Genomic DNA, 70,770 nt, shown 5'->3' with positions numbered 1-70,770 from the left:
GTGTGCTCTGACATCTATTCTAGTGTCTGTGTGTTAGTGTATGTGTTCTAGTGTCTGTGTGTTTGTGTGTATACCTGTGTCTCTCTGTGTATTAGTGGTTGCCCATGTTTCTTCATGGCTGTGTGTTTCTTAATATTTATATGAGCAAGTGTCCAGCTGCGTTCCCGTGTCTGCATATTTCATTTTCCCAAGGTTTCTGTGTCCCAGCGCCTCTGTGCTCTGGTGTCTGTGACTTCCATTTTATATTGTGGTCCAGTATCTGCATGTCTTTGACCTCCTGTAAGTCTGTGAGTTTCTGTGTCCTATTCTTCACACATCCCTGTGTTGTACATGCTATTAGTCTCTGTTTCAGCATCTGTATACCACCATCTCTGAGTGTCCCTGAGTCTCTGCCTGTATTCTGTGTCTTCTATGTTCTTGTCTCTGTGCGTCCCTCATCACTGTGTTTTAGTGTCTGTGCATCCTTGTCTTTGAAGGTACTTGAGTTTCTGCATATCCAGAGCCTCTTCAATCTAGTGTCTGTGTCTTCCTGTCTCTGTGTACCCACAGATCTCTGTGTCTCAGTGTCTGAGAAACCAACAGCTCTCTCTGAGTGTTTGTACATCCCTTCTTCTGTGCATCACTGAGTTTAGTGTATTCTTGATTCTTTACATGTCCTTGAATCTTTGCATGTTCCCAAGTCTTTACGTGTACTTGAGTCATCGTGCATCCTTGAGTCGGCGTGTCCCTAAGTCATTACATGTCCCTGAGTCTTAGCTTGTGAACTAGCATCTGTGCATCTCTGTATCTGGATGCCCATGAGGCTCTGTGTTCCAGGGCAAGTGTCTCGGAGTTTCTATCTCTGTGCATCCCCAAGTCCTCGCATATCCCTGAACCACTGTGAGCCTCAGGAAGTGTGTCTCAGGGTCTCTGCATTCCTGCATCTGGGTGTCTCGAGCCTCTGTGTTGCAGTGTCTGCGCTCCTGGATCTGCATAAGCCTTCTTCCATGTACCTTTTGTTGGTGAGTCTCTGAGTCTGCATCTCTGGGACTTTGTTCTCCATGTCTGTGATTTGGTATTTACTGCCATTCCCCATTTACTTCCCCCAGTTTGGGCCAATGTCCCTGCACTTGTTTCTTGATGTTGCTGTGACAGCGTCTTAAGTTCTTCTGTGACTCAATACCCCTATTTCTCAATTCCTGCATCATCTTCTCTAGGTTCCCATGGCTGTGTCCTTGTTTCTATGTGTCTATTTTCCATGTGTCTATTTCCTCTCTGCATCGTTTCTCTTACCTTTTTGCTGTGACCCTGCTTTTGTTTTGATCTGACTCACCACCTCCGTGTTCCTGCCTTGCTGCTTGTGTCTAGTGTCTGATCAATGTCTTTTTTTCTAAGTTTCTATTTAAATTCCAGTTTGGTAACATACTGTGTAGTATTACTTTCAGGTGTACAATATAGTGATTCAACACTTCCATACATCACCGGTGCTTATCACAAAAAGTGCTCTCCTTAATCCCCATCACTTATATAACCCACCCCCACCTCCTGGTAATCATCAGTTTGTACTCTATAGTGAAGAGTCTGTTTCTTGGTCTGTCTGTCTGTCTCTCTCTCTCTCCCTCCTTCCTTTTGTTCATTTGTTTTGTTTCTTAAATTCCACATGAGTGAAATCATACGGTGTTTGTCTTTCTCAGACTGACTTATTTCGTTTAGCATAATGCTCGGTTGCCCCATCCATGTCATTGCAGATGGTAAGATTTCACTTTTATGGGTGAGTAATATTCCAATATATATGTATACCACATCTTCTTTATCCACTCATCAGTCGATGGACGCTTGGGCTGTTTCCATAAGTTGGCTATTGTAGATAATGCTGCTATAAATATTGGGGTGCATATATCCCTTCAAATTAGTATCTTTGGATTTCATGGGTAAATACCTAGTAGTGCACTAGATGGATTATAAGGTAGTTACCCTTTTAACTTTTTGAGGAAACTGTATACTGTTTTCCAGAGTAACTGTACCAGTTAGCATTCCCACTGACAGTGTAAGAGGGTTCCCCTTTCTCTGCATCCTCGCCAACACCTGCTATTTCCTGTGTTCTTAATTTTAGCCATTCTGACAGGTGTGAGGGTGTAGCTCATTGAGGTTTTCATTTGTATTTCCCCGACGATGCGTGAGGTTGAGCATCTTTCATGTGCCTGTTAGCCATCTGGATGTCTTCTTTGAAAAAAAAAATGTCTGTTCATGTCTTCTGCCTATTTTTTTTAAACTGGATCATTTGCTTTTTGAGTGTGGAGATTTATAAGTTCTTCATAGGTTTTATTTACTATTTTACTATTACTATTTTACTATTTTACTATTTATTTACTATTTTACTATTTTTACTAAGCCTTTATCAGAGATGCCATTTGCAAATATCTTCTCCTATTTTGAAGGTTGCTTTTTAGTTTTGTTGATTGTTTCCTTTGCTGGTCAGAAGTGTTTTATCTTGAAGAAGTCCCAATAGTTTATTTGTGCTTTTGTTTCCCTTGCATCAGAAGACATATCTAGTAAGAAGTTGTTATGGCCAATGTCAGGGAGGTTACTGCCTGTGTTCTCCTGTAGGATTTTGATGGATTCCTGTCTCACATGGAAGTCTTTCATCCATTTTGTGTATGGTTTGAGAAAGTGCTCCAGTTTCATTCTTTTGCATGTTGCTGTCCAGTTTTTCCAACACCATCTCTTGAGGAGACTCTCTTTTTCCCATTTGATATTCTTTCCTCCTTTGTTGAAGATTGGTTGACCATGTAGTTGTGGGTCCATTTCTGGGTTTTTAATTTCAGTCCCATTGATCTATGTGTCTGTTTTTGTGCCAGTCCCATATTTGCTCTATCACTACAGTTCTGTACTACAACTTGAAGTCCACAATTGTGATGCCTCCAGCTTTGCTTTGCTTTTTCAAGATTGCTCTGGCTCTTTGGGGTCTTTTGTGGTTCCATACAAATTTTAGGACTGTTTGTTCTAGCCCTGTGAAAAATGCTCTTGGAATTTTGATAGGGATTGCATTAAATGTGTAAATTGCTTTGGGTAGTATAGATATTTCAACAATATGTGTCCTTCCAATCCATGAACACAGAAAGTATTTCCATTTCTCTGTGTCCTCTTCAGTTGCTGTCATTAGTGCTTCATAGTTTTCAGAGTGCAGGTCTTTCGTGTGTTCCGTTAGGCTTATTCCTAGGTATCTTGTGCTTTTTGGTGCAATTGTAAATGGGGACAATTCCTTGATTTCTCTCTCTGCTGATTCATTACTGGTGTATAGAAATGCAACAGATTCCCATATATTGATTTTTTTTTTTATGTCCTGTGACTTGACTGAATTCGTGCATGAGTCCAAGCAATCACTGGGGGGGAGTCTCTTGGGTTTTTGATATCGAGTATCATGTCTTTTGCAAATAGCGAAAGTTTTACTTCTTGACGATTTGGATATCTTTTATTTCTTTTTGTTGTCTGACAGCTGTGGCTAGGACATCCCATACTATGTTAAATAACAGTGGTAAGAGTGGACACCCCTGTCTTGTTCCTGACTGAAGAAGGAAAGCCCTCAGTTTTTGCCCATGGAGGATTATATCAGCTGTGGGTTTTTCATATATGGTCTTTAGTATGTTCAGGTATGTTCCCTCTACTCAGCTGATGGTGTTTTTCATGAATGGATGTCTTACTTTATCAGATGCTTTTTCCGCATCTATTGAGAGGACCATATGTTTCTTATCATTTCCTTTATTAATGTGGTGTATCACGTTGGTTGACTTGCAAATACTGAACCACTCTTGCAGCCCAGGAATAAATCCCACTTGATCCTGGTGAATGATTCTTTTAATGTACTGTGGGATTGAATCTGCTAGTATTTTCTTGAGAATTGTTACATCCGTATACATCAGGGATATGGGCGTGTAGTTATCCTTTTTTTTTCCTGGAGTCTTTGACTGGTTTTGGAATCGGGGTAATGCTGACCTCATAGAATGGACTTGGAAGTTTTTCTTCCATTTCTATTTTTTGGACTAGTTGAAGAAGAATAGGTATTAAGTCTTCATGTTTGGTAGAGTTCCCTTATGAGGCTATCTGGCCCTGAACATTTGTTTGTTGGGAGATTTTTTATTACTGATTCCATTTCTTTGGTGGTTATTGGTCTGTTTGAGTTTTCTATTTCTTCCAGTTTCAATTTTGGTAGTTTATATGTTTCTAGGAATTTATCCATTTCTTCCAGGTTGTCCAGTTTGTTGTCATATTGTTTTTCATAATATCCTCTTACACTTACTTGTATTTCTGTGGGGTTGGTTGTCATTTCTCCTCTCTCATTTGTGATTTTATCTATTTGGGTCCTTTCTCATTTCCTTTTTATAAGTCTAGATAAGGGTTTACCAATTTTATTGATTTTTTTTTCAAAGAACCATCTCCTCATTTCATCGATCTCTTCTACTGTTTCTTTAGATTCTAGGTCAGTTATTTCTGCTCTAATCTTTATTATCTCCCTTCTTCTGCCAGCTTTAGGCTTTGTTTGTTGTTCTTTCTCCAGCTCCTTTAGGTGTAAGGTTAGGCTGTTTATTTGAGATTTTTCTTGCTTCTTAAGGTAGGCCTGTATTGCTATATACTTCCCTCTTATGACCACTTTTGCCACATCCCAAAGGTGCAGAACTGTCATGTTTTCATTTTCATTTGTTTCCATGTATTTTAAAAATTTCTTATTTAATTTCCTGGTTGGTCCATTCACTGCTTAGGAGCATGCTGTTTAACCTCCATCTATCTGTGGTCTTTCCAAATGTTTTCTTCTGGTTGACTTCAAGTTTCATACTGTTGTGATCAGAAAAGATGCATGGTATGATCTTGATCATTTTGGCACTTCTTGAGACCTGATTCGTGACCCAATATGTGAGCTATTCTGGAGAATGTTCCATGTGCACTCCACAAGAATGTGTATTCTGCTGTTTGTGATGAAATGTCCTGAATATATCTGTTAAGTCCGTCTGGTCCAGGGTGTCATTCAAAGCCAGTCTTTCCTTGTTGATCTTCTGCTTAGGTGATCTGTCCATTGCTATAAGTGTAGGGGTGTTAAAGTCTCCTACTATTACTGTATTATTATCAATGAGTTCCTTTGTGTTTGTTGTTAATTGTTGTATATATTTGGGTGCTCCCAAGTTGGGGGCATAAATATTTACAACTGTTAGCTCTTCTTGATGGATAGTCCCCTTTACTATGACATAGCGCCCTTCTTCATCTCTTGTTACAGTCTTTGGTTTAAAATGTAGTGTGTCTGATATAAGTATCAGACTTTCTTTGGATGTCCATTTGCATGATAAATGTTTCCCCATCCCCTCACTTTCAATCTGAAGGTGTCTCGAGGTCTACAATGAGTCTCTTGTAGACAGCACATAGATGGGTCTTGGGGTTTTATCCATTCTGACACCCTATGTCTTTTGATTGGAGCATTTCATCCATTTATGTGCAGACTAATTATTCATACATATGTATTTGGTGCCCTTTTGTTGCTTGTTTTGTCATTGTTTCCGGACATTTCCTCTGTTCCTTTCTTGTCTTTGTCACTTTTGGTCTTCCCTTCCCACTCGAAGTGTCCCCTTTAATACTTCTTGCAGGGTTGTTTTAATGGTCACAATCTCCTTTGGTTTTTGTTTGCCTGGGAAACTCTTTATCCCTCCTTCTATTCTGAATGATAGCCTTGCTCAATAGAGAACTCTTGGCTGCACATTTTTCCCATTCAGCATGTTGAATAAATCATGCTACTCCTTCCTGGCCTGCCAAGTTTCTGTGGAGAGATCCACTGCTAGCTGGATGGGTCTTCCCTTGTAGGTTAGGGGTTTCTTTTGTCTTGCTGCTTTGGGGATTTTTTTTCTTCATCACTATCTTTTGCAAATTTCACTACAATATTGTCTTGGTGTTGGCCTGCTTTTGTTGATTTTGTTGGGAGTTCTCTGTGGCCCCCAGAACTGGATGTCTGTTTCCTTCCCCAGATTAGGGAAGTTTGGGGCTATTAATTCCTCAAATAAACCTTCTGTCCCCCTTTCTCTCTTCTTCTTCTGGGACTTCTATGATATGAATGTTATTATGTTTGATGGAGTCACTGAGTTCCCTCAGTCTACTGTTGTGATCCAAAATGTTTCCTTCTCTTTTTTGCTCAGCTTTATTGTTTTCCATAATGCTATCTTCTATATCACGTAGTCATTCCTCTGCTTCTTCCATCCTTGTGCTCATTACATCCAGTCAGTTTTGAATCTTAGTTCTTGAATTTTTCATTTTGGCTAACTTTTATGGCTGCACTAAGGGTCTCCCTGAGGTCTTCCAAGCTTTTCTCAAGCCCAGCTAGTGTCCTTATGATTATTGCTTTAAATTTTGGGTCATGTATATTACTTATATCTGTTTTGATTAGATCCCTGGCCATGACCTTTTCTTATTCTTTCTTTTGGGGTGAATTCCTCCATCTTAGCATTTTGCTTAGGTTTCTGTCTTCTTCTGCATGTTAGAAAAGCCTGCTGTGGTTCCTGCTCCTGCAAGTAATGGTTTTACAGAGAAGGGTTCATATAAGGTCCAGGGCCTGGTGCTTCAGGAAGTGTCTCTGTCATGTGCTGTGTGCCCTCTGGGGCTGTGTTTTGGCTGCTCTATCCCTCAGGCCAGTGGTCTGCAGAGGTTCTCCTTGCCTGCAGTGGGGGATGTTTGGACCTTGGCCAGAGTGTGGCGAGTTTTAATTAGCTGTGTTCCGGTCTGCTTGTTAAAAGGGACCTGATGCTTTTTCCACTAGAACGGAACATTTACAGAATTCTGTGGTCCGTAGACATCCTGTGCGCAGGGGCTTCCATTGGTCTTCTGGGGACGTGTCCCACTGAGCTGGTCTTTAAGCACACTTGCCCAAGAATGGCAGTAGTGTCGGCAGAGCACAGGGAGGCAGGACTTGGTAGAAGCAGGTAAGGCAACCGGTGTTGGCACTATGGTGTTTACTGAAGTTAGTTTATGCTGAGGGGCAGGACAGAGAAATGGTGCCAGCCAGCCCCTTTGTCCTCAGAGACAGGAGTCTGAGAGCCCATGCCTGCTGCTCTCAGGACAGCACTTTCAGAGGAGCGAATGATCTCCCCTTATGCATCCCAGGCTTTTTTTTTTTTTTTTTCCAGATCACTGCTTCCACACTGTCTGTCTCTGGGTTGCTTGTCTGCCTGGAGCAGTGCAGTGCGCCTTGGGCTCTATCTCAGCCACACCTGATGACTTTTAAAATTCCAAACCTCAGGGACCTGGTGTGGCAGGGACCCATGCTGGTCCTCTGGGGAAGAGTGTCACAGTGCTGGGACTGATGCAGGTGTGACCCGGAAGGGCAGTCATGCCAGAGCACAGGGGCATGGGATTTGGAGCAACGCAGGCTAAACAGCCAGTGTCTGGGTTCGCTGCCCTCAGCAGGTGTCTCTGCACCTATGCTGAAGGGCTGGGGAGAGAAGTGGTGCCTGCCAGTTCTTTTGTCCCCAGAGAGGCCATGCCACCTTTTGTGGATGTGCTCCAAAAATGTACAAATAGTCCCTCCCCATGCTCCTGAGATGATCCACAGATCGTACAGTCTGTCCCAGGGTTGCTTGCCTGTCAATGGCTTTGGAGAAGTGTTCTCTTCATGCATATCCCTGTGTGCTCCACTCTTTCTTGCCTTTCTCTGCAGCCAGGGCACCCTCCCCTCCGCAGCTGCCATACCCCCTTCTCTCCACAAACCACATCTCTGTATTTCCTACCTTCCTCAGTGTGGCCTCTTCTCTCCCTCTAGCGGCGTAGTCTGTTCTATCAAACCTCAGGTTGATTTCTTGGGTATTCAGAATGATTTGATAGTTATCTAGCTGTGTTCAAAGGATGAGGCAATTCTAGGGTCCTCCTACTATGCTGCCATCTTAGGTCTCCCATCAGCGCCTTAGAGTTTACAGGGAACATCTCTTTTACCTTTATGGTTAGGTTTATTGCTGGGTATCTTACAGTTTTTCCTGCAAGTGTAAATGGGATCGATACCTTGATTTCTCTTTGTGCTCCTTCATTATTGATGTATAGAAGTGCAACAGAGTTCTGTATGGTTGATTTTGTACCTGCAACTTTACTGAATTTGTGCATCAGTTCTAGCAATTTTTTGATGGAGTCTTTTAGGTTTTCTGTATTACACCATGTCATCTGCAAATAGTGAAAGTTATACTTCCTCTATCCTGGTTTGGCGGCTTTTTATTTCTTTTTGTTGTCTGATTGTTGTGGCTAGCACTTCCAAAACTATGTCAAATAACAGTGGTGAGAGTGGACATCCTTGTCTTGTTCCTGATTGTAGAGGAAGAGCTCTCCGTTTTTGCCCATTGAGGATGACAGTGGCTGTGGGCTTTTTGTATTTGGCCTTTATTAGGTTATGTTCCCTCTACCTTAGTTTGTTGAGAGTTTTTGTAATGAACGGATGTCCTACTTTGTCAAATGCTTTTTGTGCATCTGTTGAGAGGATCATATGGTTCTTCGCCTTTCTTTTATTAATGTGGTGTATCACATTGATTGATTTGCAAAAAGTGAAGCATGGTCACAGCTCAGGATTAAGTCCCACTTGATCACGGTGAAAGATTCTTTTAATGTATTTTTGGATTAGGTTTGCTAGTATTTTCTTGAGAATTTTTTGCACCCGTGTTCATCAGGGATATTGGCCTGTAGCTCTCTTTTTTGCTGGAATCTTTGTCCAGTTTTGGTATCAGGGTAGTGCTGGCTTCATACAATGAATGAGGAAGTGTTCCTTCCTTTTCCATTTTCTAGAATTGTTTGAGAAGAATAGGTATTAAGTCTTCTTTAAATGTTTGGTAGAATTCCCTTGTGAAGCCGTGTGGCCCTGGACTCTTGTTTGTTGGAAGTTTTTTTTTTTGCTTGTTTGTCTGTTTGTTTTATTACTGATTCAATTTCTTTGCTGGTAATCAGTCTGTTCAAATTGTCTGTTTCTTTCTGTTTCAGATTTGGTAGATAATATATATTTTTTAACATCTTAATTTTGATTTTATTTTTTTCAGTGTTCCAAGCTTCATTGTTTATGCACCACACCCAGTGCACCACACAATATATGCCCTCCTCAATACCCACCACCAGGCTCACCCATCCCCCCATCCCCCTCCCCTCCAAAACCCCAAGTTTGTTTCTCAGAGTCTACAGTCTCTCATGACTCATCTCCCCCACCGACTTCCCCCAATTCACTTTTCCTTTCCTTCTCCTAATGTCCTCCATTTTATTCCTTATGTTCCACAAGTAAGTGAAACCATATGATAATTGTCTTTCTCTGCTTGACTTATTTCACTCAGCATAATCTCCTCCAGTCCCGTCCATGTTGATACAGAAGTTGGGTATTCATCCTTTCTGATGGCTGTGTAATATTCCATTGTCTATGTGGATCATATCTTCTTTATCCATTCGTCTATTGAAGGGCATCTTGGCTCTTCCCACAGTTTGGTGACTGTGGACATTGCCGCTATGAACATTGGAGGTACATATGGCCCTTCTTTTCACTACATCTGTATCTTTGGGTAGATTGTATGTTTTTAAGAATTTATCCAGGTTGTTTTTCTAGGTTGTTGGTATATTGTTTTTTTTTATTTATAATATTCTCTTATAATTGTCCATATTTCTGTGGTGTTGGTTGTCATTTCTCCTCTCTCAACTGTGACTTTATTTATTTGGATCCTTTCTCATTTCTTTTTTATGAAAGTCTAGATAGGGGTTTACTGACTTTATTAATTTTTTCAAAGAACCAGCTCCCGGTTTCATTGATCTGCTCTATTGGTTTGTTGTTGTTGTTGTTGTATCTATGTCATTTAAATCTGTTCTATTATTTCCTTCCTTCTGCTGATTTTAGGCTTTGTTTGTTGTTATTTTTCCAGCTCCCTTAAGTATAAGGTTAGGTTGTTTATTTGAGATTTTTCTTGCCTATTAATGTAGGCCTGTATTGCTATATACTTCCTTCTTATGACCACTTTTACTGCATCCCAAAGGTTTTGCACTATCGTGTTTTCATTTTCGTTTGTTTCCATGTATTTTTTTAGTTTCTTGACCCATTCACTCATAAGTAGCATGTTGTTTAACCTTCATGTACTTGTGATCTCTCCATTTTTTTTTCCTTCTGGTTGACCTGTGGTTTCATAGTGTTGTGGTCGGCAAAGGTGCATGGTATGATCCCAATCATTTTGTATTTGTTGAGGCATGATTTGTGACCTAGTATGTGATCTATTCCAGAGAATGTTCCATGTGCACATGAAAAGAATGTGTATTCTGCTGTTTTAAGAGGAAATGTTCTGAATACATCTGTAAAGTCCCTCTAGTCCAGTGTGTCATTCAAAGCCGTTGTTTTCTTGTTGATTCTCTGCTTAGATGATCTGTCCATTGCTGTAAGTGGAGTGTTGAAGTCCCTTACTATTATTGTGTTACTGTCAATGAGGTCCTTTATGTTTGTTATTAATTGTTTCATTGGGGCTCCTGTATTGGGTACATAAATGTTTCCAATTGTTAGATCTTCTTGCTGTATTGTCCCCTTTATTATGAATCGTGTCATTCTTCTCTTGTTACAGTCTGGTTTAAAGTCTACTTGGTCTGATATGAGAATCAATATGCTGGCTTTCATTTGACATTCTTTCATGTGAAAAATGTTTCTCTAGCCCCTCACTTTCAATCTGCAGGTGTCTTTAGGTCTGAACTGTGTCTCTTGTACAAAGTATATAGATGAGCCTCATTTGTTTTTTGGTTTTTTTTTTTTCTCTCATCCACTCTGACACCCTGTGTCTTTTAATTGGACCATTTAGTCCATTTACACTCAGAATAATTATTCATAGGTATGTACTTATTGCCAATTTGTTACTTGTTTTTGTCATTTCTGGAGATTTTCTTTGATCCTTTCTTGTCATTATCACTGTTCATCTCTCTTTTGCAAAGAGTTCCTTTAGTACTTCTTCCAGGGCTGTGTTATTGGTCATGATATCCTTTAGTTTTTGTTTGTCTGGGCAACTCTGTATCTTTCTTTCTATTCTGATAGCCTTGCTGTAGAGTATTCTAGGTGGCAGATTTTTCCATTCAGCTCTTTGAATATATGATGCCACTCCCTTCTGGCTTACCACATTTCTGTTGAGAAATCTGCACCTAGCCTGATGTATCTTCCTTTGTAAGTTAAGGGCTTCTTTTGTCTTGCTGCTTTTAACATTTTAAACTTATCACTCTATTTTTCAAATGTAATTACAATATGTCTTGGTGTTGGCCTGCTTTTGTTGATTTTGATGGGAGTTCTCTGTGTCTCCTGGTTCTGAATGGTTGTTTTCGTCCCCAGATTGGGGAAGTTTTTAGCTATTATTTTCTCAAATAAACTTCCTGTCCCTTTTTCTCTCACTTCCTCTCCTGGGATTCCTATGATACAAGTGTTATTATGTTCGATGCTGTCGCTGAGTTCCCAAAGCCTTTTCTCATGATCCATAGTTCATCTTTCTCTCTTTTGTTCAGCTTCACTATATTCCGTCATTCTATCTTTATACCACTCAATCATTCCTCTGCTTCTTCCATCCTTGTGGTCATTCCATCCAGCCGGTTTTGAATCTCAGTTATTGTCTTTTTCATTTCTGTCAGGTTGGCTTTTAACTCTTTTATCTCTGGGGTAAGAGTCCCCTGAACTCTTCCACTCTTTCCCTAGCCCAGTGAGTATCCTTATGCTTGTTGCTTTAAATTCTCCCTCACTCATGTTACTTATATCTGTTTTGCTTCAATCTCTGGCCACGACCTTATCTTGGTGGTGTTTTGTTTGTTTGTTTGTTTGTTTGTTTTTGCATTTGGGATGAATTCCTCCATGTAACATTTTGTCTAGGTCTCTGCCTTCATCTGTATGTGAGAATAGATAGCCAGTTATGATTCCTGCTTCTGAGAGCAATGGCTTTATGAAGAAGAGGTCATGTAGTGTCCAGGGCCTGGCACTTCAGTGAGTGTCTCTGGTGTGTGTTGTGTGCACTCTGCTGGAGTGTTTTGGCTGATCTATCCTTCAGGGTAGTTGTCTGCGGAGGCTCTCTCTGCCTGCAGTGGTCAGTGTGTGGTCCTTTGCCAGAATGTGGTGAGTTTTAAGTAGGTGTGCTCTAGCCTGCTTGTTAGATGAGACCTGATACTACCTGAACTGGAACTGAAGCCCTGAAGAACTCTCTGGCTGGGAGATGTGGTGTGGGCAGGGGTTTCTCCTGGTCTTCTGGGAAGGGGCCCTCTGCACTGGGACTGGAGCAAGTTTGACTGAGAAGGATAGTCTCTCCAGTGTGCAGGGGTGTGGGGCTTGGTGTAAGCAGGTTAGGCAGCCAGTGTGGGTGCTGTGTTGCTTCCTGCAGGTGGCTCTGTGTTTATGCTGTGTGTCAGGGGAGGGAAATAGCTCCATTGAGCCTCTTTGTCCCCAGAGCAGCATCTCCACGAATACTGGCTCTCAGGGACACACTAGGAGAAGAACAAACAAACCCTCCCACTGTGTGTCCCAGGTGCTTCTCAGATCACTGTTTCCACACTGTCTGCCTTCAGGTCCTTTGCCTGCCTTCTCTTCAGGAGCAGGGCAGTGCCCTCCAAGTCTATTCCAGCCAAGCCCACTGACCTCTAGAACTCCAGCCTTTAAGCCCCCTTGGTTGCAAGAACTCATGAAATTCAGCCACTCTCGTTTTCCAGGCCAGTGGCTTTGGGGATGCATTCTCTTTATGCATTCCCCTGCATGCTCCTCCCTCTTACCCTTCTCTGTGACCACAGCTCCCTCCCCTCTGCAGCACCCAGGATTCTTTTCTCCCTTAATCCATGGCTCCCCACTTCCTTACCTTTTTTGATGTGGCCTCTTTTCTCCCTTTAGTTGTGGAGTTTGTTCTGTCAGTCTTCAGGTGTCTTTCTGGGGTATTTAGGATGATTTGATAATTATCTAGTTCTGATTGTGTGCGAGGTGAGCACAGCATTCCCCTACTCTGCTGTCATTTTGTCTTCTCCTACTCATGGCTTTTTTATTTTTGAGCCACTCTCTGTGTCCCTGTGCCTGATTCACTGTCCCCATCTCTTCATTTTGGGCCTTGCCTGCCTATTTGTATGTTTCTATTTCTGGGTATCCCCAGGTTTATTTTTTTTTCCCAGGTTTATTTTTATTCTGTGTCTTTGCCTCCCTGCGTCTGTGGGTAGATTTCCTTGTCACTGTGTCTCTGCCCATTTGTTTATGTTCTGTGTGTCCGTTCCTATGTGTCTGGGTTTCTTTGTTCCTATCTTGATCCTTCCAGACATGATCCTGTGTATCTGTTCCCATTTCTACCTTGTATCCATATGGCTGTGTTTGTGGGTTCACATCCCCATGTCTACTTATTCTGGGATGTGTGTGTGTGTGTGTGTGTGTGTGTGTGTGTGTCTTTCTCTCACTCCTTTTCTAAATTCTTGTGTCCCTATGTCACAGTGTCTCTATTGTACCTGGGCCTCCAGCTTGCCTGTCTTTATGCTTCTCTGTTACCTAACCTAACCCTAACCCTTATGTCTTGGCTGGTGTTTGTCACAGTTTGGGTGTCTGCATTCCCATGCTTTTGTCACTGGATCTCTGACTATATAAATCTGTGCTCCAGTTTGACTCTTGGTGTGCTCCTCTGCATGTGCCCATGTCCTTGGGTCTTTGATACCAAGTCTTGGTATAAGTAACATCTCTGTTTCTATGCTTTTGTAGGTCTGTGGTCTTGTGTCTCTGTTTTCTTCTCCCATCCCCTATCCCATTTCTGTAAGTTACCATGTCAGCATGTCTCTATGCCTCTACTTCTTCAACCTTGGTGTATTGGGCTATGGTTTTGACCTATGTCTCCCTGGTTACTTCTGTGTCCCTGTGTCTCTATGTGTCACTGTGTGTCTCGTCTCCTCTGCTTTTGTGTCTGGGTCTTTGTGAATAATATCTCTGTCTCTCTCTCTTGCTCACGTTCTCTCTTCTTAAGACTTTATTATTTTTTTTTCAGTAGTTCAAGGAAAATTTTTTTATTTTTTCTTTTCGAATTTTTATTTAAATTCTAGTCAGTTAACATGCAGTGCAATATTGGTTTCAGGAATAGATTTCAGTGGTTCATCACTTACATACAACACCTAGTTTTTGTTTGTTTGTTTTGTTTTGTTTTTGAGGTAATCTCTACATCCCAACGTGGGGCTCGAACTCACAATCCTGAGATCAAGTGTCACGTGCTCTACTGAGTGAACCAGCCAGGAGCCCCAGAAAAACTACTTAAATGACTGAGGGAATTACAGATATTTGATGAAGTCTGGAGTGGTTGGGGGAGGGTGGGAAGGACATCTGAGCCAAGATCTAAGTTGTGATCTAGAATTTGAGTGGCAATGCAAAAGATGAGCATGGTAGACAGGGGCCAGGGTATGTAAGGTCAGAGCGGTTATCAAATAGAACAGCTTGAGAGCGGTCCCTTAGTGGAGATGGGGTTGAGGCAGGGCCCATTATGGAACGGAGAGGAGGCCAGGGTGGGGGGATGGATAGAGTTCAGAGAGTGAGTGGGAAAAAGTGAGGTCAGAGGGGTATAGGATAGAGAGCAAATCACGTAGGGCCTTGTCGGGTATAAAAAGAACTTTGGGCTTCATTCTAGGTAAGATGGGAAACTCTTGAGGGGGTTAAGTGGGAGCGGGACATGAAGCAGTCTTTGTTTTTAAATAATCCTTTTGCTGCTGAGGAAGAATGGCAAAAAAAAAAAAAGAAGAAAGGAAGGAAGAAAAGAAAGAAAGAAAGAAAGAAAGAAAGAAAGAAAGAAAGAAAGAAAGAGAAAGAAAGAAAGATATCCCGAGAGAGGGAGCAGGGAGACCAGTGAGGATACTGGAACAGTTTTCTAGGGTAGACATGATCGTAGTCTGCCCTAAGATAGTGACAGTTGGGGTGGTGAGAACTGGGTGCATTTGGCAAATATGTCAGAGGCAACATTGCCAAGAATTGAAGATGGATGGGATATTGGCGGGTGGTGAAGGAAAGGGGCATGTCAAGGATCTCATGCCCAAATTTGTATCCCTGTGACTTACTGCCACCACCAACTGGTTCTAATCCTGCCCTATAATGTCTCCCAAGAAATGTTGCTCTTCTTAGGAAGAGAGAACAATGGAGTGGTGGAGCACATTCAGTCTGCAACCAAATGATGTAGGCCCAAATCTCTTACTAGTTGTGTGACATGGAATAAGTTACTTCAGTTCTCTGCACTTCAGTTTCCCCATGAGTAAAATGCAGGTATCCACAGGTTGTGTGTGTGTGTGAGTGTGTGTATGTGTATTAAATGAGGGACTAAAAGAGCAATACATAGACAAGTACCTGCACATACGAAGGGCTAAAAAATGTTAACCTTTATTACTTCACAGTCTTTAGGAAATTTAAGGATAATTGTTATCATTTCCAATTTGTGTACCCCTCTCCTTAAGCAGGGCTGTATATAGAGCACAAAAGAACTAATCAGACCTGCCTTACCCAGTGATGCCTCCACTTAGAACCCTGTATTCCTACCCTGTTTGGGAAACATGAGCAATTCTCTTGCCCAAGAAAGCAAATGTCAAAACCACAGCTTGATCAGTTTCTTTCTGTTTCGCTTTCCCAGTCTTAATATCCCTCCTCTCTCAGGGCCTCTAATTCTGTGCTTAGGTTCTAAGGCCCAGAGAGGTTAAGTAGCTGATTCAAAGTCTCAAAGCAAGCAAACTGGCAACTGTCATCACTAGAATCTGCAGAAGCTTTGTACATTCCTAGTTCCCAGAGCTCTCCATTCATACCTCCTCCTCATGGCTTGACCTCTTGCCCGTGGCACTCATCATCTTCATCAGGAGTGAGGAAGGTATAGAAAGCTGGTGGGTTCAAGGACTCCATGGTCATGGACTCCACCATTGACTCAGACAGCAGCTCTAGCTCCTCAGGGAGATGGAGCAGGCTGGCCACCTCAGGGAGGATGCTAGAAGGCAGCAAGACTGGCACGTTTGGGGGCTGCCTTCTGGCATAGGCCTGGAGCTGCTGGAGAGGCCCATTGTTGGGACTTCTGACACAGGTAGTCCCAGAATTTGCCTGGTGTTTTGGGGCCCCAGCAGCAGATCCTGCTGAAGCCAGAGCTTTCTCAGGGCAGCAGAAAGGGCAAGGTGGAGTCAAAGGGAATTGGGAGGGGTGCTCCAAAGACAGAGGTGGTCATGGTCTTGCTGGGACTTGCGGGACTTGAGGTTGTGCTTGTGAATGTGTTTGGATCCTGAGGAGGTAGGGGCATTGGTCTGGCAGGTCTGGGGGGGTAACGGGGTTTTGGGTTTATTGGGGATTGGGGTCCTAGGTTTGGAAAATGATAAGTTTGGGTAATGTGGGGGAGTTGGGGTATTAGAGTTAAGAGGTGTTGGGACCGGGGCGCCTGGGTGGCTCAGTGAGTTATAGCCTCTGCCTTCGGCTCAGGTCATGATCTCAGGGTCCTAGGATCGAGCCCGGCATCGGGCTCTCTGCTCAGCGGGGAGCCTGCTTCCTCCATCTCTCTCTGCCTGCCTCTCTGCCTACTACTTGTGATCTCTGTCTGTCAAATAATTAAATGGGATCTTTAAAAAAAAAGAGAGAGAGAGAGGTGTTAGGATTTTAGGGATGTTAGGTTAAGAGGATGCTGGGTTTAGGGTGTGACAGATTGTTTGGGGTCTTGTGAGCAGGAACCTTTGGTCTAGTTTTGTGATAGGTGTTTGAAGATCTGAAGCATGGAGATTGGCCTGTGGCAAGGTTTTGGGTGGCTGTGATGTGAGTACCCCAAGTTGGGAATGTGATAGAGCATCCAGTTTGGGTTGTGATGGAACACCAGGTTTGGAGGACAGTGCAATATCATGTTTCACAATGCCAGCTTTGGGCTGGGATGGGGTGCCAGGATTCAGAAGTGGGACTTGTGTCTTGGCAGTCATGGGTAATAGGGTACCAGGATTCTGGTGTGATGGCACGCTGGGCTTCAGAAGCAATAGGGCACCAGAGTTTGAGGGCCCAAAGGCAGCAGTTGTTGTTCTGAGAGTTGGCTGAACCAAAGTGCCAGAATCCTGTTGTGTAGGATTTGGGGATTTGGGGTGTGCTGGGGTGGATAAGGTACTTAGTGTCCTGAGCCAGTGGCTCCAACTCCTTGGAACTGGACATAATTTCTGTAGAAGCAGGAGCCATTGAGGATAAGTAGGACCTTGGTTTCACAAGCCCTAATTTGGGAGAGACCTTGGGTAACAAGGCTGACTGGGCTGTGCCTGTCCCGAGGCCAGGTCTGCTGGTGGATGAAGGCATAATGGTGCCTAGTACAGCTGCAGTGGAAATCTGTGATCTGACCTTCCCACTTGCCTCCTTGGGCTGCACCATGACCAGTGAAGTCAGAGGTGTGACAACATTGTATTCAGGGGACAGGTTGAGGACATTGGTGGCCAGCAGGCGACGAGTGGTAGTGTCACAGGCTTGGAAGCATCCCTCAGCAACTCTCCACTGGTGGTGTAGGCCCAGAGGCAGCAGGTGAAGTGGGCTACGTTGTAGGCCCACTCCCCTGGGACACCAGAGTTCTTCTGGCTCTGCTGGTGGCTGCCTCACTGTGGCAGGCCACAAGAAGCTGACTCTTGGGGCCACAGGCTGCCAGGTGGATGCCAAGTTCCTGCTTTCCTACCTGCCTGCCTGCGCCTGTCCTGCCACCACCAAAATTTTGAGCCACCAAATAACGGGGAAAAGGTCCAAGGGGAGGCCCCAACCAAGCCTCCCAGGTAGTCCAGATGCACGTCTGCCAGCAAGGAATGGAGATCTCCTCATAGAGGCCCTTCAGCTGTAGGGCTGCATCAGTGCCCTCATACATACACCAGGCTGCTCCCTGGTTCTCCAGGGGCAGGTGACACAGCAATGGGAAGTCAGCCTCATCCCTGAAGGCCAAACTAAAAAGGGACACCCTGTTGCCCAGTGCCTGACAGATGTTGGAGAGGATCACCCTAGGGGTCATCACACTGGCTGTGGGCTCCCCATCTGTCAGGAAGATGATGAGATGGATCCTCCCCACATTGCAGCCCCGACCAGTCTCCTGATTGCTGTGGTTTAGCAATGCTATGCTGTAGCAGAGCTGCACTGATGTTGGTCCCTAATTGGGAAGCAGACCGTGAGACCATGTTTTCTAGTTATTTCTATCCCCATTGCAGACACCTCAGACACCTCACCAACCTCTCAGGCTCAGTCATTTCTCATCTTTGCTCAGACTGTTTCTGCTGCTTATCCTTCCCAACACCCCTGCCCCCACACGGGTTCCCTGAGATCTGACAGTGGGGCCCACACGTCCTTGGCTTTTATCATTCCCTGTCTCAGACTACGATTTGCCTCTTTCCTGGGGGGATATCTTTTTTTTTTATTTTTTTATTTTAATAAACATATAATGTATTTTTATCCCCAGGGGTACAGGTCTGTGAATCGCCAGGTTTACACACTTCACAGCACTCATCATAGCACATACCCTCCCCAATGTCCATTTCCCCACCACCCTCTCCCATCCCCCCTCCCCCCAGCAACCCTCAGTCTGTTTCTTGAGATTGAGTCTTTTATGGTTTGTCTCCCTCCCAATCCCATCTTTTCATTTTTTCTTTTCCTACCTCCCCCCAACCCCCCCCCGCCTTGCATCTCCACTTCCTCATATCAAAGAGATCATATGATAGTTGTCTTTCTCCGATTGACTCATTTCGCTAAGCATGATACCCTCTAGTTCCATCTCTAGTCAGACAGGCAACTCCTCAGTGATAGCAACCCCACCTCCATGCTATAGGGGAAGGAAGGGCTGAGTTTACCAGAGGTGGCGAGTGGGGGAGACTTCAGTACTTCTCTGAGAGACGATTGATCAAAAGCCAGAATCAGGGCAGCAGCTTGACCAAGTGCTTGGAAATACATACATAGATTATTGATTTTAAAAAGTTTTGGCAAATTTTTCTGAGTATGCGCTTTAAAGAAACTCAGGGCCAGAGAAGAATGTGCCCTAAAATACATAGTGCTATGTTCTTTTAACTAGGAAAGGGGACGCAGAAGGATGAAGGGACATATTTGTATAAAATATAATAGTGATGTTTCACGTATTGTGAGAGGTGAGGTGGACAGGGGAACAAAGGGAGCATTTCAAGAATTCCCCATATCTGGGGCACATGGCTGCCTCAGGCAGTAGAGCACGTGACTCTTAATCTCAGGGTCATGAGTTTGGGGCCCATGTTGGGTGTGGGGCCTACCTAAAATAGATAAATAAATAAATAAAAAGGAATTCCCCACATTACCACAGCCCATCCATTTGAGTGGGTGGGTCTACACTTACAACCACCAGTTTCCATGTGACCCAGGTAGTCCTTGGTGCTGTGGATATTCTGGATGCTAGCTAGACACTAACCGAGTCAGAAAAGGTGATGATGTTGAAGTGGTCGTTGACCTGCACACCACCCAGGATCACGTTCGTGGCCTTTTCAGTCTGTGCGAATGGGTGAAATGAAGGAGATGGACCAAGGCTGGAGGTCTTGCTCAAGACTGAAAAGTTCTTTCTTTTTTTTTTTTTTTAAAGATTCTATTTATTTATTTGACAGACAGAGATCACAAGTAGGCAGAGAGAGAGGAGGCAGAGAGAGAGGAGGAAGCAGGCTCCCCGCCAAGCCGAGAGCCCGATGCGGGGCTCGATCCCAGGACCCTGGGATCATGACCCGAGTCAAAGGCAGGGGCTTTAACCCGCTGAGCCACTCAGGTGCCCCTGAAAAGTTATTTCTATACAGGGTACTAAGGCCTAAGTGTGGTACGGTTTTAAGACTCTCTGACTCTGGCACTCCGTAAGTCTAGAATTCTCGGGGTCAAAATGCTATAATCCTAGAACTGCACTGTCCAATGGAAACTGCTAGCCACATGTAGCTACTTAAATGTAAGCTGGTTAAAATTAAAGGAAAATGATAAATAAACTGTTCCTTTACTTGCAGTAGCCACATTTCAAGGGCCCAATAACCACACGAGGGTTATTGCAGAGCAGTGGCTACTACTGTATGGGACACCTCAGAACTTCAGAACATTTCCATCATCAAGAGAGTTCTATTAGACAGTGGTGGTCTAGAAGGTTCAAGCTCCATGCTTTCAGGGTGCTCGGACCCTGTGTGTTCCATGGTTCCCGGACCCCACGACCCAGGATTCAGTGATTCCAGGACCCTAAAGCTTAAGGGCTTTATGATTCTGGGTCTTTGTAACTTCCTTTGGGTGACTTTGCAAGCTCTGGTTCTGCCCTATGTAATCTGTTCTTTTACCTCACCTTCCATTTCTTCCAGGCAGATCCTCTCCTCAGTCCCCAGATAAACCAGATTCCATTCCCCCCCCCACCCCAAACTTTACTCTTATTGTGCCCTTTAGGTAACAGACCTTTCCACTTCCCCTTTACTTAGTCATACCTTCACTGCTCCTTCTCTCCTTGATTGCTTACTCTGACCCATGCCCCTTGTACCCAGATAGTCCCTGTCCCAGATGGTTTGCTGGCTGTCATCTGTAGAATGTTTTCATTTTCCACACTGATATTGAGCCCTCTGAGAACAGGGCTTTGAATACTTCTTCCTTTTGGCTCCCTTCTCCACAACAATACCTAGCATAGGGCTAGGCACATAAGAGTTTCAGGGAATAGGGAATGTAGGTCCTAGTGTTAGGTACCTCTTACAGGGCACTTGTTATGTTTCAGGCACTGTGCCAAATACTTAGATGCATCAGCTCATTTAATCGTCATAGCAACACAATGGAAAAGGTACTGATATTATACCCATTTTATCAGTGACAACTCCGAGGCTCAGAGAGGCAGGGTGACTTGCTCAAGGTCACACAACTAGTCACTGATGAACCACGGACGCAAATCCATATTTTGGAGGTGTTAAACATTATGCCTTCCGAGTTTTATATTGTTATAGATTTCAGAGACCACAGGGAATATCACTTGTGACCCACCTTTCTCTATACCTTAAACTGATAGAAGACGCTTTGGATGCTTTCAAGGGGATCAGAGGATGAGCTCAGGGTAGAGGTCACACATTCTGGAATAGGGGGCTGAGGTCTTGCTCAAGACTGAAAGGTTATTTCTATACAAGGTACTAAGGCCTAAATGTTGCATGGTTTTAAGGATTTAGCCACTCATTCTTGTTTTCATTCAGAGGACTGCAACATAGAGCATGATGGCCCTTCCTGAGAATCTCCCGCTAACCAGAGACAAATCATGTTTTTAGAAGCATGTCGTTTAATCCATTGAGATTTTCCAGCTATCTGTCTGTTATTGATTTCTAGTTTAATTCCACATGGTCTGAGAGCATGTATTTATTGTATGATTTATACTCTTTTGTTTTGTTAAGGCGTGTTTTATGGCCCACGAGGTAGTCTATTTTGGCAAACATTCCATGTGAACTGGAGATGGATGTGTATTGTGCTGCTGTTGGATGAAGTACTGTGTAGATGTCAATTATTCAACTGATTAATGGTGCTGTTCCGTTAAACTATGTCCTTACTGATTTTGTGCCTGCTGGATCTGCCCATTTGTGATAGAAGGGAGCTGAAGTCTCTAACTATAACAGTGGTTTCATCTATTTCTCCTTGCAGTTCTAACAGTTTTTGCCTCATGTCTTTTGACGTTCTATTGTTAGGTGCATTACACATTAAGGATTGCTGTGTCTTCTTGGAGAGCCATTATATAATTATATAAGATTTTTTTTTCAGTCTGAAAGCAGTCATGGTTTATTAACTGGCCAAACTGCAGAAATAGTGATGGCAGATACCTTAGTTTATCCTTCTAATAAGCTGTTCATCTGGTCTTCCCTATTGCCAGCAACTGCGCCTTCCACAAAATGGGTGATCTTTTTCTTCATTCCACTTCATGGAGAAGATAATTTGCAGGGCCCCTGGAAGTTTTTTGGTTCTTTGAAATACTTTACAGTAATACTTTATAGGTCTTGTGAATCAGATCCTCCATGCAAACAACGCCATATTTACCAAGAGATCAACCAGTGTGTTATCTGTCAGGGAAATTTGCTCTTTGTTTCTTTTCACAATGCATCTCCTTATCCCTGATAACTTACTTGCTCTAAAGTCTGTTTCATCTGAAATTAATATGGCTGCTCCAGCTTTTTTGTGATTAGTGTTCAGAATGGGATATCTTTTTTTTTCCATACCATGACTTTTAGTCTATCTGTGTCTTTTTATTTAAAATGGGTTTCTTGTAGACAACACAGAGTTGGGTCTGGTTTTGTTTGTTTGTTTTTGTTAGGTTCTGTTTTGTTTTAATCAACACTGATAGTCTCTGTCATTTAATACGTGTATTTAGACCATTCATGCATGGTTAAAGTGATTACTGTTATGGATAGATTAATATTTGCCATGTTTTTAACCGTTTTCTATTTGCTACCCTTGATTTTCTTTTCTTTTCCTTCCTCCCTCCCTCTCTCCTTTCCTTCCTTCCTTCTCTCCTTCCTTCCTTCCTTTTTTCGGTCTTATACTATTTTTCTGTCTTCTGTGGTTTTAATTGAGTGTTTTATATGATCCCATTTTCTCTTGTCTTTTAGCAGAGCCATTATGGTTTTAATTTTTTTTTTCTTATTGATTGCCCTAGAGTGTGCAATGTGCTTTTACAACTAATCCAAGTCCACTTTCAGAAAACACTATACAGCTTCAAGTACCTCATGAAAGAATATTTCCAATTCATCCCTCCTGGCTCTTATATAACATTGCTGTCATTAATTTCACTTATCTATAAGCTGTATTCACTGAACACATTATTTCTATTACTATTTTGAGCAAACTCTTTTTGTTAGATCTATTAATTAAAAAAGAAAAGAGTTTCTTTTACCATAATTCATTCCTTTCCTAACACTCTTCCTTTCTTTATGTAGACCCAAGTATATGAACTAGACCATTTCCCTTCTCTCTGAAGAACTTCTTTAAACATTTACCTGTGCAAGGCAGGTCTACCGGCAAAAAGTCCCTCAGTTTTTGTTTGGCTAATAAAGTCTTCCTATCTCATTCACGTTGGAAAGACAATTTTGCTGTATACAGAACTCTAGGCTGGTAGTTTTGGGGGCTCTTTGTTTTGTTTTGTTTCTCTTCAACATGGTAAATATTTCATTTCACTCTCTTTTTGTTGCATTCCTATTCTTGTTCCTGTATAAGTAAGGTGATATTTTCCACGGGCTTTTTTTTTTTTTTTAAAGAAATCTCTCTTCGATTTTCTGCAGTTGGAATAGGATATGCCTATGTGTAGATTTTTTTTTTTTTTTTTATCCTGCATGGTGCTCTCTGAGCTTCCTAGACCTGTGGTTTAGTGGCTGTCATTTATTTTGGAAAATCTGTACCCAGTAATCCTTCAAATGTTTCTTGTGTTATTTTCTTTCTTCTCCTCCTGGTGTTCCCATTACACATATGTGATACTTTTGTAATTGTATACAGTCCTTAGATATTCTCTTTTTTCTTATTTTGTTTTACATTCTTTCTTCTCTTTGCTTTTCAGTTTGGGAAGTTTCTATTAACATATCCTCAGGCTTATTGACTTGTTCTTTGCCCATGTTCAGTCTCCTAATGAGCCCACCAAAGGCATTTTTCATTCCTGTTATGGTGTTTTATATTTCTAGCATTCACTTTTTCTGTTCTTAGGGTATCCATCTCTGCTTGCATTACCTGTCTATTCTTGCATGTTATCCACTTTTCCCATTAGAGCCCTTAGCATATTAGTCATGGCCACTTTAAATTCCAGGCCTAATAATTTCTCTGCCATATCAGTCTGGTTCTTATGGTTGATTCATCTTTTTGGACTGTGTTTTGTTTTCATTTTAGCATAGCTTGTAAGTTTTTGGTGAAAGCAGACATGATGTATCACGTTAAAAGATCCTAGGTAAATAGGCCTTTGGTGGGAGATTCTATGTTTATCCGGCCAGGAATTAGGTTGTGCTTGCTAGGTGCTAACAGTTGCGTGTGTCAGAGGCAAAAATTTCTCTTAGGATCCTTGTTTTTGACTCCTCTATTGTCTTGGGTTGCTTGGGATAGTCTTTCTTAAAGACTCTAAGCTTCCAGTTCCATCAGCTATAATCTCCTATTGTTATGCAGGAGTGCAGTGCGTGTGGTGATATTGTGTGGAGAAGGAGAAGCATTTCGTAGTTCCATGCTCAGGTCTCAGTTCTAAAAGACTGAGGGCACCTATGCCCCTGAAATAAGACCTCCACAAGTGCTCCTCAGCTTTTTCCTGACCTTCGTTGGGATGGGTAGGCTAGGAAGGTTGGGAGTTGGGTATAGCCTTTCCCCTACACTTGAGATTACAAAAGACAGCTCTCAATATTTCCCTTCCCCCAGTTTGGTTACACTCTGGTATAATACAAGTTAGTAGACTTGGGTCCCATGGGCTCTGTGGTTCAGAACTTTAAGGCCCATAGATTGTACTGCTCCAGGTCACTTGGACTTTATCATTCTAGAGTCCCAGAGTGTTGTAGTTCAAAATACTGCTTCCAGAACTTTATGGATTCAGGCTCTAAACTCAAAATCTCTTTGGCCTATGGCCCCAGTATTCCATTTTAAGGGTGCTCTGGTAGAAGGGCGACAATATTTTAAATCTAGATGGATCCAGGACTTTGTAGTTTCTAAACACTACAACGCCAGTGCACTGTATTTTTCTGGCTTTGAGGTAAAATAAACAAAACGAGACAAAACAAACCTGTGGCCTCTGGAAGGTTCAGAGTCTAAATTGACTATGGTTTCCTTTTTATATGTTGACTCAGGCTTTATGACACCAGAGTTCTCCAGCTTGAAGGTTCTATGACTCTGGGCCCCTTGGTGATCTGAAGTTTTGTGGTTAAGGGTCTTGATGGTTACAGCCCCCTTGTCCAATGTTTCAATGTTCCCAGTATTCTGTGGTTTCAGGTCTACGTGGCTCCTGAATGTGCGAGGTACCAGGACCCCAAGGTAAGCCTTGGCCTCTAAGATCCCAGGGTCATGGGAGGTAGAGTCTCTGGTCCCAGGGGACCACTGCTCCTGCACTCTCTGCTTTCTGAGCCTTCTAAAACAAGAGCTATAACAGGTCTGCCGGGTCCTTGTTACCTGCTTCATCGTGGTGCCAAACATAGAGCCAGCCGCTTGTATCAACAACGAATACCACGTTTTTCTTGACAGGTGGGAGGCTTCTGGGGGCAAAATAATGAATAAAATCACCCTCGTAAATCTGGACAAAAAGAAGTGAAACCAACAAGAAGTAGGAAAGGCAGTCTAAATCAGTTCCCCTCTTATTCTCCGGCATAACACCCTGCGCCTTTTTCCTTCCTAGGCCTTCTCTCTGCTTCTAGTTAAATAGACATCTCTGCGATTGTTTGTTTCAATGTCCACCTCCTCTACCAGAGCTGTGTCTCTGCTGTTCAGGCTGTCAGCCCAGGGCCTGCCCCAGAACTGTGGAGTGAATGAGGCTGGCTTGTGGCCCAAGGATCCAAGGATCAGGATCTCTGTAATATGTGAGTTCCTGTTCATGAGAGCTGACTTGCACAGTCCCGAGGGCCCCTGGGGACATTTTGCCTGGGCTCCAGGAACTGTAAGTATTGTTTTAACCTCCCTCTATAGAGTGAGCCAGGGGCCCAGCTCCATTGCTGCCAGGGGCTGGGAGTTTGCAGGGCCTCCCTCTCTTCCTTAAGCCTCCTTTCTGCTGTTGCTGGGCAGAGTAGGCAGGGAAGGAGGGAGCAGAGGCCCAGTGAGCTGTTTGTTCAGAGGGGATTGGTTAGACCAGGTGCAGATGCCTTGGGCTGCCAAGGATGTGATTGGCTGCTGACCCCCTTCCCCCACTCCATCTCCCCTCTGCAGAGCTTGGGGGCTGGAATAGCTGAGGGAAGTGGAAGGGGGATGCTGGGAGGGCCCCCAAGGTCAGTGTCAGCTCAGCCTAGGGAAGTATGGGCTTGCTGAGGGTCCGTGCTGCTCAGTAGCCTGAAGTAAGCTCTGCCTTGGGACAGCCAGCTTTACTCTCCTCTCTGCCATTCAGGCGCTCTCTGATCACAAGCCTGGACACACTATCTCCTCCTGTCCCAGGGGGAAAGGAGGATAAGGGAGGACATCTTGCTCTTTCCCTCCACTCCAGCCTTTGAGTTAATTCACACGTGCATGTGGGGGCTCTGTCTCCACTTTCTCCTGGCGCTCTACAGCAGTTCTCAAAGGCCTGGGTCATCCACCGTGCCACTGCCCAGGCCCAAGGCAGAGCCCTGCTGTCCTGAGATTCCTCCCATAGCCTGGGCAGGTGAGAGTTTCTGGGAAAATCACATTCCTATCTCCTCATGGTCCCAGGCTCCCTGGTGGCCTCACACCTCACATCCTATAAGCCAGAGGCATGACCCAGGTCACCACCCTCTCACGCTCCCCTCAGCTGCCATGCCACCTCACTTGGAGTAAATGTTTCCTTTCCTTCCTAATGAAGAAAATTAAGGGCACCAGGCCATGTCCCTTGGACTGCCCACCCCACCCTTGCGCAGGGTTCGCACACCCATACACCTCTTCCTCTATTAAGGACAAAACAGTCTTGTCCTGGACCCCATGCCCTCCCAGCCTCCAGCACCTCCCCCGCCAGTCAGACCCTCCTCTCCAACCTGCCCCACACAAGCTCCTGGGTCTTCTTTAGGATATGGAAAGTGTTGTGTCTTTTCCATCCACTAAGACAATCCCCGCTGATCCCAATCCCATCAAAACTTCCTCCCTGCAGCATACCGAGGTAATGGAATCATCACCTACAGTGGTCTGCTCACGTCCAGTTTATTGCTCTCCACACCACAGACTGGCTTCAGCCCCCACCACACACTGACTCCTCTCTCACTAGAGGCAACAGTACCTAGCTGGTTTCCAAACTCAATAGGAGTATTTTGATTCTTTTTTTTTTTAATTTATTTTTTATTTTTTATAAACATATAATGTATTATTAGCCCCAGGGGTACAGGTCTGTGAATCGCCAGGTTTACACACTTCACAGCACCCACCATATCACATACCCTCCCCAATGTCCATAACCCCACCACCCTCTCCCTATCCCCCTCCCCACCGCCACCCTCAGTTTGTTTTGTGACATTAAGAGTCTCTTATGGTTTGTCTCCCTCCCGGTCCCATCTTGTTTCATTTATTCTTTTCCTACCCCCCAAACCCCCCACGTTGCATCTCCACTTCCTCCTATCAGGGAGATCATATGAAAGTTGTCTTTCTCCGATTGACTTACTTCACTAAGCATGATACCCTCAAGTTCCATCCACGTCTTCGCAAATGGCAAGATTTCATTTCTTTTGATGGCTGCATAGTATTCCATTGTATATATATAACACAGCTTCTTCACCCACTCATCTGTTGATGGACATCTAGGTTCTTTCCATAGTTTGGCTATTGTGGACATGGCTGCTATAAACATTTGGGTGCACGTGCGTGTATTTTGATTCTTATCAGACTGCATCTCCCTGATGTGTTTCACAACTGGCGATCACTTTTGGTCCCAAGAAGAATCTTCTGTCCTGGGAAACTCAGATGGCAAACTCTCCTTACTCTCCAACCAGTTCTCTGGCCCATTTGATTCAGTCTCTTACATGAGTTCCATTTTCTCCCCCTGTCCCTTAAGCAGTGCTTTCTGATTTTTTTTTTTTCAGTCATGGCAAGCAAAGAGAATGATTATGCTTGTGTAACACAATGGAGGGAAGTGGTGGGGATATAGAGCTCTGAGCAGACTGCTGGCAGCTGGTGGAGCTAGACACCCAGAGAGCTGAGGAGATCAGTGGCTGCTGGACCTTAGCAATTGCCATCGTGGATCTGCTCTTCTGGCTCAACACATTCTCCCTGGGCCACTTCCCTAGCTCTTGTACTGTCAGTCCCTGAATCTCCATGATGACCCAGTACCACATCTTTCTCCTGTCCAATGCTCTCCACTCTTCCCCCTCCACAACTGCATACCTGATCACTGTTGGACCCAGTCCCTTGGACGTCTGAAGATGCCGCCAATGTATTTTGCCCAAACAATAAATTGCTATATTTCCCCCATCCTGCCTTTGTGTGCCTTTGTCCTTTACAGACCCTATCATCCACATGGTCACTCCAGATACAAACCTGAGCATCGCCCTTGAATCTTCCTGTGCCCCTCACTCCCCACATCCAACCAGCCACCAATTCCTGCTGGTTTAATCTGCTGGATATATCCCAGGCCCACCCCTCCTCTCCATTCCAGACTAACAAAACCCAAATTCAAGGCTTCTTTCTCTTTGGTTCTGCTCCTTCTTTCGCGGCCCCTCCCATCCATGCATCTTTGCAGCAGCTGCTCAGTCAGGTCTTCCTAAACTCAAACCCCATAATGTTATTCCCTTTCATGGCTCCCTTGTCACCTTCAAGACTTATTCCATGTTCCTCATCACACCCCTGCAGCATTCGTAGCCTTCGGTCTCACCTCTTACCATTTCTTGTATCTCAAATCAATGCTCCAGGAACTCCAACCTACGTGAAACTCCCTAAACACCCCTGGATATTTCCAACCTTCATTCCCTGTATCGTGCAGGCCTCAGTTGGCTAGAATGTCTTTCCCATTTCACAGCCCCTCTCCCAACTTGGTATCCATTTTTGCATTCTTTCACCCAGCTCAGTCTTTACTTCTGCCAGGGAGCCCTCCCTGACCACCTTCTTCCCTCATGATGGCATCCGTCCCAGCTTGTGTTTGTCATTGACAGAGAACTTTTCATCGTGTGTGTGTGTGTGTGTCTGTTTCACCCAGAGACAGTGAATAGGATCTCCGTGTGATTCACTTCAGGGTTCCCAGCATCAGCCAGCAGTGGGCGCAAAGCAGATTAGGTACCCAGGGAGTCCCAACTGAGTGAATGAAGGGGTGAATGTGCAGGACTTTGAAAGATGGGCATACTCAAGCAGGAATGGGAGGTCAGTGGAGGGGTCTTGATAGGGGATGCAAGAGTTCAGGGCACGCGGTAAATGGGAGTATCTGTCTTGCTATTTAGTGCCTAATTCCATCTGTTCTGATTATGTTTCTGCTCCAGGCAATGGTCAAAAAGGTAAAGAATGAGGATGCAGACAAATACCTCAGTTAACACACCCACGGGATAGAACACCCGGTTAAGGCCCCTGCTGCCACCTACTGGCAGGGTACCTTCAGCTCTTATTTGGAGAGGGAGACTTACTTTATTCTCCCTCCACAACAGGCTATACCATACCTCTGTGCCTCTGCACATACTGTCCCCTACATCTCTCTGCATCTGCTATTCCCTTCACCCCAACGACCCCAGCAGAGGTAGAGTCTCTTCATATTTTTCCCAGGCTAATTTAAAGGCCAACTCCTTTAGGAAGTCTTTCCTGGAACCCTCCTCAGTGGTATCTGTGCATAACCCATTACAGATTTATATGCAGCATTTAGAACCATTTATGACTGTCACAGGTCTATGTATCTGGCTGCTTGGGGGCTAGGATGTTCCAAAGGCAGACTAGGGGTTGTGTCCACCTCATTTCTGAGTTCCCAGAATCAATGAGGGCAGGACTGGGCTAGAGTAGCTCTGCTTGGTGGTGATGTATCCACATATGAATGAATGAGTAAATATGTGCATGGGGAGAGGTGTTACCAAAGCACTATATTAGCCCAGAGCAGATGGGAAAATTGTCAGTGGGCTGGGCTCATCAGAGAGGTAGCATTTGAGCAAGGTCTTCAAGGACGAGGACCAATGGAGAAAGGAGGGAGAAGACATTCCCAGGGCAAGCGGAGAGTATGAGCAAATACTCAGGCACAAATGAGTGGCAAATTCAGGTGTTTTTAAAGAAAGGCGTGTGGTGTGGTGTGGTATGGTGTGGTATGGTGTGGTGTGGTGTGGTGTGGGGCAGCTGGAGGGTGGTTCGCGTGCCGCAGGTGGTGAGAGATATGGCAAGAAAGGAAGGCTGGGACCAGACATCTCAGGCAGCCATGCAATCGTTGTTGTCAAGCCAAGGGTCTTGGATCCATGCTGGAACCCTCTGGCAGAGCATGAGATCTCTGCATATTCTTCATGAATGTGTGAGCTCAGAATTAAGGGCTCCCTGTTTAGGCAGATGGCTCAGGTGAGGCAAAAAGAATTTTTAAAACACAAAAGTGTGAGGGAACATGAGAGTATCAGAGCTACAGAAAGTGTGAGAGACCAATTACTGGCCAATGGTTCACTTTCCAAAAGGACTGGTTAAGAGTGGGCTATAACTTACTTCAACCAAGAGTGGATTCATTTCAGGGTGCCTGGGTGCTTCAGTGGGTTAAGCACCTGCCTTCGGCTCGGGTCATGATGCCAGGGTCCTGGGATGGAGCCCTGTGTTGGGCTCCCTGCTCAGTGGGGAGTCTGCTTCTTCCTCTGCTTCTCTTTCTGCCTCTCCCTCTGCCCCTCCCCCTGCCCCTCCTCCTGCACTCATTCATGCTCTCTCTCTCTCTCTCTCTCTCTCTCTCAAATAAGTGGAGTCTTAAGAAAAAAAAAAAGGAACGGGTTCATTTGGAGTTTTATTCAATTTATGCAGTTCTGAGTCTCCAACACTTAGAGGAAGCACATGTGTCTCCTATGGTGTGAAGTCATGTGTGCCTATACATCATTCTGTCTGTGTTCACTTGTCTTCACTGATCTCTAGGGAAAAACAGATGAGCAGTTTGCAGAAGCCAGATTACTGGCCAGGCCTGTCTGACTCCAGAGCCCATACTCTTTCCATTCCATTTCCATTTCCATTCCCCCTCATCTGCACATCTCCAGCGATGCCCTCCATGATTACATCGTGCTGGACCACAAAGTGGGCCATGGTGCCTGAGCTGGAAAGGACAGATGGGTCTTGCAGTGCTGGGCAGAAGGTGATTCAGACACAGGTCTCTCCCCTCTCAATCCTGGTAGATGGGGACGAGTCAGCCTCCCCTGTATGGGTGGGAAGGATTGAGGTGGGTGGCACGGAGGGCTCACCAGGCAGAAAGGGATGACATCAAAAGGGGCAATATCTGAGCATGGGGAAAAGCAAACCCTGCACCACCCGCTGCTCCTCCTGCTTACAGCACCCTTCCACTTGCCCCAGTGTTATAATCCTCTCCAAATCCCACAGCCAGCTCCTCCTGCTCTGCCTCTTCCAGCAGGCCCAGGCTGACCCACCCAGCCCTCCCCACAGCTCCCAGGCTCTAGAAGTCTGACCCTCACCCACAACCTTGCCCTGGCTCACTTGCCATCCGTCCCTGGGCCCAGCCTCTGGAGGAGTGTCATGTCCCCACCTAGACCAGAGACCTGGGTCTCCTCCCACAGAGGCTGTGTGGTGTGTGCTGTGGAGAGAGACAAACACAGAAACAGGGCCTAGGTCCCCTCCCATGCCCCTTACTGCTGTGGAAAATTGCAGTCTAGCAAGGTTCTCCTCTGGGATAGAATTTCATGTGTTTTCTGACACACACAGCCCGCCACCCCGCCTTCTGACTCTCAGAATCACGTGTGTGAAGAAGGCTTTTAGCGCCTCATGAAATCACAGATGATTTTCTGGTCCCGGATGTTTGCCGAGCAGGCCACAAGATCAGCTCTTCTGGAATTCCAGCCCAAGACAAATGTCCATTTAGACATGTCTCTGTGCCTCCTTTTTTCCAGAAAATGGAACCTTGGGAATTCTGCTTCCCCCCTTCTTCCTGCTACAGCTGTCAGGAAGCTTGGGGGCAAACTGAGCCCCCATACTCTCTGAGACTTCTGCTTACATACATTCCCTTGGCTTCCTTCCTTTCAGAGGTCTTTGTTCTGTTTTTTCCCCACAGGATTGGCTCTACCCTCTGCTTTAACCTTTAAGAAGAAGGGGGAGGGAGCTGCCATTTATAGCTTAGGGCTTAAGAGTGCAGGCTGCAAGGACTCAGATGCTCCCTGTGGGCCCCTGGACAAGTTATTCACACTCTCTAAGCCTCAGTCTCCTCATCCGTAGCACGGGAATGATAATAGCTCCTATTTCATAGACAGCGTTTGTGGGGATTAAATGAGACCATTTACATAAAGCACTTGGAACCATACTTGGTTCTTAGTATGTGCTCAATAACGCGAACAATTACAGTTATCATCACATCTTCATGAGACTCTGCACCAGTGATTTGAAGGAAGGCATTTTCTCAAATTCTCACAATGGTCCTGGGCTGTGGATGGCATCTCCCCATTGCACTGGTGGGAATAGTGAAGCGGAGCAGTGGAGTCATTTGCCTGTGGTCCCACCTTAGGAAAAGGTCAAAGCTGGGTTCAGAACCCAGGTCTGTGTGTGTCTGTCTCTCTCCTTTATGTATGTATACCACCCTGCCTCTCTGGGTCAGTAGGCTCAAATGAGGCAAGGCCTCCAAGCTAAACAGCTTGGTGAGGGTGGCCACATGGCATGAGTGGTTTCTCTGCGCCTGTCCATTCATCTCCCAGAGGAGGTGGGTAGGCCAGCTCAGTGGTTTTCCAATCTGGCTGGATACCAAATTCACCTGCAAATGGGTTAAGAACATAGATTCCCGGGCCCCTCCCCAACCTACTGAAGCAAAATCCAGAAGGGTGGGGTCCAGGAGTCTGTATTTCTAACAGCTCACATAGTGATTCTGATGTAGCCAGTCTGGACTTCAAACATCTGCAGATGAAATTTTTTATATTTTTTTATTTTGTTATGTTTTTCACCATACGGTATGTCATATATTTTTGTTTGTTTGTATGTTTTACACTGAGCCACCCAGGTACTCCATCTTTTTTTTTTAATTTTTATTGTGTTATGTTAGTCACCATACAATACATCATTAGTTTTTGATGTAGTGTTCAAAACGAGGCTGGCAGCTGGGACAGTTCTCTGGCCTAGAGAGCCTGAGATGGTATCCTCAAGGGCAGCCTGCACTTCACACTGTTTTCCCATTGCCCTTGCATTCTCAATGGTCATTTGAGGATTGCCAGGCTTGTCTAGGTTGCCTTCTGCAACTTCAGTATTACCACCACATGATTTAATGGAGCCCACTCAGCACCCCCTACTGCAAATTTTTTTTTTCGTAAAAGAAATCACAACTGAAAAGTTATTGGACTTGCTCATTTCACATAGCTTGCATGGGTCAGATCAAATTTATGGCACAAATATCTTGAAGTCCAAGCATTACCCCTTGTCATTTTAATGCAGAGGGATCTTGGCAGTGAGGTCCAGCCAGAAGTGGTATTAAAGGGAATCCCAAGTGCAGTTTCTGATTTCGGGGAGGCCATTATGATGGTTGACACATAGTGCTGCTGACATTCCCCTGTGGGTGTTGGTACACAGGTGGCTGGCCTTCAGAGGTGGTATGTGAACATAGCCAGTTCCCATTCTTTCTGACACTGTGACCTCCACAGTCAGCCTTGTGACCAATTGGCCACGCTTCAAGCTAACCATTGCCAGGTACTGGCCCTGGTGCCATTATAGCAGCCCCTCATAGACCAGGGCAAAGTGCCTCCAGACCTGCTGCCGGGCTAGTAGAGATTCCAAACTTCTCTTCTTCTAGTCCCTGAGCATGAAAGGGAGGAGGTGGAAAGGGGGTGAGATCTCATAAGGGGGAAGAAAATGGATAGATGGCCCAGTTCTGCACATGCCCACCCTGGCCCTAGGAGACCTGACTGGGCTTCCAGTTCAACGAAATCCCTCAACCATAGTTTGTCATCTGCTCATTAATCTCTCTCCCTCATTCACACTCCTAAATATTGTGCCTGAGAAATTGATTCACAGGCAGCTTACACACAAAGAAACTCTGTGAGTGAAAGTATGAATGTAGAATAGAACAATAATTGGCTAATGTTTTGTTTTATGAAAAATGTTTTCCATTTACACACAATGCTTCTTTCCCATCAAATAGCCCCTCACACCCATCCTCTCCCCATGCTTTAGAGTAAACTTCTTTATATGCCATTAATTCCTTAATATGTATGTAGAAGACAAACCTAAAGTTTATGTGCTTGATGAAACTCTTTTGGAAGCTGGGAGGAAACACTGAAGGAAGACTTTACATTTCTGCCAGTAGAATGAAACTCATTTAGGAAATAGGATTCAATTTAGAAAAATCTTACCTGAATATAACCTTACTAGAAGGTGCCAGTTCTTAAATAAGCCACATCCTGCTGGGAGGAGGAAAGTGGAAATGCGAATGTAAACTCCCATTTATTGAACACCTACTTTCTTACAAGTTTGAATATTAATTAATTTATGTCACCTTCATATAATCTTGTGGAGTAAAGAATATTATCTCCATTTCATGGAGGTAGGAACTGAGGCCCTGGGAAAACATGTGTAAGTTCCTGATCACACAGTTAAGATGAAATTGGTCACATTTCATACTGGATGAAGCCTTATCTGATGCCCACATGAGCAACTGTATTTCCCTGCTGATGGGCTTTCTCACAGATTTTCTTTGCCTGGTGCTTCTCTTTGACTTCCACAACATAGACTTTATTGTTGATGGTCCTGAGAGATGAGGAATGAGAGAGACAGAAATAGACAAAGGAAAAAAACAGGTGGTTCGAAACAGAGAGAAGATACAAACAAAAAAAGAAGGAGGAAAAGAAGGGTGGAGGATGGGAAGAGAGAAAGAGCAAAATCGTACCATAAAACTAGGGTGAGAAAAGGAACAACAGAAGAGAGGGGAGTCCAGGTAGATAAAATCAAGTGAAGCAGTTATCATCATCTCCATTTTTCAGGTGGAGAAATGGAGACCACACAGTTGGCATATGGTAGACCTGGTGCTGGGACTTTTTCATTTCTCAAAGTGTTGAATGAATTCCATGTTTTGGCACATGAAAAGTTGGGACACAACTGAACATTTTTATTGTAACTGTTATGTGTCTACTGTAATATGTATTAAAATATAACTAGCACATTGAACCCATGAACTCACAAATATTGCTGCTTAAGATAAGACTAATTTAGGTAATCTTAAAAAGTACATCTATTTTTAAAAAACTATATTAAGTGAATAATATGGTGGGTGGTACATGTGATAAAAATTGTGAAAGCAAAATGCAAATCCCTGCTCAGGCATCTGGCCTGAGTAGGGAGGGGGCCTTGACTTCAGAGAACTCAGAGACTAATGGAATACAAGTAAGACTGCTTACCACCGCACACCCCTCCAGTTTTTCCCGTTGCTCTAAGAAGCTAATAGAGTATAAATTTCAAAGAAGAGAGGAATCACTTTTTCCCCAAGCTTTTAGGAAAGGGTTCTAGAGGAGGTGGCCTTAGTGCTAGGCCTGAAAAACAGAGAGACTTTGGATACATGTTTTTTACTGACCATGCCTTTTTAGATTCCTTTGTTGGCTTTTTTTCTTCCTGGCATCTAACTCTTTGGGACGCTCCTAGACTCTGTTCTTAACTTCCTCTTCCCCTCCTCTGTTCTTTCTACAGTCCCTCTCTAGGTGATGTCATCTATTCCCATGGCTCTAAATATCATTTATATGTAGATGACTCCCAAATCTGTATCTCTCTTGTTTACCTGTCCCATGAAATCCAGAGGTACATATCTAATTGCTTACTTGACATTTCCACTAGAATGTCGAATAGATACCTAAAGCCTAACATAACCCAAACTTAGTTCTTGGTATCACCCTCACCTCCACAGTCTGCTCCTCCCCAGTCCTCCTTATCTCAGGAAATAGTTGTTTGGCTGAAAATTTTTAGAGTCATGCCTGACCCCCCTCTTCCTCTCACATTCCACATCTAATCCATCAGGGAATTTTGGCTCTATCTTTAGATACATCCACAATCTAATTCTTACCACTCCTACAATTACTACCCAAGTTCAAACTACCAACATCTCTTGCTTGGACAAATGACTTATTAACTGGCTTCCCCCTGTAAAGCTCTGCCTCTTTAGTATCTGTTCTCTTCACAGCAGTGAGAAATGTCATTTAATCCTAAGTGAGGCCATGTCCCTTTTTTACTCAAAACTCTCTGTGACTATCTATATTTAGAGTAAAAGCCAAAGTTTTCACCAAGGGCCCCATGACCCTTCACAGTCTGGCTCACTGTCACCTCTTTAACCCCATAATCTCCTACTCTTTTTCTCACTTATTCTTCTCCATCCACACTTTCCTCATTGCTGTTTCTTGAATTTGTTCAGCATACTCCTGTCTCAGAGTATCTGCAATGACTTTTCCCTTAGTTTAGAACACTCTTCCTCTTGACCTTTGCAAGTCTTACACACTATCTTCTTTCAGGTCTTTGTTCAAACGTCATTTTATCAGAGGGACATCCTTGATTACTCTAAAATAGCACCTTCCTATTCACTCTGTATCTCCCTTGTTCTATTTTCTATTTCTTCGTAACACTTCTTATCCATAAACTGACATATACATCTATGTTTAATTTTTCCTTGTCTGTCTTCTCCAGTGGACTATGAGCTCCTTTAGTGCAAGGATTTTGTCTGTCTCATTTTCTGCTATATACACAGTGCATGGAATATGGCCTGGCACACAGCAGGTACTCAACAATTATATGTATAATGGTCATTCTGGATAGACAGCATAAAAACACAGAATGTATTTCAAGGAACAGCAAGTATTTAGTTAGAGCAGAGGTGCAGGTAAAGAAGACATGGAGGAAAATTTGGAGTATTTGGGTAGGCCTAGAGAATAGAGATTTGAATACTAGAATCAAGGAGCTCACATGGCAGTGAAGACTTTTGCTATGGAGAATAGGGAGTTAGGGATAAAACTTGAAAAGGGAAGGGATGGGTCAGAGCTGTCCTTTAAGGAATGGTAGATATATAGTTCAGTGTCCTAGAGAATATTCATGCAACTCTGTAAAAGGAAGAAACAACAATCTCCATTTACATATGGAGAAACTGAGGCAGAGATATGGGGTGAAGCATGGGTGAAGTTATTTGACCAAAGCAGTGTCTGACAGGAACACTTGAGGAAGATACGCAGCTTGCAGAAGAGACCACTCAGGAGAGAAGTGTTTCCAGGCAGTTGAAAGAGACTATTGCTGCACTTGTGTTGGGGGTGGGCTGGACTGGCAATGCCCCCAAGGTCTTCTGGGAGGTATGGGGGTGTAGGGTGGAGCTGGTCAGGCAGCAGCACACTGGGGCCTCTGTGTATGCGCTGCCTCCAACAAGCATACTTTCCATAGAGTCTGCCCAAGAACATTTCCTCCGGCCTACTTTGCCTAATTTTTAAAAAAAAAAAAATTCTTTTGGTGGGTTTTTTTTTCCCTATTGAAGTAAAAATCCAAATTCTGCCCCACTACTTGGCCCTTGCATCATTTGACCAGGAACCTCTCTGGTTAACCTTCATACTACAAATTCATACCAGCTGTTTTGCCTTTGTTCCTCTCTCCTTTCCCTGGTTTCTCACATGCAATGATTCTGGTCCCTTCAAATCTTACCTATATGGAAAATCATGGTTCTAGGAAGCCCACTTTAATCACCTCAGCACCTCTCCCGTGAACTCCCTTGCCAGGGGCACACATCTTACATCCTCCAAACTTTCCTTAACCTAGGGAGTGCCATCTGCTCATCAAAACCAGAAGGTTCCAGATGACAAAGCCCAGGGCTATTGCTGAGGCTTGCAGGTTGTTTGCAGTACAAGGACCCCCTCTGGTGAAGGAGGTCAGAGCAAAGACTGAAACTGCCTGTGCTGGCCTTACTCAACTGCTAAATCTGAGTCCTCTCCCCGAGAAGGTGGGGGGTGGGGGGGGTGGGACACACCTTTTCTAATTCACCCTAAGGTGTTATATGGGCTAATGAGTCCCCACTAAACTCCCCTTGACCTGTGCCTTCTCCCATTTTTATCATCTCAAAGAAGGCACTGTCTTCTACCAGGTCAGACAAGCTGAAATCAGGTTGGCACCTCTGTATTACTTACTTTTCACATACATCAGGTTGTTTCTCCCTGTTTATGGTTTCTAATCCACCAACACTGCACTGCTCCAGCCCTCAGCATCCTTCAGGTTTATTACTGAGCTCTCTGTTTCCCAGTTGGCCCCTCCAGCCCACCCCATTTCATTATTGTCACATCTTGCTTAAAACCTTGCCATGTCTCCTCATTATGGGCCAGTTATTTCTTTGTTTTTTAAATATTTATTTATCTGAGAGAGAGAGAGAGAGTATGAGTTGGAAGGGCAGAGGGAGAGGGAGAGAGAGCATCCAAGCATACTCCCCACTGATGGGGGAGGGGAAGCTTGATCTCAGGAGCATAAGATCATGAGCTGAAATCAAGAGTAGGATGCTTAACCAATTGTGCCACTTAGGTGCCCTGGACTGCAGTTATTTCTAAAGTGATGGGCACATGCACATTGAAATTCCCCAGCCCTGCCTTCTCCTTGCTCACCTGGTGAATATCTCATATTTCAAGCCTCAGTTTATGTGTCATCTCTGTAAGGCTTTCTCTGACTGCCTGGGGATGGGGGAACTAACCACTGCCTCCTGGTAGGCCTTACCATTCCCATAATCCTGCATTCACACTTCTCTTTTCTCCCAGCATATTATTAAAACTATCTGCTTCCTTTTTCCTGTCCCCCATTAGACTGTGAACTCTTTGGGATCTGGGACTGTGTATAATTTATCTTCCTCTTTCCATAGTACCCAGCACAGTGCAAGTCACACAGTCGGTATCAGAAAATGTTTGCTAAAAAAATAATCAAGCTAATATCATCAGGGACTTATGTCCCTGGCACTGATTTTAGCAGACATTTTCACATATGTAAACTCATTTAATTCTTGCAGGTGGATCCTAATTTTATCTCCATTCTACAGATGTGTAAAATGAGACCCTGAGAAATGAAGTGACTTGTCCTGAGACCCAAAATTGGCAAAGCAAGGATTCAAACTCAAGAAGTCTGATTTCATAGTGCATGCTCTTTATCACTATGCTCTACTGAAAAAAATGGACAAAAGAATGAACAAATGTCCACACGAATGAATAAAACAATAAGTTTGGAAGCAGGCATACATAAGTGAAATTGGAGATAAAGGGAAGGTGAGGCAGATGCAGGTCAAAGGTGGTTTTATGGGCCTCAGCATGTAGATTGAACAGGACAGAGGTGACCAAGGTGTGAGTACAGTGGGAAACCACAGTAGAGTGTACACAATAACTTGTCATCAACAGCTGAGAGAGAAGACAGGGAAATGGGTTAAGTAGACTCTACCATGGGCCTACATGTGCTTAGGAACATGTACTTGGGAACCCAGAACTCCTGAACAGACCACAGGGAACAGGTGGAGAAGCTGAAGACCAGAGAGCGAAAACTGCCTCTGTCATCCATTTCATAAATCTGCTTAATATTCTGTGAATTTTATCAAGTCTCAGAACCAGATTTTCAGGAGATCACAAATTAAGGGACCTCTGTACAAGTGTTTCAGCAACTTCAACGTGCACATGAATCTCCTGGAGATCTTGTTAAAATGCAGATTTTGATTCTGCAAGTCTGGGCTGGGGCCTGTGATTGTGCCTTTTTCTGAAAAGCTCCCAGGTGATGCTGATGCTGCTAGTACAGGGATTTTACTTTGAGTAGCAAAGCTTTAGAGTATAATAGAGTGGCTGTCATTCATTGAGCCCTACTCTATGCAAGGCACTGTGATAAACATATATATTTTCTTCCTCTTCAAGATCTTAGGTATAAAAAATTACATCTGACAAATGCCATCATGCACTGAAAGCATGATAAGCATCTGGCACCCATGATCTTATTTAACTCTCGAATTGACTCTCTGAGCTAGATACTACTCTAGTCCACATTTTACCAATGTGTTATATGGGCCCAGAGATTGAGGTCACTTACAATTAAGATACTGATCTTCTTCCTCACCTTTTCTGAAGCCATGATCCTTCCATTTACCCACATATAACATACACCTAGTTCATTCTCAGTGTTGGGCAGTGGGAAATGAAGGCATTTGGGATCAGATGGACCTAGGTTCAAATTTTAGTTCTGCCACTTCCTAACTAGGTCTTAACCTCTGAGCCTCTGTTTCCTCCTCTATTTGATGGGGATAATAATAGAGCTTAGGTCACGGGGACACTGTGAGGACTAAGTGAAAGAGTAACTCTAAAATCTCTGGTGCAGCACCTGACATGTGCTTAGCAATAATAACTCTTTTCTCTGCCCCTAGCTTCTGAGTTGTAGGACTGAGAAAACAGATCCAGTAACTTTTCCCTATTCCCCTTCAAAGAGCTAATTTTCTCAAAAATCCCAGACTTTGTTTCCTCATCCCAGAACTAACCTTTGTGCTTGATGAGGTGGGCTTGGAGGTCCCCGGTATGTCAGTTCAAGGAGGATGGTCAACAAAAAGCTGACACAGATGAGCATCTCCACCCAGATATCTCACTTCTGGCTTGGGTCAATCCCCAAATTCTTGCTTTCTTACACTTCCAGGTATTCCTTCTCTTGAAAGAGAGGAACTATCCTGAAGGGTGGGGAAGACTCTGAATGTGGCATTCAGATGAGGCCCATACAATCCAGGATTGTCCAAGAGCTAGTGTTGGCATCTTGCCTGGAGAGGGGCCAGTTCCATGCCTCCGTTTTCCCCCTTATCCAGCTGTAGATGAATAAAAGCTAAACATACTAGAGTTGTGGGTCTGTCTGTTTGCTATGTTGGCTCAAGGTGGAGTTTTTCTTTCCTATAAACATCTAGAGGAGACCAGAAACTCAGGCCAGAGAAAGGTCACTTAGGATGGATCATCTTAAAAATGTTGCAGTTATGAGAAAGGGGTTGGTGGTGCAAGGCCCCAATCCAGATCCCTTTTGGCACTAACTTTAACTTTGAGACAAGAAAGGCTTACTTAGGGCCCCATAACTAATTAGAATTTCCACAGACATGAGACTTACAATATCCAGAATAGTCAGAGGCCAAGACAGGCTAGGGCAAGAGTGAAAATATAACATAGTAGTTTAAAATAGAACTAGTGGATTCAGATCATCCGGGTTTAAAGCTCAGTTCTGTCACTTACTGAAGATGTAACATTGAGCTAATAATATTAATAATTAGTATTTAATAGTATTAAGTTAATTAACCACTCTATAGCCTCCATTTCTTCCTATTAAATGAAGATAATAATAACACCTACTTCATAAGGTTGTGGTAAAGTTGTAATAAAGAGGGGAGCCTGGGTGCAGTGGGTTAAAGCCTCTGCCTTCGGCTCGGGTCATGATCCCAGGGTCCTGGGATCGAGCCCCGCATCGGGCTCTCTGCTCCGCGGAGAGCCTGCTTCCTCCTCTCTCTGCCTGCCTCCCTGCCTACTTGTGATCTCTCTCTCTCTCTGTAAAAAAAAAAAGTTGTAATAAAGATTAAGTGACACTGTATTTTTGGAATGCTTGGAACAAGATTAGTGTTCAGTAAATATTAACTGCTAGGACTAGAGTGGTATGAGACCAGACTGAGATGAAAAGTATGGGAAGTTCCCTGTCCCTCTGGAGACCTAGGTGGAGGAAGTCTGGGGAGAGGCTGAGTTGGTGGGCATCAGTCAGTATGGGGGAACCTGGAGATGCTCTGGACTGTGTCTGCAGGTATAGTGGAGGATGACAGTGAGAAGTAGAGGTGATAAAAAGATTACCTGAAGGTCTGCACATGGGATGTCAATATCAGCCAGAACCCCTGTCTCCCTGCCCTTTCCACCCATGTAGAGAACATGCAGCTCCAGTACTTAGCTTCAGGCAAAATCTCTAACATCATTTTACAAACTTTGTAGGGAACACTGTGACTTGTCCTATGGCATTTGGTACCACAGAACAAAGCCTCCTCATTTTGATATTTGGACCACTCATAGCCTGTCAGTTGATACCTCCCCCAAGTTCACACAAAGTTTCCTGTCAGAATTTCCTCATGGAGGAGAGCCCTATTTAGAAAACAGCCCTGCTTGTACAACAGAGAAACAAACCAGCTACCAGTCCTATCCCTTAACTAAGAATAGATAACCAAGGATCCTCAAGCAAATTAAAAGAAACTGCAGCATGAAAGAAAAAGACTAAAGGAAACAAATAAAACTACTGATCCCAGAGCAATTTGGGAATTTGGGAAACAAGAAAGAACTGCAGGGAAAAAATGATAATATTCTCAGTAAAATTCAAGAAGATACAGCATGAATAAAACAAGAGCTAGATACCACAAAACAGGAACAATCAGAGAAAAGAAAGACTCCTTAGAAACGGAAAATCAGTTGTTGAAATAAAAAAAAAGTCAACAGGACTGTGAAATAAAATTGAGGGAAGTTCCCAGAATGTAGGGGACAAAAAAACAAAAACAAAAAACAAAGAAACGCAAGGTATGAGAGAAATTTTAAGAGCTAGAGATCAGCAGTTTCAACATCTGAGTAATAGGAGTTCTAAATAGGACAGAAAAAATGAAAGAAGAATAGTTAAAAACATATTAGAAGTTAATTTTCCAAAACTGAAGGACTTCCAGAACAGATGCCCAGAACAGTGAACCCAGGAAGTGGTTACTCCCACCCAAGGGATTACTGTAGCCTCTCCACCGGTCTTCCTGCTTCCCCCTTCGTAATTTTCCCTTTCACCCCTCTCTCCACCACCAGTATGTATTCCGAATAGTCTGAGGAATCCTCATAAACCCAAAGTCAGGTCCTCTCCTACCTCTGCTCAAAACTCTTCTGTGGATCCCACTGTGGCTTACAGGACCTGATAAGATTAAGCCCTGTTATCTATCTGACCTCATATTACTTCCCTCTCTGCCTTCCTCCACCACTCTAGCAACTTTGACCTTTATGCTCTCTAAAAATGTCAGGCAGGAGGAAAAAATGGTAGACACTGTCCTGTTGCAGGGCCTTTACACTGACTGTTCTTTCATTTGAAATGTTCTTTCTGCAGGTGTCCACTTGGTTAGCTCTCTCATGTTATGCAAGTCTTTGCTCATATTTGACCTTTTCAGTGAGTCTTTCTCTGACCAACCTATTTAAAACTACAATAATCTCCCACCCTCCCTGGCATTCCACATTTCTTTTTACCATGATTTATTCCCCCCCCCATAGCACTTACCACATTTTAACTTGTTGTATACTTTATTTCTTTATCTGATTATTTTTCTCTCTTGCTCTCACTAGAATATTTGCTCCATGAGAGCAAGAATGTCTATCTTCACCACTGTGTAACCTCAGCATCTACAACAGTGTATGGCACATAGTAGACATTCAAAAAATATTTGTTGAATGAATGAATATGATACAGGCAAATGACTCAAGGAAAAAGGAAAGGCTATTAGAAACTCTGTGTGTGTGTGTGTGTAGTGTAGTGTATAACTGAGAAAATCATGGTCCATATATAAAGCAAAATAAAGTATAACATGATTATAAGCCACTGACAGAATATAAGGGAGACTCTCTTCTACCCTGATAGTAGAAACATTCTTCTTTGAGAGGCCCAAAGATTGTGTCTTTGGACTTGTAAAGAAGGAAGTCTATTCTTGGCTCAGTACCCAGCTGGGTTTTGAAAAATATTTACATAGTCATGATAACGCAAATGTTATTTATTGATTTTCAGGTTTTAGAGCCAACTTGGGGACAAAACATAAAAGACCTGGTTGTGGCTGCAGAACAGAATGTAAATGTTAATAACCTGAACAATGTAAAGGAAAGATGAAACTGACAAGTGAGTCATTGAATGGGCAGGGGGAGGGTAGTGACCCTAATATCCTTGTACTAAAATGTGGGCAGTTGAAATTATCTGTCAAAAATGGATGGAATAAGGAATGGAGGCTATATTTTTTCAAGTTATAAAATTAAGCAAGAACAAAAAAGGAATATCAATGTTTAAAAATGCAGGGGAGTGGACAGAAAAGTGTACATAAACAAAATCCTCATTGTCATAATGGGGAGACAATAGGATATTGTCTAAATTTTATAAACCAAGAAACAGCTATATACATATTATCTACAGTTGTAAAGGGATCTACCAACAGAAAAACAACAACAAAAAAGGTGTTTTTTTTTCTTGTTATTGTTTAAGTTTGCTTGGAGGGAGTGAGATGGAGATGGGGAGGGTTGAGGCAAGAGACTATTGGTTTTGATCATATGCTCTTCTGTTCTGTTTGATTTGTTGCCTTGTTCATGCATTACTTTATTTTCTTTTTTAGATTTTATTTATTTATTTAACAGAGAGAGAGAGCGAGACAGGGAACACAAGCAGCGGGAGTGGGAGAGGGAGAAGCAGGCTTCCCCCTGAGCAGGGAACCTGATGCTGCGCTCAATCCCAAGACACTGGGATCATGACCTGTGCCAAAGGCAGACGCTTAAGGACTGAGCCACCCAGGCACCCCTATGCATTACTTTAATAAAAATAAAATTCTAAAAACTTTATGTTGATCTCATAACAACAAAATAATTATATAATCCTATGATACTTTATGATTGTTTCAAAGTGGGTACATGAAGATCCAGTAAGATTCACCTCCATGGAAGACAAGCATACTGTAACGCACCACACATATGTTTATGATGAGGGTTGGAAAGGATATTCTCAGACCTAAAACACTGGAGGTAGTACAGCACATTGGTGAAGGCTCTGGTATTTGGCATTGTACTGACTTGGATTCAAGTCCTCCCTCTGCCATTCACCAGTTGTTACTTGCTTTGCCGTGGGCAAGTTATTTCCCTTACCACCAAATTTTCCTCTGTAAAATGAGGCTAATGCTCATACAGTAGAACTGAAAGTCCCTCAAGAGCAAGGACTACCTCTATAGAGAGGCTTAATATATAGTTGGTGCTCAGTGGCTATTGAATGGCCTGAACCCGCTTCACAGACTTGTGCTGAGAAAGGACTCAATGTGCAAAGAGCAGGGGAAAAAGAGTTAGTCCAAAAGTGGGTAGCCAGTTTCCTCATCTATGGGAAATCTGTCCTTGGTTTAACAAAATGAGGTCATTGTGATTGTGGATAGATGGCTTTCTGGGCGTAGAGTATTACAAAATAAATTGTCCTGCACATAAAAGGAAGAAAAAGAGAGATTCCACAAGCAGCTCATGATAGGGTATATAGGAATCTGAAAATTGGAAATAGAAGAGTTGCCCCCTCCAGAGGCTGAAGGACAGAAAGGGCCCAACAGCAATGAGGAGTAGGGACCAGGAGAAGGAATAGTTAGTAGGTCTTTCCTAGTGATGGAAATGACTGAAAAAAAGTGTGAAGAACAGGAAAGTCTGATGTCCAGTTTTAAGCTGATTGCTAGACTGTGCAGATTTAGATGACTAAAGACATGATAGGTATCCTTGGAAAGAAACCTTTGCCACCCACTTCTAGACTTATCTCTAAATTTTCCAAAATTTTGCAAAATTCAGAGGTACTTATTTTGCATAGTTTGGGGAAAAGGAAAATATGTTAGGAGAGGGTTGGTGGTTAAGGATATTCTGGGTTTCCAATTTAAGCCTCAGTGATGTGAAATCTTAGATGTTCCTGGATTAGGCAGTTTCATCCTCTGATGTTCTGCACTAAGCCATCTTTAGCCTACCTTTCCTTATCTCCTGAACAGAGCTGCCTGGTAATAACTCACCTTTTCATCTTTGTCCCTAGTTGATATGTAGGACCCATATGATCTCAGGTATTTGCCTGCTGATGTATGCATGCTGGAAACTTGTCTGGGACTCAGTGACCTTGGATCTTCAGTTTTATGGGTAGGTACCAAAGATCAAAATATCCCAAGTGTTCACAAGGAGAAGGTTGAAAGAAATCCCTCTGATCAAAGGGTGAAGATTGTGAATGAATTTGTCTTTTCTCTTCTGATAAGGTTTCTTCCTGTCCTCTGATTCTCCAGGTCATAAGATAAGGGTGGCTATGGTATTAGGTTAGAAAGATGGTGGTATTGAGAGTGGACTGGGGAAGTTTGGCTTCAAAAATCTTTGGGAATACCTTTCCAATGGACTTGAACTGAGATTTTGCTTGAGTTCCTTGCTTGAATCCAGTATCTCCTAGGCTTTCAACTGTGTATTCCTTTAAAGTTACTCCAGGATCCCAAAGGCCACAACTAGGACTTAAAATGCTCTGAAATTTAAAATGGTGGAAGTTGTAACAGAGGATATGTAACAGAGGGTGTTCTATGGGGAAGAAATTGTACAAAGGCTCTTAAGCAAGAGAAGACAGGGCTTATCTGGTAACAGTAAGTGTTTTGTTTGGTTGGAATATAGGTAGTGTTCAGAAAAACAACAAGAAAAAGGCTGAAAAACTAGTTAGGGCTAGATTTTGGGAGAACCTTCAAATCAGGCTCAGGTATTTCTTGAAAGAGTAGTTTATACTCATTGTCTTGTATACCTCATCTCAGCTCAATGTAATCATGAAGCTACTGCATGGCATAGACTTCCAAGTAAAAATGGCTTAAATAAGACGTACATGTATTTATCTCACCCAAAAGAAATCTAGAGGGTAGGCAGTCCAAAGCCAGTATGGTGGCACTGTGAAATTGTTAAGAGACCCAGGTTCATTTTAGTTTACTGCTCCACTATCCTTAGGATTTAACCCCAGTCTTCATGGCCTTTATTCAAGGAGGCTGTGTCCAGCTAAAACTCAAGATGTTTTATAACTAAGGAAGAAGATAAGAATGCCACAAATGTCTGTACTGAAATTATCCCCTCCAAGGTCACCAGAGACGGACTACCACCTGATTGTTATAATCCCTAGACATTTTTTCAGGACTTTTCGTGACCTCTTGATAGCATTCAACAATATTGACCCCTTCCTCCTTTTGAAATAATCTTTTCCCTTGGTTTTGTGACACTACTTTCTCCTGCTTTTCTCCCTATCTCTTTGGTCACTACCTACCTTCTCTCTCCTGGGCTCCGTTTCCCCCACCTATGCTATAGTCACTGCTGGTCTCCAGGGCTCTTCCCTAGGCCCCATCTCTTCTAGGGCTGCACAGTCTTCTCAGGTGCTAAAAGTGCTAGCTTAAAGAACCATTTATATATTGATGACTTCTAGATCTGTAACTTCAGTCCAGACCTCTTTCCTAAACTTCAGACATGTATATTCAACTGCCTGTGGAATATTTCTTCTTGGGTGTCCCACAGGTATCTCAATATCAATGCCTAGTTCCCCTCTGTTAGTATTCCATATCTCAGTGAAATGGGTTACCATTGACACATTTGGTCTCTCAAATCAGATCCCTAAGAGTTCCCTTTGATACGTCCCTCCTTCTCACCCCTTTCCCACACCCAATTATTCATTGTCTTTCTGCTTTTTTACTTCTTTAATATATTCTGAATTCAATTATTTGTCACTAACTCCATTCCTACCACTCTAGGCCAAACCACAATCATTGCTTACCTAGATGACTACTCATCCTCTTTCCAGGTAGACATCTAATCTATACTCCTTATGGATTAGGCAGCTAGGGTGTTGTCTCTAAAACACAAATCTGCATTGTATCAAAACTTAAAACCGGGGCGCTTGGGTGGCTCAGTTGGTTGAGCGACTGCCTTCGGCTCAGGTCATGATCCTGGACTTCCAGGATCGAGTCCTGCAATGGGCTCCCAGCTCCTTGGGGAGTCTGCTTCTCCCTCTGACCTTCTCCTCTCTCATGCTCTCTCTCACTCATTCTCCCTCAAATAAATAAATAAAATCTTAAAAAAAAAAAAAACCTAAAACCCTTCAAAAAACCTCTCAGTGCTCTCAAGATAAAGGCCAAAGTCCTTATCTTGGCATTCAAGGCTTGCTATGATTTAGAAGCAATGAGAATTTGGGTACTAGAGCTGGAAGACAAGGAGGAACTGTGTCTAGCAAGAAATAAAGCCCTGTGGATGGGGAAGGGAACCTAGGAGGCAAGAAAGTGGCAAACTTATAAGAACTTGTGGAGGGAGAGAGGAGTCAAGAGAACAGAGGCCTATCTTAAATGTGTGGGAAATGTGTGTGTGTGTATGAATTATCCATAAAATGTTAGCTTAGTAAAGGAAAAGGTGACCTCATAAAACAGAAGATGTATGACGATTTGAATTACTTTTGAGTGTAAGAAAGGCATTGAATTTCTATAACTGACCACTGTGCTGAATTTTATTATGGTTTCTAATAACTTTTTAGTTGATGGTCTTGGGTTGTCCAGGTCTGCATTCATATTACTCAATAACTAATGATAACTTTGTATCATCTTATTTTGTTCTTTTGAATAGACCCAATTACTTATGCAGATTTATTAGGTGACAAAGGTGTCATTTCACATCACTGGGAAAAAGATTCGCACATGGTATAGGGATAAGAACCTGTGATTTTGGAAAATAATTAAGCTGAACACTTTTACAAAACAGATTTTGGAATAATCAAATATTTAAATGTAGATATGGAAGTCATAAAAGTGCTTGAAAAAATAGGGATTGTAATATAGGAGTCTGGAAAGCATCTTTAAGCATGAAGCAGAGAAAGAGAAACAATCTAAGTGTCCATATCCGTGTATCCTGGACTGGTTAAATTATGGGCCATCTATACAAGAAAAGATTATTCAGCTGTTAAGAAAAATGTGCACTATGGAAAGCTGTTTAGAATATATAATGGGGAAAAAGCAGATCACAGAACAGTAGGTGTTGGATACCATTTGTGGGGAGAAAACCCAAATAATTTGTATATGAATCGAAAAAATCTGGAGGGATGTATACCAAAATGTTAGTAGTGGTTATTTCTGGGAAATAAGATAACGGTGGCCTTTCATTGGTATGTTACATATTTCTGCATTATTTGAATTTTCACAACACATTACGTTTGTAATAAGAAAAAAAAGATATAAAAATAAATACATTCAATGAATGAATCGCTTTGAGAGGGTGATTTTAGTTGGAAGGTCTGCAGACTGAGCCTGGTACAGTGGCATAAACATGGGCTTTGGCGTCAGACAGCCCTGAGCTGGGCCCCATTGCCCCACCCCCAAGGAAGGAGGGGGGTGGCAGGGGGCTGCGGAAAGGGGCTGGGCTGGGCTGGCTGCAGCTCTAGTCCAGGAGGCTGAGACTTCGAGAGGGATTGAGAGAGGGCAGACTCATCCCGGACTTGCTCGAGGACAAGGTGAGGGGCGTTGAGATTTGGGTTTCCTGGCAGCCAGACAGTGATTTCAGTCCCCTCGAACCTATAGCCAGGCAGGTGGGCAATACTTACTGCACCACTGCAGCTGAGGGAGAGATGACCTGGAGCGGGATGTAGGCAATGAGGACTACAGAGGGTAGCAGGCGGTAAGGACTGGGAATCAGAGACTAGTGGGGGAGGAGAGGAACCCAGTTTGTGGGTGGCGGACTGGGAGGGGGAGGGGAATACTGAGGAAAAGTGGAATCCAGAGAAGAAAATAGAGAATGCAGAGAAGGGTTAAGGAGTGCTAGGGAAAGGGGTGCACAGGTAACACGGGAGGATGTAAGGAAGGAGAATAAGGAATTCTGTGAGGTAAAATAGATAATGCGAGGGGTAACAGGGAGCAGGGAGCAAGGCAGAGGGAATACAGGGAGGGCGATAAGGAATAAGGAGCAGAGAGGGGGGAAGGGCAGACTGGCTGCGACCGAGGCCCCCTAGGGAGGCGGAAAGGGGCGGGACCACTTCCGGTCTGGAGCGGGGAGGGCAGTCTAGGAGTTTTGGAGGGGCTTGGAGAGTGGACGCACTCTGAAAATTAAGGAGAAGGAGGTGAGCTGCGGGGCCCGGCTCTGGATCACAGCCCAGTAGGGATCGGCCCCACCCTTTGGGATCTGGAGAAAACCTGCTGTAGGGACCGGATCATACCGGATCCATCCGGATGGGAAGGGAGGGGGCTGAACCCGGTTTGGCTGAGCCCAAGATGGAATCGCTGGCTCCATTCTGATTTGAGGAGGGGGTGTATTAAAGAAGGGGCGGAACCAAGATGCGCTTTGCCCCTGGCTGGAGGGGGCGTGTTGTGGAAAAGGGCGGGACCGGGCTGTAGTGTGGATTTGGGGTGGGTGTGAGGAGGGGAGGGGCCAAGACCACCAGACACTGCGAAGATTTTAGAGGGAGCCAAGTAGGGGAGGGGGCGGGACGGAATGGTACTGCAGACCTGGAGCAGGGCGTGTGCTGGGAGGGGTGGTGGACTGAGTCCGGACCCCTGCGCATGCGCACTGTGGATGGCTAAGAATGGGCGTGTAGAGAAAAGACGGCATAGCCGAGACGGGGCAGCTGCCGAATGCGCATGTGCACGGTGGACATCAAAAGAAAGCTTGTGCTGGGAGAGCGGGCGGGGGTGAGGTGGGCCCTGCAGCGAATGCGCATGCGCATTGTTGGCCTGCGGCTGGGAGGGGGGGTTGCACTAGGAAAAGGGGCGGGGTCCTTAGAGCTGCCGCGCTGGCACATCTTCCTGGAGAAGGGGAGGGTGCGGCTGCGGAGAATTGGGATCTAGACGCTTTGGATTACTGAATCTGAGAACGGAGTCATTGGGGCTGGGGGAGGGGTTTGGGATTGGGGCCCTGGGGAAAGTGAGGATCAGCTTCCAGGCAGAACAGGAGAGGACGATCAGGAGCCCCCCCCCCCAAACTTTGACACAGGCCTTCTCTCCTCAGGCTCAGCTCTTGCCAGGCCAATTTGAGATATGTCTGACACAAGCGAGAGAGCTACGGGTCCAACCCGCTTCCAGGTAAGGCTTCTTTCTGTCCGCTCCCTTGCTACTTTTCTTCAGCCCCTGTTGCTGCCTTAGTTCCCTTGGCACCACCCCTCCCATCCTTGTCCTTCTTTACCCACTTAACTGCCTGGGTGCCCCCCCCCAGTAGAGGGAGGGAGGAAAGTAGGAAGGAATGAAGGATGGAGAAAAGAAGGAGGGAGGGAGGGCAGGCCTGCCCTTCTGCCATCGCTACCTGCTCAGAGGAAGGAGAGGCCTTGTTGGGGTTAAGTGGGCAGAGCACACTGCAAGGAGGAGTTAGTATAGGTCAGAGGAGTGAGGCCCTGGAATTTGGGAGCCATTTGCCTAGTTAGGGGTGGGGAGGTCTGTGAGCTTTCCTGCTTTCTCATGCAGACTGAAGCTTCAGAGAAGGACAGTGGCTTGAAGATACAGACCCTATTGACAGTGACCCAGAACTTGGAGGTCTCAGAGACACTGAAGACTTCAAAGGCACCAGAGGTCTCAGAAGCCATGAAGGTGTCAAATGCTGCAGGAGTCTCAAAGGCCACAGAGGTCTCAAAGGCCCCAGAGGCTCAGAAGGCAGCTGCCACTCAGGCCTCACCTACCACTAAACTGACTGATAACCAGGTTCTGGCAGTTGAAAAGAAGAGTCCAGCAGCTGACACCAAGGTGCAGAGTGCTGACCCTCAGCCTGTGACAATGCCTGCCACTGAGACCAAAAAGGTCAGCTGTGTGGCTGATACGAAGGTGGTTACAAAGGCCCTGGATACTGAGGCTCCTGCCTCTCAGGCTTTGGCAGATGAACCTAAGCCTGAGGGTGCAGCTGCTCAGGCTCAGGAGAATCCGGATACTCGGCCCAAGGTCAAGGCCAAGAAAGCCAGAAAGGTAAGACCTCTGTAATCACCAGTCTTTTCTTTCTGTTTCTTTCAGTTGGTTCATTTGTTCTGCAAACGTTTAGAAAGTTCCCTGTGCTCGGTAAGGCTGGTGGGGGGGGAACAACAAGAGGAATGTGATGTACTTTCTCTCTGCAGAGTTCACAGACTCATAGAGGATTGAGATAGTACACGTGGCTGCAATGTGAAAGTAAAGCGGTTTATATTTCCATAGTAGCTACCATGTGTTAGACCTTGAGCTAGACGCATTCATACAGGTTATTTCATTAAATCCTGAAAATAATCCAGTTTTATAGAGAAGGAAGCTGAGTCCCAGAGAAGTGGGGTGACTTTTCCAGGGTGGTACAAGCAGAGCCAGTGGTAGACATAGGAAGAGGAGAATCCTCGGGCCCCACCCTTAGGTTGCTCCGGGCCTGGTGGAGAGATGAAATTCCTGCATGTGAGTCATTGAAAAACAAAGCCAAGACTCAACGTGGCCAGTGTCTAGTCAAGGTGTTACTCTAGGGGTGGGATTAAGGGGCCTTCTAGAAGAGATAAGATGAGGGAAAAGGACCAGCTACTTCTTCTGACAATATAGAACTTGCTTTCTGTTGATACAGGTGAAACATCTCAATGGCGAAGATGACGGAAACAGTGATCAGAGTCAGGCTTCTGGAACCACAGCTGGCCGAAGGGTCTCAAAGGCCCTAATGGCCTCAATGGCCCGCAGGGCTTCAAGGGGCCCCATAGCCTTTTGGGCCCGCAGGGCATCAAGGACTCGGTTGGCTGCTTGGGCCCGGAGAGCTTTGCTATCCCTGAGGTCACCTAAGGCCCGTAGGGGCAAGGCTCGCCGTCGAGCTGCCAAGCTTCAGTCATCCCAAGAGCCTGAAGCACCAACACCTCGAGATGTGGCCCTTTTGCAGGGGAGGGTAAGAACCCTATTCTCTCCATTCTGCCTGATTTACTTCCTTGCCTGTCTTTTCTGTCTTCTTCTCAAATGTTCTGCAAACATATTTTGATCTTTCTACTTTTTTTTCCCTTTCCCAGGCAAATGATTTGGTGAAGTACCTCTTGGTTAAAGACCAGACGAAGATTCCCATCAAACGCTCAGGTAGAGTTCTGCTAACCCTCCATCCCCTAAGCTGTGCCCTCCACTGCCCTCTTTCCCATGTGCTGAGGACATTCCTTGCCCTTATGCTCCTACCTTTGTACTCCCAGAGTTCTAATTTGGTAGTGCTAGCATCTCTGTTCATTACTTCAGAACCTGTTTGTGCCACCCACAGCAGGGTTGGCAGAGGGTCTTTAGCTTGGATTTGGGGCTACCTGGCTTCACTTCAGCTCAGGTGCTTGCAACACTCTCCCCTTGCAGACATGCTGAAGGACATCATCAAAGAATACACTGATGTGTACCCTGAAATCATTGAACGAGCAGGCTATTCCTTGGAGAAGGTGAAGGGGCAGCCATGGGGGATGGATGCAGTGGGGAAGCATCGAACTGAACAAGTGTACATGTCTGTTCTGGGGTGGGACCACAGAGACTCACTAATTCAGCCCTATCACTGTGTGAATGGATAGACAGGAAGGGGCCTCCTCATAACCAGAGTGCATAAGGAGGGACATAGACTAGCCCAGGGTAACATAGCAAGTCTCCTAAAAGCACAGCTAGGACCCAAGCCACCCAGCTTAGTCCTGCTTCTGTCTGCTGCTGGAGATGTCCTGTAATGTATTTAAATGCTCACATCTTCCTTCCATTCCCCATTCTCTGTCTCCTTAAGATTTCCAGTGATCACAGAGATGATGCTGAGAACAATAGTAGATTTCTTACCTGTTTGCTGTGTGCCAACCACTTAGGTTTATCTACATTATCTCACTTACCCCTCCCCTCAGACAACACACACTCATAACCACACCCGCATCCACACCCATACACACCTAAGTACATGGGAGCTGTGGGATGCTCAGGAAGCTGAATTTGTGATCTTAACAAGCTGTTTTCCCCATCCTAGGTATTTGGGATTCAGTTGAAGGAAATCGATAAGAATGACCACTTGTACATTCTTCTCAGCACCTTAGAGCCCACTGATGCAGGCATACTGGGAACGTAAGCTGGGAAAGAGCTGGGGTGGGAGACTCTGCTTTTGTCTATGGCACTACCCCATTCCTGTCATCTCTCCCCATGGCCCCTTGGAGAGGTAGGAAGACAGGACTTAAAAAGTCTCTATTCCAGTTCTGTCACATAGTTGGAGTCCTGCACATGGTAACGGTGCTTTGTTATGATTGGCTGAAGGGTGTAGAATCCTGGAGCAGTGCATTCTTCCTGTCAGATTTTCTGTTTCTTCAGAAGCTTCCCAGGAAAACAGACCTGTCATTGCTTGTCTCTTTCTACTGGCTTTGGTAGAGTGCTTCTCAAGGAAGGGCTTCCTGGTGTGGGTGAATCATGATGCTTGAAGGACAGCAGTATCACTGGGGCTTTGTCTAGAATTCTTTTGGGGTAGAGGGGTCTAGGAGAGAAAGAAGGGACTCACTTTGGCTGGGTCCCTGGGTTGTCCTAGGTTGACAGGCATTCTTCTTCCAACCTCTTGGCAACCTGGGGTGGAGGATTGGATTTTCCCATTCTACTCTATAGGAGACGGAGACTCAAGAGTTCAAGTGCTTTGCTCAGGGTCACATAGAGCTTGAAGCATAGACTAGGCAGAATTCTGTCATGTCTCAGGAATCTGGGAGAGGATAGCCTAGTGATCTGGCTGGTGTGTTTTTTGCAGATGGCTGCTAGACATAAACCTTTTCTCTACTCTGTTATTTCCCTAGGACTAAGGATTCACCAAAGCTAGGTCTCCTCATGGTGCTTCTTAGCATCATCTTTATGAATGGAAATCGGTCCAGTGAGGGTGAGTGGGTAGGCATGCAGCTGAATGGGTGGCCACAGTTGGAATTCCACATGCTCATTTTCTGTCCCTGTCTCCTCTTGCCTCCTCTTGCAGCTGTCATCTGGGAGGTGCTGCGCAAGCTGGGGCTGCGCCCTGGGTATGATTGGGCTCTCTCAGTGCTTGCTGTCCGTGTTGTCGTTTGGAAAGAAAGGATGGTTCCAGGATTGCATCAGTCTGGTGGTCTGGTGGAATGGGTGGGGGTGCTGGTAAAGGGCCCAGGGTTCCAACCTAGTTGGATGGGGAAATGGTCCCAATCTTTTCCCCCTGTCTCACTATCTCTTGGGCTTCTGTGGAGTTTCCCTCTTGTGCTAGTAACTTCTTTTCCATGTTGAAAATGTCTCTATATACATCTGGGAAGTACCATATATGATTGATTGATTGACTGACGGATTGATGGATTTTTCTTTCTCTGCTGTCAGGATACATCACTCACTTTTTGGGGATGTGAAGAAGCTTATTACTGATGAGTTTGTGAAGCAGAAGTAAGTATGTGTCATGATGGTGTGTTCCATGTGTTTTGCTTACTTCAGAACTGAGTAATTAACCTATGGGGTGTGTGTGTGTGTGTGTGTGTGTGTGCATGTGCATGCGCACGCGCAGGTGGTAGGTAGCTTATTCCTGACATAGTGAGAGGGAACAAGAGGACACATTTCCTGACCTACATGTACTTTCACATATGCTTTTGGGGGAGTTTTTCAAGGTAGGGATTGTCCTCACCAGTGTCATCCATATTAGTAAACTGAGGTTCGGAGCAGTGAAGTAATTTGCTCAAGTAAATTGCTACATAGGTAGCAAATGGGAGAGTTATATTTAGACCCTGACCCCAATGCCTAGGTTTTTTTTTTTTTACTGTGCCAACCAGGGCTTTATAGAAATTAATCTCCATAAAGAAACGCTGTAGAGTGACAGATTTAGGTAGCCAGGTACTGTGCTGGGGACTTGACTTGTGTATCTCATTTCATTTTTGTAACTACCCCGCAGAATAGATACTGCCATCCCACCCCCACTTTTAGTTGAGGGACCTGGGTCTCAGAGAGTGGAAGTCTGATTATGGCCCTGGCTGGTAAGGGGCCGATTTGGTCATGGAGCCCTCCTGACTTTCTGGCCAGGGCCCACCATACCCTTTATCCTTAGCACATGCCACACACTCACATGCATGCAGTTGGAAATATGCATAAAGTATGCTACTCTTGGTGGACTGTTTCTTCCCTTTACAGTCATTTTCTATGGTAGATTGTCGCAGGGCTCACCAGGTCATGGACACTCCCCAGTGGTAGGGTGTGCTCAGAGCAGGGGGCCTAAACAAATGGCTCTTCTGTTTATAACACACCCAAGAAGAATCTGGGTTCATTGTGACAAGGGGCACAAAACTTGTAGCCTTCTTATGAACATAGAGCCTACACATGTCCCACCCCGCACCTCCAAATGGCTTCTGGATAGGACCAACGGGACAGGGCTCAATATTTGAAGAAAAGCTATAGTACTTAGTGGGGGAGGTTGCCACTTAGAATCTATCCAGTCCATACATGGGTGGGCTATGGTTGTCTTAGACATAAAGGCTTTTAACTTCTCTTTTCAAGGTACTTGGACTATGCCAGAGTCCCTAATAGCAATCCACCTGAGTATGAGTTCTTCTGGGGCCTGCGCTCCTACTATGAGACCAGCAAGATGAAAGTCCTCAAGTTTGCCTGCAAGGTAATTGGATAGCTGCCCAAGCTTGGCATAGCAAGAGCATAGGGTGCTGCTGGCTAGGGCAGGCTGTTCATAGAGCCACTTGCAGCTCACATGTGAACATTCTGAAGCCTCTGCTTCTGGGCCAAATGTTTAGCTGATTGTACAACTAACACGTCCTTACCCTAGCCCACATTAGAACAATCAGGCTCAGAGAGGTTGTTAGGTAACATGTCCAAGGTCCCAGAGCTAATAAGTGTCAGAACAGGGATGGAATAAAGTACATAACTATTAGTAGTATTTATTATATCATTATTATTGTGTAGAACATGCAGCATGGTGCCTGGCATACAGTTAGGTGCTCAGTTCTTGGATTCTGATCCCTCTGATGGTGGTTATTTCTGTTTCAGGTACAAAAGAAGGATCCCAAAGAATGGGCAGCTCAGTACCGAGAGGCAATGGAAGCAGATATGAAGGCTGCTGCTGAGGCTGCAGCTGAAGCCAAGGCGAGAGCTGAGATCAGAGCTCGAATGGGCATTGGGCTTGGCTCTGAAAATGCTGCTGGGCCCTGCAACTGGGACGAAGCTGATATTGGACCCTGGGCCAAAGCCCGGATCCAGGCAGGAGCTGAAGCTAAAGCCAAAGGCCAAGAGAGTGGTGGTGCTAGCTCCGGGGCTAGTGCCAGTACTAGTGCCAGCGGTGGCTTCAGTGCCAGTGCCAGCCTGACCGCCACTCTCACGTTTGGGCTTTTTGCGGGCCTCAGCGGAGCGGGTGCCAGCACAAGTGGCAGCTCTGGTGCCTGTGGTTTCTCCTATAAGTGAGATTTCAGGTATCTACTTAGACTGGGTTGGGACAGCTGGGGCTTATAGGGTTGGGGTAAGGAGCTGGCTGGTTATAGGAAGGCCAAGGTTGCAGGACCATATGGAGCATGTGGGAAAACCCCACTCTTGGCATTTTATTCTTTCCCTTTTGGTGACTCTCAGTTGACTTTTTGCATTTCTTTTATTTGTGTTTTCAGATATTCCTAATTCCAGCAGTTCTTCTCTTCAAGCCAGGGTGCATCCTCAGAAACCTACTCAACACAGCACCTCTAGGCAGCCACTATCAGTCAATTGAAGTTGATATTCTACATTAAATCTATTTGCCATTTCTGAGTTTATTGCTCTTTTTTTTTGGTGGGCTGTCATATTTTGGTATCACATTTAAAAATAAATCTGTGTTTACTAGATTCAGGGGAGCAAGATTAGCATCTCTCTGGGATAGCTTGGTCCGCATCTCTAGGCTGCAATGTAGGCAGCATTGCAGTAGGGTGGTGAGTCATGAAGATTCTAAGCACAGAGGACACACTTTGAAGAAGAGCCCTGAGGTGGGCAAGTCAAGCAGAAAGCAGAGGTAGAGGAGACTGGACATCAAATACAGACTCATTTTGAGAAATTTGGATGAGAATGGGAGAAGAGAGAGGTAGCTAATGGGAGATACAGGAACAAATGATGATTTTCTTGGGAAAGGACAGAAAGGCTTGAGCAGGCAGGAGCCAATAAAAAGGGAGATGTCAAAGATTGAATCGGGTAGCCCTGAGGAGGTGGGAGGGTAAGGCCTGGGAGAAGGGACTATCCAGAAGGTATTTGGAAAGGGGACTGTGGAAAGATGTCAGGCAGAGGGGATGCTCCAATATAGGATGGAGCTCTTGATTTTTGAGACCTTTCCCCCATAGTAAGGTACTCAGTGATCTTGGAATCAAGAAGATGAATTAATTTATCCCAAGATTTTGGTTCTGAAATAAGGAAATTAGATTGGGGGCACTGAGTATGTGGGTCTGTATCTTCATTACTGTGTGCATAGTATCTGGCATAGTAGATAGAATAGTGGAAGAGGTGGATAATGGGACCCAGGCAGGCTTGGGGATGCAGATGAGGAAATTGTGTGATGAATTGGGAGACTGTAGGAGTTTATGGGCAGGAGTCTCATTGAAGTCTGAACAGGGCAGAATGTTAAGTAAATATGCCAAGTACCTGCTCTATGTCTGGCAGTGTTCTAGGGATCTGGGAAGGGATGTTGAGAGAACTGGAAAGATGATCTGGGGGACTAGTCATATGGTCAGACAGTGGAGAGAACTCAGTGATGTGAGGTCCAAGGATTGGGTGTGTAAAGGGGAGAGAAGATGGCATTTTCTGGAGATGAAGGGTCAATAGCCTGGGGTGCCAGGGTGTTGGTTGGGTTATCCATGTGGACAGTGAAATCACCAAGGATGGTGGTAGGAGTTGGGGTAGAGAGAAACATTTGGAACCAGATGCCAAAGTATACTTGTGTGGTTGAAGGTGTCCTCTCAGCTATACTGCCCACTAAGACATAGGGCCTGCAGGTGATCAGAGATTGACCTTCACCCTATTTTGGGGAGTGTTTCCCTGGACCTTTCTCTCCAGGAAGCCCCCAGCATCTAATCCTCCAATACCAGACCCCTAATCGCTGGGACAGAATCTTATGGTGGACCTAGTAATAGCTGCCTCTTACCTCCTATAGACTAAGCAATAAAAGATCTAAAAAAACAAAACAAAACAAAACAAAACAAAACAAAAACCCACCACTTCCATTTAGAGCAAGGCAGCTCCTTGCCTATGGCCATGAATCCAGACTTGCTTTTGCTCTTGAGGTGTTCTTCACAGGAAGCAGAGGTTCTTCTGTTGAGTTCATAGACCCTGGTTTCCTCGGGGGCTGGGTAGTACCTGAAAGAGGTAGACAAAGTCAGGGACAGCTTAGGTTTAGGAAGGACTCTAGTGGATGGATACTGTGTCCAGGGCCCCCCTCAGATTTTCAGGTAATGTCCATCTGAAAATGGAATGGGGCAGTGATGGGAGCTGGCAAGGAACTTGGGGATTATAATTCTAATAATTAATAGTGCTTAATAGAGATGAGAGTGTATCATAGTCATGGGAGAACTCCACCCTTTCCACTTCCCTCTGCAGATCACTGGTGCTTGGAGGGCTCTCCATCTCTTCTCCCTTAATGCAAGGCCTAGAATTTGAGAGGACAAGAGGTTGGCTTATTCCTTCCCAAATGTAAGGACTGAAGGCATGTAGGGCAGGGGGGAAGAGATGAAGTCTGGTTCCAGGCAAGTGGGGAGTGGCCAGAGCAGGGAAGAGGAAATGGAGATAGACTCCAGTTCATATTTTTGCCAGTTGTCAGCTTGGAGGCCATTACTGCAATGAATGAATTCCCACAATTTTCATTCTTTGTTTCAGTACATATTAAATTCCAAATAAGTCTGGATTATATTGTATGTCTTCCCCTTGGCTAGGAGATGGAAGACCTCCTAGAGCAGTTTCTCTACCTGTTTTTCATTATCACTCCTTAAGAAGGGTTTTTTGACATTTTTGTCCTAATTGCTATTGCATGAATAGCAATTCATTAAATTTCGATACCACAGATATATTGTATATACATTTAATAATTTTACACTTGTGCTTTATACATAAAATATTTTTTATTAAATACAGGATTAGTGGCGACTAAAATGTATAAGTTAAAAGTTTAAAAATCATAAAAGCTATTAACATTAAACTTTATAATTATTTGCTGAACAATTCTTGTTGTTTTAAATCTTTTAAAATATTTTTTAAAAGATTTTCTTTATTTATTTGTCAGAGATAACCAGAGAGAGCATGCACAAGCAGGGGGAGCAGCAGGCAGAGGGAGAGGGAAAAGGAGGCTCCCCACTGAGCAGAGAGCCTGATGTAGTATTCAATCCCAGGACCCTGGGATCATGACCTGAGCCTAAGGCAGACTCTTAACAGAATGAGCCACCTAGGCATCTGTATTTGCTGAAAACTTTAAATGCAATTTATTTACATTATAATGTAATTTACATGGTAACATATCAAATTAACAATTAGCCATTTATTTTAAGTAGGCTCCACACCCAGTGTGAAGTTTGAACTCATGACCTTGAGATCAAGAGTCACAAGTTCTACCAACCGAGCCAGCCAGGTACCCCTGAATATTAGCCATTTTTATTTTTATTTTTATTTTTATTTTTTCAGCCATTTTAACAACAGATATGATAGCAGTGTAATACATTTTTTTAAAAAGTTATTCACAACTTATTTTTCTAGCAAAACTAAAACAATTGGAAATTTAATTTATAACTAATTTTAGTGAACTTAATTTGTAAGTATTGCTTGGTACGAGAAAATAAGTAGCTGCTCAATATTCACTCAGGTATTAACAGTTTCTCTTTTCAGTACCTGACGTAATTAATGATGGTTTGAATAACTTTTGTAGAATTAAATAGAAACTATTTTAATTTAATTCTCAAAGCCCAAATAACATAAGGGCACTGAGGATCAAAGGCAGTCAATGGCAGCCAACAGGCACTCACAGGCCACTTCTCACTGTATGACTACAGAGGAACAATGGATTGAAAGTCCTCCAGTCACAGTCATCTATTCTGAGATTTTGTAACGCTAACCTTGCATACGTTTTGTGTATCTTCCATGACTTCAGCATTGCTGCTCATGTGATAGCCAAGAAAATCCAGTAAGAGAAATTTAAAACTGAGGAATAAGATTTTTATCCAGTAGGCTTGAGCCTTAGAGGGTCACAAACTATTACAATAGTTGATTATTGTTGCCTCCCCAAGAGCCAATTTTCACCTCTTTGGGGGTGATTACTCGCCACCCCTCCACCTCCACCCCCACATTGAAAATGCAAGCCCTAGAGTAATATTTCCTTTGGAATGAATAAAACAAGGTAGAATGAATTCTGGGTACCCGGGAAAGGAAGGTTAGGAGGGAGAGAGAGAGAGAGAGAGAGAGATTGAGAGAGAAAAAACAAGAAACATCTACTAGAGATCAAGCATTTGTGAGAACAAAATGGATAGCAAAATTTTCCCCAAACTTACACTCTCAAAAATGCCTTTATTCAACATAATGCTACTAAATCATGTATAAACACTCACCCCTTCTCCAAAAGGAGATTACCACAAATCTTACCACCCACTATCTCCAGCTCCAAGTCCAGTAATCTTGGATGATATCCTTTCCTATTCTAGTTACCTTGCAACACTTTCTAGATATGCTACAAGCTATGAACTAAATTGTAGGTTGAGCCACCATGCACACACTGTGTTCTACAACGGGGCAAAGATGAAGAGGATGGAAATAAATTACACAGAGAGAGAGAGCAAAAAAGGAAATAAAGAGGATGGTTATAGTCTTTGTTACTGAAACTAACCTAATTTCAGTACTCTCTAAGTATTTTGTTGCATTATTGTTATTGCTATCAGTTCTCTAGTCTTGTTGCTTCCCAGTCTTGGACCATCTGACCAGAGTGTTAGCTGGTATTGATTGTGTGCCTGGCCAGGTCACTTTGTGGATAAAGAGATCAACCAGATGCATGGCTCCGAGTTTTGCCACCACCACATTCTTCCCTTCCTCCTCCTCCTCCTCCTTCTCCCCCTCCTCCTCCTCCTTCTTCTAATAAGAAAAATTTATTTGTAATCTTATAGTTTTAAAATCTTGTATTATTTAGTTTTATTATGAAATATGGATTAGCATTATTTAACAAATAGAGGTTTTAATTGACAAGGCCCTTTGTTTAGAGTGCTGGTATGCGACTGTTACATGCTATGTGCTATTTGTCTTCCTTACTCCTCACTTTAATGGTCCTATTAGCACATCAAGAGTGTTCTCATAATTTGTCTACATTTCCTTGTAATTTATGCCATCATTCCAAGGAGGAAACCCAATGCAAGAGAAACACGGCACACATTTTTAATTAATGAATCTTGTCTAATGTCTTTAAAGCATTTCATTTACAAAATCAGCTTTTATTAAGACGTCAATAGATCTATTCGATGTTAAATGCAAAATTGGGTCTATCAAACATGAGGGTTTCAAGTATAATCCATAATTTTAAGTGTCTTTTTTTCCCCAGATTTATTCTTAAGCAGTTTTTTTTATTGTGTTATGTTAGTCACCATACAATACATCATTTTGCCTTCTAAGAGGATTTCTCTTCCTTACTTCCCATCAGGGTCATACCTGAGTGGAGCAATTAACACTACAGCTGTCAACTTCCACCTAGTTCCTCCTTAACCAGCAGTAGCACCTGCAAACCACATGCTTCTGGATTTTTTCTTCTTCAGTAAACTGGTTATTGGGAACTACCTACAAAGATCTAGGTCTGAACTGACAGAGAGCAAGCAGTGTGGCAGGAGTAAGAGTTACGGGAGTGCGAACCTCCTGTAACTCATTTGTTCTTTCAGGACCTTCTCCAGACTGATTTGTTTGTTTGTTTTTTTAAATATTTTATTTATTTATTTGACAGAAAGAGATCACAAGTAGGCAGAGAGGCAGGCAGAGAGAGAGAGAGGAAGGGAAGCAGGCTCTCTGCTGAGCAGTGAGCCCGATGCGGGGCTCAATCCCAAGACCCTGAGATCATGACCTGAGCCGAAGGCAGAGGCTTTAACCTACTGAGCCACTCAGGCACTCCTCCAGACTGGTTTTGTTTATACCACTGTCCTTTGCTGATGGAGTGTTGTTATTGCCTGCCCAACTTTTTGGCTTGGTGGATCAGGTGGCACCACGCCCAAGATGGGCAGCTCAGTTTGCGTGGTCACTTGGGATCCCAAGGTTAGGTATTCAGGCTCTACCAGGACCAGTAATTTAACTTTGCTAAATTAGTCATCAGGTGCTAGGAGTTGTTTCTTAAAAGGAGAGTATTATTTGACAAAGTGCATGACTTTTGCTTCAAAATTCTAGAGGCTTGTGCTTTGATTTTCCTGTTGGGGTTTGTCAGAGGCTCCATATAGCATCCCAATCTGTCACAGACACCCACTCAACTCACTCAGACATTTACCTGTTTATTAAACAAACATGCATTAGAGACTACAGTATTTATGGGTCTCAGAGTGTCCCATTTTCAAGACACAACTGGTGCAGTGAGGGAAAAAATGACAGCACCTAGAGAAACCGTGAAGAGCTGTAAGAGTCCAAATGAGCAAGTGATTCACTCTTCTTTTGCAAAGGCATGTTATTATTAGTCACAGATGGTGTGTGATGAACATCAGCACAAATGCATAGACATAAGCACACATGTCTAAATATAGGTATTATGTACACACGTTCTGATTATGGATTATGAGTCAGCAGTCAGTGTCCTCTGGTGGAAGGAGCCCTTGATTGGGAGGTAGGCAACAGGGGTTAAACTGTTCTAGCTTCCTTACATGGTCCCTATGTGACCTAAGACACATCCCTTCTTCTCTCTGGGCTTGGATCTCCTACCTGTAAGGTGTAAACATTAGCTCACACAGCCTGGTCCTGTGAGCATCACATTGGATAGTGGATGAGAAGCACCTAGAGTGTTCCCTGATACACATTGGGTGACATCTTCTGTGATTAATTATTGGTGACACTTGATGCGAAAGTGTTTTGTAAGCTGCATTGTGCACTGTGCACATAAGTATGAAGGTTGGTGCCAGGCATTTACCTGTACATGCACACATTTGTGTGCAAGGGCAGTATGCATTGTGGAGATGGCCATGTGTCCAAACTGGGTATTGAACTGTGTGGGCAAAGCCACAGCTGACCCCAACCAAGAGACCCCTGGCAACAGGTGGTGCCATAGGGAAAGGGTGATGCCACCAGTACCCTCTATTCTGCTCTGAGGAGTAAGACGGGTGGGAGTCAAAGGTCTGAGTCCACCTAAAGGGGAGCCTGCCAGTCTGAAGGTAAGAGAAAGGGAGCCATGAGGACCAGGCCTTCCATTGCAGTGCCTTGCTTAGGAAACTACCACTTCTGCAGTGGGGGATGAAGAGGGGCAGGCAGGAAAGCCTGGTTTTCAATCCTGGCTCTTTTTTACTGGTTACGTGACCTGGGGCTGCTCTTTTCTCCTCCCTGGGCCTCAGCTTCCTCAGATTTCATGAACCGTTAATGGTAATGCCCATCCCATAGAGCTGTTGTGAAGATTGAGTGAGGTCACACTTGTGGAAGCAGATGGTGCCGTTGCTGTGCACAGGTGCCCAGTAAAAGAGAGTGCTTCCTCCCTCCTGCACCCCATTTCCCACTTGTTCTACCCAAGCCATCCTCCCAGCAAGAACAATACCTGTGTTAACAAGCCCAGGCACAGGGCCAAACATTAAGGAAAATGTGTGCCTTGTTTTATTTTATATCCTTAAAGTGCAGGTTACTATGCTTGGCTGGAGAGAAGAGATTCATGCCATAGTCAGAGATGGGCCAGAACTGGGAGAGATGGAGCACAAGGCACAGTGACCGGTCTGGGAAGGCAGAAGAGGACAGGGGAAGGCTTCCTAGACCAAACCATGCAGGAGCTGGGCCATAGAAGGGGGTAAGGGAGAGATGGCAGGAAAAGAGCAGTAACTGGTGGATGACAAGTGCTGACAGTGGGACAGCCTGAAGTGGGAGTGGGGGCTGTGCCATCAGCCCTGAGTAAGGGAGAAAATAGATTCAAGGATGGGGCATATCAGGGCAGCTGTCAGGGCACACGATGGTCACCAGCTGACAGAGGAGGGCAGCCTAGGTTGGGGAAACTGCACAAGAAAAGGCATAGAATTGTGAGAGACAGAGGAGTGAAACCAGTCAGGCAGGGGTGAGGGGTGCTCACTGTAATGGGGCTGGAGGAGCAGCCAGACCTGGGCAACCTGAAGTGCCAACACCAGGCTAAACAGAGGTACAGATGCTGTTAGCACATGGGAACCTTTCAAGGATAGATCAAGATAGAGCTACTGATTAGGTGGAAAAGCAGGTGTGACCAGAACCTGGTTTTACCCTGTCACTGAGTCCTCCCATCCTCAGGCAGTGGCTGTACCACCCACCCACAGCCTACCTGGGCCAGCTCAGCCAATGCCTTGTGATGCATGTGGTCCCTCCTACCTGCTTGCTCTGAGCTGAGAGGCCAGAGTCACCTCTGACGTGAACTCTGAAGTTGACCTCACTCTTACCATGCTGGCATGAGTTGATGGAGTCTATGTAACCTGAGTGTTCCTAATATAGTAGACTTTGTGGCACTGGATGTGATCCTGCACTCAGTTCACCAGGTAATGTGAGCCCACATAGAAGATCTTGATGTAGAACAGATTACTGGGCCTCCCCAAGCAGGAACAAAGGTAGCTCAGGAGATGATGGTACTGGGCTCTCTTCATTATTTCCCATTTGCTCCTCTTGAACCATGACTATCCCATTCTGTGCCCTAGGATAATGACTTTTCTTGATTGATCCTACCAGCTCCCTTGTTCTGCAAACAAGACACATTGGCATGAGATGGAGGATGATCAGAAAGTTTAAAGTATTTATTCTCACGTATTCCTACCCACTGGGTTGTCTCTTGACCTTGTCTGAGTCCCCCTTAACAACGGCCATAAACTCCTGTGGGCAGCCCATGTGCCCATTTATAAAATTCACCTCTTTCTTATAACTTATTCCCTTGATCCATCGTTTTTTTTGGAATGGAAATGACTTAGCTGATTAGTCCTTGGGTATCTGGCCATACCTTGTAAGTTCCCTTAACTCTACCCACCTCTGAAAATTATGTCTTCACTAATTTATCTTCAGTTACCACTGAGTGTGCCATCTGATTTTTTATAGCATTCTGATTGACACAGAGAGAATGTGAGTGAAAATGGAAAGTATGAATGTGTGAGTAAAGGATGGAGTTGATGAATGTAACATGAATAAATGATGAATGAATCAGTAAGTAAGTGTGTATGAGGGAATGACAGAATAGGTTGATCTATAGCCTTTGATATTTATTCCACTAAGGGTGGCCAAAGCCACAACTACATTCCACAAATGACCATTGAGAATACAAGGGCAATGGGAAAACAGTGTGAAGTGCAGGCTGCCCTTGAGGATACCATCTCAGGCTCTCTAGGCCAGAGAACTGTCCCAGCTGCCAGCCTCGTTTTGAACACTACATCAAAAACTAATGATGTATTGTATGGTGACTAACATAACACAATAAAAATTAAAAAAAAAAGATGGAGTACCTGGGTGGCTCAGTGTAAAACATACAAACAAACAAAAATATATGACATACCGTATGGTGAAAAACATAACAAAATAAAAAAATATAAAAAATTTCATCTGCAGATGTTTGAAGTCCAGACTGGCTACATCAGAATCACTATGTGAGCTGTTAGAAATACAGACTCCTGGACCCCACCCTTCTGGATTTTGCTTCAGTAGGTTGGGGAGGGGCCCGGGAATCTATGTTCTTAACCCATTTGCAGGTGAATTTGGTATCCAGCCAGATTGGAAAACCACTGAGCTGGCCTACCCACCTCCTCTGGGAGATGAATGGACAGGCGCAGAGAAACCACTCATGCCATGTGGCCACCCTCACCAAGCTGTTTAGCTTGGAGGCCTTGCCTCATTTGAGCCTACTGACCCAGAGAGGCAGGGTGGTATACATACATAAAGGAGAGAGACAGACACACACAGACCTGGGTTCTGAACCCAGCTTTGACCTTTTCCTAAGGTGGGACCACAGGCAAATGACTCCACTGCTCCGCTTCACTATTCCCACCAGTGCAATGGGGAGATGCCATCCACAGCCCAGGACCATTGTGAGAATTTGAGAAAATGCCTTCCTTCAAATCACTGGTGCAGAGTCTCATGAAGATGTGATGATAACTGTAATTGTTCGCGTTATTGAGCACATACTAAGAACCAAGTATGGTTCCAAGTGCTTTATGTAAATGGTCTCATTTAATCCCCACAAACGCTGTCTATGAAATAGGAGCTATTATCATTCCCGTGCTACGGATGAGGAGACTGAGGCTTAGAGAGTGTGAATAACTTGTCCAGGGGCCCACAGGGAGCATCTGAGTCCTTGCAGCCTGCACTCTTAAGCCCTAAGCTATAAATGGCAGCTCCCTCCCCCTTCTTCTTAAAGGTTAAAGCAGAGGGTAGAGCCAATCCTGTGGGGAAAAAACAGAACAAAGACCTCTGAAAGGAAGGAAGCCAAGGGAATGTATGTAAGCAGAAGTCTCAGAGAGTATGGGGGCTCAGTTTGCCCCCAAGCTTCCTGACAGCTGTAGCAGGAAGAAGGGGGGAAGCAGAATTCCCAAGGTTCCATTTTCTGGAAAAAAGGAGGCACAGAGACATGTCTAAATGGACATTTGTCTTGGGCTGGAATTCCAGAAGAGCTGATCTTGTGGCCTGCTCGGCAAACATCCGGGACCAGAAAATCATCTGTGATTTCATGAGGCGCTAAAAGCCTTCTTCACACACGTGATTCTGAGAGTCAGAAGGCGGGGTGGCGGGCTGTGTGTGTCAGAAAACACATGAAATTCTATCCCAGAGGAGAACCTTGCTAGACTGCAATTTTCCACAGCAGTAAGGGGCATGGGAGGGGACCTAGGCCCTGTTTCTGTGTTTGTCTCTCTCCACAGCACACACCACACAGCCTCTGTGGGAGGAGACCCAGGTCTCTGGTCTAGGTGGGGACATGACACTCCTCCAGAGGCTGGGCCCAGGGACGGATGGCAAGTGAGCCAGGGCAAGGTTGTGGGTGAGGGTCAGACTTCTAGAGCCTGGGAGCTGTGGGGAGGGCTGGGTGGGTCAGCCTGGGCCTGCTGGAAGAGGCAGAGCAGGAGGAGCTGGCTGTGGGATTTGGAGAGGATTATAACACTGGGGCAAGTGGAAGGGTGCTGTAAGCAGGAGGAGCAGCGGGTGGTGCAGGGTTTGCTTTTCCCCATGCTCAGATATTGCCCCTTTTGATGTCATCCCTTTCTGCCTGGTGAGCCCTCCGTGCCACCCACCTCAATCCTTCCCACCCATACAGGGGAGGCTGACTCGTCCCCATCTACCAGGATTGAGAGGGGAGAGACCTGTGTCTGAATCACCTTCTGCCCAGCACTGCAAGACCCATCTGTCCTTTCCAGCTCAGGCACCATGGCCCACTTTGTGGTCCAGCACGATGTAATCATGGAGGGCATCGCTGGAGATGTGCAGATGAGGGGGAATGGAAATGGAAATGGAATGGAAAGAGTATGGGCTCTGGAGTCAGACAGGCCTGGCCAGTAATCTGGCTTCTGCAAACTGCTCATCTGTTTTTCCCTAGAGATCAGTGAAGACAAGTGAACACAGACAGAATGATGTATAGGCACACATGACTTCACACCATAGGAGACACATGTGCTTCCTCTAAGTGTTGGAGACTCAGAACTGCATAAATTGAATAAAACTCCAAATGAACCCGTTCCTTTTTTTTTTTCTTAAGACTCCACTTATTTGAGAGAGAGAGAGAGAGAGAGAGAGAGAGCATGAATGAGTGCAGGAGGAGGGGCAGGGGGAGGGGCAGAGGGAGAGGCAGAAAGAGAAGCAGAGGAAGAAGCAGACTCCCCACTGAGCAGGGAGCCCAACACAGGGCTCCATCCCAGGACCCTGGCATCATGACCCGAGCCGAAGGCAGGTGCTTAACCCACTGAAGCACCCAGGCACCCTGAAATGAATCCACTCTTGGTTGAAGTAAGTTATAGCCCACTCTTAACCAGTCCTTTTGGAAAGTGAACCATTGGCCAGTAATTGGTCTCTCACACTTTCTGTAGCTCTGATACTCTCATGTTCCCTCACACTTTTGTGTTTTAAAAATTCTTTTTGCCTCACCTGAGCCATCTGCCTAAACAGGGAGCCCTTAATTCTGAGCTCACACATTCATGAAGAATATGCAGAGATCTCATGCTCTGCCAGAGGGTTCCAGCATGGATCCAAGACCCTTGGCTTGACAACAACGATTGCATGGCTGCCTGAGATGTCTGGTCCCAGCCTTCCTTTCTTGCCATATCTCTCACCACCTGCGGCACGCGAACCACCCTCCAGCTGCCCCACACCACACCACACCACACCATACCACACCATACCACACCACACCACACGCCTTTCTTTAAAAACACCTGAATTTGCCACTCATTTGTGCCTGAGTATTTGCTCATACTCTCCGCTTGCCCTGGGAATGTCTTCTCCCTCCTTTCTCCATTGGTCCTCGTCCTTGAAGACCTTGCTCAAATGCTACCTCTCTGATGAGCCCAGCCCACTGACAATTTTCCCATCTGCTCTGGGCTAATATAGTGCTTTGGTAACACCTCTCCCCATGCACATATTTACTCATTCATTCATATGTGGATACATCACCACCAAGCAGAGCTACTCTAGCCCAGTCCTGCCCTCATTGATTCTGGGAACTCAGAAATGAGGTGGACACAACCCCTAGTCTGCCTTTGGAACATCCTAGCCCCCAAGCAGCCAGATACATAGACCTGTGACAGTCATAAATGGTTCTAAATGCTGCATATAAATCTGTAATGGGTTATGCACAGATACCACTGAGGAGGGTTCCAGGAAAGACTTCCTAAAGGAGTTGGCCTTTAAATTAGCCTGGGAAAAATATGAAGAGACTCTACCTCTGCTGGGGTCGTTGGGGTGAAGGGAATAGCAGATGCAGAGAGATGTAGGGGACAGTATGTGCAGAGGCACAGAGGTATGGTATAGCCTGTTGTGGAGGGAGAATAAAGTAAGTCTCCCTCTCCAAATAAGAGCTGAAGGTACCCTGCCAGTAGGTGGCAGCAGGGGCCTTAACCGGGTGTTCTATCCCGTGGGTGTGTTAACTGAGGTATTTGTCTGCATCCTCATTCTTTACCTTTTTGACCATTGCCTGGAGCAGAAACATAATCAGAACAGATGGAATTAGGCACTAAATAGCAAGACAGATACTCCCATTTACCGCGTGCCCTGAACTCTTGCATCCCCTATCAAGACCCCTCCACTGACCTCCCATTCCTGCTTGAGTATGCCCATCTTTCAAAGTCCTGCACATTCACCCCTTCATTCACTCAGTTGGGACTCCCTGGGTACCTAATCTGCTTTGCGCCCACTGCTGGCTGATGCTGGGAACCCTGAAGTGAATCACACGGAGATCCTATTCACTGTCTCTGGGTGAAACAGACACACACACACACACACGATGAAAAGTTCTCTGTCAATGACAAACACAAGCTGGGACGGATGCCATCATGAGGGAAGAAGGTGGTCAGGGAGGGCTCCCTGGCAGAAGTAAAGACTGAGCTGGGTGAAAGAATGCAAAAATGGATACCAAGTTGGGAGAGGGGCTGTGAAATGGGAAAGACATTCTAGCCAACTGAGGCCTGCACGATACAGGGAATGAAGGTTGGAAATATCCAGGGGTGTTTAGGGAGTTTCACGTAGGTTGGAGTTCCTGGAGCATTGATTTGAGATACAAGAAATGGTAAGAGGTGAGACCGAAGGCTACGAATGCTGCAGGGGTGTGATGAGGAACATGGAATAAGTCTTGAAGGTGACAAGGGAGCCATGAAAGGGAATAACATTATGGGGTTTGAGTTTAGGAAGACCTGACTGAGCAGCTGCTGCAAAGATGCATGGATGGGAGGGGCCGCGAAAGAAGGAGCAGAACCAAAGAGAAAGAAGCCTTGAATTTGGGTTTTGTTAGTCTGGAATGGAGAGGAGGGGTGGGCCTGGGATATATCCAGCAGATTAAACCAGCAGGAATTGGTGGCTGGTTGGATGTGGGGAGTGAGGGGCACAGGAAGATTCAAGGGCGATGCTCAGGTTTGTATCTGGAGTGACCATGTGGATGATAGGGTCTGTAAAGGACAAAGGCACACAAAGGCAGGATGGGGGAAATATAGCAATTTATTGTTTGGGCAAAATACATTGGCGGCATCTTCAGACGTCCAAGGGACTGGGTCCAACAGTGATCAGGTATGCAGTTGTGGAGGGGGAAGAGTGGAGAGCATTGGACAGGAGAAAGATGTGGTACTGGGTCATCATGGAGATTCAGGGACTGACAGTACAAGAGCTAGGGAAGTGGCCCAGG

At 44.6% G+C, this 70,770-nt stretch overlaps 1 protein-coding gene and 2 pseudogenes across 13 annotated transcripts in view; 2 read left to right on the top strand and 1 right to left on the bottom strand.

Moving 5' to 3' along the window:
* Positions 1 to 15,760: 15,760 nt before the first annotated feature.
* LOC308337364 (inter-alpha-trypsin inhibitor heavy chain H6-like) lies at positions 15,761 to 41,538 on the bottom strand (annotated as a pseudogene). Its single transcript has 10 exons — positions 41,473 to 41,538; positions 40,143 to 40,305; positions 38,872 to 39,027; positions 34,282 to 34,393; positions 33,217 to 33,443; positions 30,689 to 30,858; positions 25,049 to 25,169; positions 19,287 to 19,436; positions 16,600 to 18,080; positions 15,761 to 16,367 (listed from the first exon to the last, which is right to left on the bottom strand). The product of its transcript is annotated as an inter-alpha-trypsin inhibitor heavy chain H6-like (transcript).
* Positions 41,539 to 45,461: 3,923 nt separating this feature from the next.
* LOC308359892 (melanoma-associated antigen D2) lies at positions 45,462 to 57,056 on the top strand. 11 transcript variants are annotated; one of them, XM_080831187.1, is made up of 13 exons: positions 45,462 to 45,528; positions 50,377 to 50,450; positions 50,826 to 51,317; positions 51,925 to 52,233; positions 52,352 to 52,415; positions 52,674 to 52,753; positions 53,311 to 53,405; positions 54,113 to 54,192; positions 54,286 to 54,328; positions 54,651 to 54,713; positions 55,812 to 55,926; positions 56,313 to 56,731; positions 56,921 to 57,056. In XM_080831187.1, exons 2-12 carry the CDS (start codon positions 50,406 to 50,408, stop codon positions 56,721 to 56,723), a joined length of 1,797 nt encoding a protein of 598 aa, XP_080687313.1. In that variant the 5' UTR covers positions 45,462 to 45,528; positions 50,377 to 50,405; the 3' UTR covers positions 56,724 to 56,731; positions 56,921 to 57,056. The 11 variants fall into 11 exon arrangements, with proteins under 11 accessions (XP_080687313.1, XP_080687307.1, XP_080687310.1 ...); XM_080831181.1 differs by lacking the exon at positions 45,462 to 45,528 and adding an exon at positions 48,778 to 48,889 and having other exon boundaries at positions 56,313 to 56,408; XM_080831184.1 differs by lacking the exon at positions 45,462 to 45,528 and adding an exon at positions 48,778 to 48,889.
* Positions 57,057 to 63,433: 6,377 nt separating this feature from the next.
* Positions 63,434 to 70,770, top strand: part of LOC308337363 (inter-alpha-trypsin inhibitor heavy chain H6-like) — a 19,375-nt pseudogene continuing 12,038 nt past the window's right edge. Inside the window, exons 1-2 of the transcript in view lie at positions 63,434 to 63,532; positions 67,662 to 67,871. The product of the transcript in view is annotated as an inter-alpha-trypsin inhibitor heavy chain H6-like (transcript). The remainder of the gene's footprint in view (positions 63,533 to 67,661; positions 67,872 to 70,770) is intronic.

This window comes from Martes martes, assembly GCF_963455335.1.
Source record: "Martes martes genome assembly, chromosome: X".
In the NCBI taxonomy this organism is placed as follows: domain Eukaryota; kingdom Metazoa; phylum Chordata; class Mammalia; order Carnivora; family Mustelidae; genus Martes; species Martes martes.
This window is presented reverse-complemented; position numbering and strand designations above follow the sequence as displayed.

Excerpts from the sequence above, each read along its gene's own strand:
- LOC308359892 (XM_080831187.1), top strand. The coding sequence starts at position 50,406 with ATGTCTGACACAAGCGAGAGAGCTACGGGTCCAACCCGCTTCCAG. Across the intron at positions 50,451-50,825 it reads CGGGTCCAACCCGCTTCCAG|ACTGAAGCTTCAGAGAAGGA; the intron begins GTAAGGCTTCTT and ends TTTCTCATGCAG. Across the intron at positions 52,234-52,351 it reads TGGCCCTTTTGCAGGGGAGG|GCAAATGATTTGGTGAAGTA; the intron begins GTAAGAACCCTA and ends TCCCTTTCCCAG.